The following is a 72,089-nucleotide window of genomic DNA, read 5'->3' on the forward strand; positions in this document are numbered from 1 at the left end:
AGAGAAGTGCAGCCATCTGGGCAAATGGTGTTAATTTTGTCTCTGTAGTGCCACCTTCTGACAGGCAAAACGAAGCCATGTCAGCACTCTGAACAGTGCTAGATCACAGGCAGCTCTAAGGGCAAAGTAGTTCTTCAAGGAAAAAGTAGTTTATGCAGTGGGACTGGTCCTGTAAGAACACATCTGTCTGCGATTGTAAAAAAGTGGGCACGAGGATCAAAAAGGGAAACTTCAGAAGGATGATCTGGCATTATGGCAGCTATTTTGTCTTGTTATTTTATATATTATATGCAGAATTATGTAGAGTTTCTCCTATAGAAGAGAACAGGAGAATGTAGGCCTGGGTTGAATATTACATGTTGACTCAAACCTTTCTTTCAGTAGTTGCGTCCTATGATGCCAAATACCACAAATGCCTACTGATGCACTGATTCCTGATATATTGAAGTGCTCCTATATGTACGTGATTAAAGAGAACGCAGAAATAGTTTCTTTCTGTCTGTTAATGAGCTATTTTATTGCTGGCTCATATCTTACACGCAATTTTGCTGAAGATGCATAAGAAAAATATAGTCCATCCCAGTCTATCCTGACCTGTAATCCTCCAAGTTCTGTTGATCTTATAGGAGTAAGAGGAGTTTAAACAGATATTTATGCAGAAAAAGCAACAGATATGTCTATAAGATGACATGGGGAAAAATCTGACAGAGAAATTACCTTTTTTAGAAACCGTTGCTTTTCACAATACTCTCTTAACTCTTCTGAAGTCATGTGATGCCCTCATGCAAAACTGAATGAACTCAAGAAAATTTCAGTCACTGTAAGTTTTGAAAGATGATTTTCTCATGTTTTTGCTGATGTGAGGGTTAGTTGCAAGTGGCTTACTATAAGAAGTTGACATCTGATACTCAAAATATGAACTATATTTCATTTAGTTCTGACATGTCAAATAATTGTATATTGTTGCCAATTCTATGGCCATAATGTTTACAAGGCAGAAAGCCTGAAGACACCAGGGAGACTTGGACCATATTTCCAAAAAAAGAGCACTGCAGGAGGAGTAGCCTAGCAGTAAGCAGACTTGGCAAATTCTGGAAAACATTCAAGACACTTTTGCCTTTTATTTGTTTGCTTAATTTTAAAATTTAAAAAAAAATTTAAAATTTTAAAACTCAGTGGAGTTATCTGGGACATTGCGTATTTACATTAAAATGAAGCAAAAGCTCTGTCATATTATTTAAAAAGAGTTGAATCTGATTGAATAGAAAAGATATTCCTTGGCACACGACTTCATCAAATATATTGCCTCTGTGTGGCTATAACTGTGCTCGTCTTCTCCTCTTTAGAGAATCTGTCTGTCCAAAGGGGCAGCTGCCATTTTGGGAATTTAGCAGCACAGTTTTACAGAGCATATAAACAGCATATTCTCTCTCATATGGAATTTGTTTTTGTCTTCTCTTGATAAGTTGCTTTCATTGCTCACTTGGTCACTGTTTGTGTATGGGGGAACATTACAGTGCAGGCCTATTTACACAAGGTTTCTTCACTGTTTTGCAAGCCAATCTGTGTTTGTAAAGAATGAGAAAATGGCTCATTATGAAGCTAGAGATGACTTTGCAGATCCCCAAAGTATACTCTTTTTGCCACTGCTCCCTTTTCTTTCTTAGTGTGAGAGCTAAGGTCTTTGACCAAAATACATTTATAGACTTCTCCATTTAAAAAACAAATAAAGAAACAACCCAGAAATATGGATGTATCTGTTGAGAAACTTGCTGAGTTTTCCAGGTCACAGAAGACCGTTTTCTGTCAGCACAAGAACAGAGTAAACCGCTGATTTGTTTATGGGTGAATGAAAATCCTGTGGCTTTAGAGTGCTTTGTGTGTGGGGAGGGGGGGAAAAGGGGAAGGCAAGTGGGTGTTGTTTTTTTTCTTTTCTTTGAAACAAAATCATGATGTTTATGTCCTTATTTCACCAGTAAGGTGACAAATGATTGATGCACTTGATACATCTTCAAGTTTTGGAATAAAATACCTTTAACAAGTAACAATGCCTGGATTGAATATAAATGGGGGTTAATTCCAGAAGTAAGCCTCTGTCTATTCAGTAACCAGGTCTACTCTTTACTTGCTGAAGCCTGAGCTGGCTCTCCTACTACCCTAAGTAGAGAAAAGATCAAACTTTTGGATTTCATTTTCCTCCCCATATAGATTAATGGCCTGTTGTCACCTTTTGGTTAAGTGGAGACCTGGAGGGAAAGGCATGGCTACAGGTCTGTCCTTCCCGGTTTTAGGAGCTTTCCATCTCCTGAAGGAAGAATATTGGGTCTACAGTTGGGAAGACCGAATGTATGGTGCAGCTGGAGCCATTCAGTTTCCCGTTATTTCATAGTGCAGCTTTGTCTGATTGTGCGTGAGCATGACAAATTGGAGGGGCTGAACCTGCTTAATAATGTCTTCCTACAAACACCCAAATGAAATAAATAGTGTCCTAAACAGGGCACAGGTATAGCAACTGTAGTCTGAAATAAGACATCAAGCTGAGTGAGGTGTTTGTGAGCGTTTAAAAGAAAGAAAACTGCTAGGATACAGAAATCATTAACGGAAGTTAATCCAGAAATGCCGCTATGCAGCACTCCAACTAAAAGCAAGGACTGATTCAGCACGCAGTTTGTATGCAAATTGATCTTCCACAGAGAGAGAGTTTGTTTTTGACAGCTTGACTCTAGAAATGTTGCAAGGCACCTAGAATGGCCCTACTTTCTATTTTCTCCAGTTCTTCATAATCCTTGAGGTGTTTATAATGAAACATTCCTGCCCCAAACTAAATGTAGCTCATGTTGACAGAGATAGCAACCACACATGGAGGCTTTCATATTTCTCTGGGAAATCCTTTGACTTTTTTCAATGGTGTGACACAACATTTACCTTCTGTCACCTGTGTTAAGGTTTCAGCAGCAGGATTAAAAAAGATGTACAGGTCACTTGAAGAACATTCAGAAAATGCTGCTCGAATGATCTTTGAACTCCCATTAAGCCTCGAAGGAACTGCATCACTTTCTCCTTAACTTCAATAATTGCTACTTTAAAAAACAAAAAACAACCCCCCCACCCCCCAGATTTTAAAAAGAAATCATGCAATCTAGAAACATACTTTCCATCTGTGTATTGAGGCTGAAATCCAAAATAGGCCAGCTGGTCATAGCACAGCTTACATATTCACAGTATCTATCCTCTGAATAAGTCATTTCACCATAAGTAATGGAAAGCAAAAAGCAGAGTCTTAGCTTCTCTGATTTTTTCCCTGTGTGTGACACTCAAAGGACAGGCAGGTAGTACCTCTCTGATGCCTCTCTTACTCATTCCTCTCTGATGTTAAATTTGATATTGTCATTGCATTTTATTTACTGCTCAAATACGTCTTTTAAAAACTGGATGATCAGGATGTGAAGTGGAATGTTTGTTATGGCAAATGCCTCTCTTCATTGGAGCAGTTTGGTCTGGCAGTGTTCCCAGTTTGCTGTAGATTTAGCAAGTAAGTCATGCACAATCCCTTGATTTTTGTTCCTGCTTTTTGTGGCACTCTTTCTATATCTTGAAAGTTCCTGGAGTTTTACAATTGTGTCTTTCAGGTCTACATTTTGTATCTGATCAAAAGGGATGGATCACAGCAGACTAGTTTCCCCCCCTCCATATTATCAGTTTTGCTTTGTGAAGAAGACACTATAAATAAAGATAGTAACCTTCTCCACTCCCTCCCTGGGTTGAATTGTTTTCAATTAGTGATTGTCACTCTGTAATTGAAATGCTGAATCCTCTTAAGTAAAAGATAGAGGTGATGTGTCAGGAGGAGAAGGGAGCGAAAGGTAAAACCATAGTAATATCACACAGAGCTCGTGACTGATAAGGGAAAAGTTAGTTTTTGCAGTCTTTGTGGAGTGATCTCGAGCAGTTTTGATCAGTTACTTGGATATGCAGGCAGTGACCAAGCTCCCTCTGAAACATAACCTGTGAAGGAAATGCAAACATGGCTGAGGAAACTCCTGTAGTTATGAATAATATCAGGCGATGACTAACTCCTTTAATGTGGGGGCACCACACTAATAAAACTGTAACAGGGTTCTGGTACTGACAGTGTACTGACCTCTCTGCTTGTGAAGTATATTTTATTTATGTCACAGCAGTACCATTAGAAACATCTGCATACAACCCAGAAAATTGTTTTCAGGATATATGATTTGCTGCACATGCAAGTGTTCAGTTTAAGGAGGGTGAAACTGCTCTGGGATTTAATACAGATTTCAATCAGCAGTAATAATATGCCAGCATTTTTTAGCTGAGAGAATTAGTTGAGAAGTGCATGGATCTACAAAATAATGCATTTGTTCAAATTATTGATGCTTCAGTTAAAAGTTGCAAAAGCTGGCAGAAAGGATCACACTTAACCTGTTGTCCAATGAGTGTAAGCATCTGGGTAAGCATCTGTGACAGAACTTGTAGATCTCTGATTATAATGTCACGTCTTCAACTGTGTTAGTAAAAACTGACTAGGAACAAAACACTGAACTGTTTCAAAGTTTCACACTTGATAATAATAACGTTTGACAGTCTCTTTTTACATCTCTAAGATGTAAAAAATGTTGTTGGCTCACAATCAATATGGAGAAGTCATCTAGTCCAACCTCTACCCTGCTTAAGCAGGGTCACCTTGAACAGGTTGCCCAGAACCCTGTCCAGATGGCTCTTGAATATCTCCAAGGAAGGAGACTCTACAACCTCTCCGGGCAACCTGCTCCAGGCCTCAGTCACCCTCACAGTAAAGCAGCTTTTCCTTATGTTCGGATGAAATTTCCTATGTTTCAGTTTGTGCCCGTTGCTTCTTGTCCTGTTGCTGGGCACCACTGAAAAGAGATTGGCCTCACTCTCTTTACATCCTCCCTTCAGATACTTGTACGCATTGATAAGATCCCCTCTCAGTCTTCTCTTCTCCAGGAAGAACAGTCCCAGCTCTTTCGGCCTTTCCTATATGAGAGATACTCCAGTCCCTTCATCATCTTTGTAGCACTCCGCTGGACTTGCTCCAGTAGCTCCACCTCTTTCTTGTACTAGGGAGCCCAGAATTGGACACAGCACTCCAGATGTGGCCTCCCCAGGACTGAGTAGAGGGGAAAGATCACCTCCCTTGACCTGCTGGCAACACTCTTCCTCATGCACCCCAGGATACCATTGGCCCTGGCCACAGGGGCTCATTTCTGGCTCCTGGTCAACCTGTTGTCCACCAGGACTGCCAGGTCCTTCTCTGTGGGCTTGCTTTCCAGCAGGTCAGCCCCCAGCCTCTATTGGCGCATGGGATTATTTCTCCCCAGGTGCAAGATTCTGCATTTGCCTTTGTTGAACTCCATGAGGTTCCTCTCTGCCCATCTCTCCAACCTGTCCAGGTCCCTCTGAATAGGACAGCCTTCTGGTGTGTCAGTGTCACAGGACTGCAAGCAAGAATGGGCCTTAGAGGGAGCACAGCCTTATTACAGCAGGATGCGCTGCTGCATGCTACCAAGTCGGCAATCACCTTGGGTGTCTATGGCCTGTGGCACCATGCTGCAGAACTATGTGAAAATATAGTGATAAAAAATGAGATGATACTGCAGAAATCCTCAGCTCTAGCAGTACTATGATAGAATATAGCGACAAGAAGTAAAATAAAAGAATCATAAGGGAACAACAGAACCTGGTTGAATAAAAAGACAATCTGGCTTGTGATTGGTTTAAAATGCTGCTTTTGGGAGGAACAAGAGGAGGGGACTATAAAAGATTAACACCACCCTACACAGTGTGGACTCTGCTCTGGGCAGCTGGACTGACTTCAGGACCTCCCACCCAGTGAGAAGGTGATGTTCGCACCATGATTCCTCCATGATTGACAGGGCATCAAGGGATCGGAATTTGTAAGACAGCAACTTAGTTGTGAACCTGAAGCATGTGTAAAATAATATTTAGTGCCTGGCTATAGTGAATTAGGCTGAAAGATTAATCTAAGAGTGAGTAATAAAAGCTTATTACTTGTGGCCATGCTACACCTGGAGTCCTTACTCTTTTTACAGTCTCCCTTAAGTCAGTGAATATTCAGAAGAATCCTTGGTGCAACGCCACCTTGGTGCAATGCCACAATCAGCCACTCCTCCCAGTTTTGTACCAGCTAGACTAGGTTATACCACTGGTCACAACACTCTGAGCTCGGCCATTCAGCCAGTCTTCAGTCCACCTCACTGTCCACTCATCCAGCCCACACTTCCTGAGCTTGCCTATACGGCTGTTATGGGAGACAATGTCAAAAGGCTTGCTGAAGTCAAGGTAGACAACAGCCACTGCTCTCCCCTCATCTACCCAGGCAGTCATTCCATCAGAGAAGGCTATCAGATTTCCCCTTGGTGAATCCATGCTGACTACTCCTGATCACCTTCTTGCCCTTCATATGCTTGGAAATGGTGTCCAGGGTTAGCTGCTCCATTGCCTTTCCAGGGACTGAGGCAAGGCTGACTGGCCTGTAGTTCTCTGGGTCCTCCTTCTTGCCAGCAGGGGCAAGACAGCAGGGGCATTTGCTTTCTTACGGTTCTCAGGCACCTCTCCTGATCTCCTTGATCCTTTAAAAATGATTGAGAATGGCCTTGCAATGACATCAGCAGCTCCTTCAGCACTCGTAGGTGTATCCCATCATGGCCTATGGACTAGTGTATGTCCAGTTTACTTAAGGGACCCCTAACCCAATCCTCCTCGACCAAGGGAAAGTCTTCCTTTCTCCAAACTTTCTCCCTGATCTCCAGGGCCTGGGATTCCTGAAGGCTGGTCTTATCAGTAAAGACTTAAGTGAAGAAGACATTGAGTATCTCTGCCTTTTCTGCATCCGTTGTCATCAGGCCTCCACTATCTGCATGCTTCCTTCTTATGTTTGAGTTTTGCCAGTAGTTCCTTGGCACGCAGGTGTCCTGCCACCTTTGCTTCACTTCTTGCTCATTGGGATGGACCATTCTTGAGCTTGGAGGAGGTGGTCCTTGAACATCAACCAGCTTTCTTGGACCTCTCTTCCTTCTCGGACCCTATCCCATGGGACTCTTCCAAGTAGGTCCCTGAAGAGGCCAAAGTCTGCTGTCCCAAAAACCAGAGTTGTGATCCTGCTCTTTGCTCTGCTCCCCCCTTGCAGGATCCTGAACTCTGCCATCTCATGTTTGCTGCAGCCAAGGTTGCCCTCAACCTTCACATCTCCAACCAGCCCTTCCTTGTTTATAAGTACAAGGTTGAGCAGAGCACCTCTCCTCCTTGGCTTCTCTATCACCTATATCAGAAAGTTGTCATCGGTGCTTTCTAGGAACCTCCTGCATTTCTTGTGCCTTGCTGTGTTGTCCCTTCAGCAGATATCAGAGTGGTTAAAGTCTGCCATGAGGACCAGGGCCTGCGAATGTGAGGCTACTTCCAGCTGTTTGTAGAAGGCCTCATCTACTCCTTCCTCCTAATCAGGTGCCCTGTTGCAAACACCCATAAAAGTGCCACCCATGTTAGTTTGCCCCTTAATCCTTATTTGTAAACTCTCAGCCAGCCCTAGGCAGAGCTCCATGCCTTTCTGGTGCTCTGTCACATAAAAAGCAACTCCCTTCCCTGCCCTCCTGGCCTGTCCTTCCTAAAGAGCCTGTATCCATCCCTGACAGCATTCCAGTCATTCGAGTTATCCCACCACATGTCCATAATTGCAATGATCCCTGACATGAGATTTGAAATTTCAATCCCTCTGAAATGCAGGTGGAACAGAGATCTCAGTGCCCTCTCCCAGCACTCCAGTCTCTTTGCATGGCCTGGCCCACTCTGTGTGTTCACTCCTCTGTTCTCTTCATGGTGAGGTATATGCTACATGCACTTACTAGGTCAGTATCAGGATAAACAGCTCTGTGCAAATGATTTTCACTTATTTCGAATTCCTGTTAAAACCAGGTGGACTATTCAAGGAAAGCTGACAGTCTTTTCGTATTTATTTGGATAGTGGTATATACAACAATTTCTGCTTCCTCTTCGAGAAGTTGTTTGTTCAGATTTGGTTATGTGTTAGTGACGCAGGCACAAACAATTGTTGCCATTCAAGCAGGATTAGGTGTAATTTATAACTTTCTAGATTTATTTATTTGTGGTGTGGTTACATTCTCAGACATGCTTGGAGTTCTGTGCTTAATTCTTCACTTACTCATATGCTTAGCTTTACTCAGTTAAGTAATATTGCTAAAGTTCAGTTGCTAAATTGAAGCCTGCCTCTGTGTTAACTTACCACAATAAAAATGTAAAATAACCAGAACAAACCCCTGTTCTAACTACATACACAATCAAATACGCCCTCAAATAATTGGATCTGTAGGACAGAAAGCATAGACTTGGAAGTAGTATTGGTTTGCAATAATTCATAATCCTTTAAGCATATAAATCCACCAGACAGCTTAGAAGTGCAATTTCTGCCACCAGCTGTGTTGCAAATGCACTTGCATACTTAGTACTAAACTATGGCATCAAGCAACAAGCTATGCTTTAGGGATAGTGTAGAGCCCCTATCACTCCTGTGCCAGTTCTGGGAGATGTCAAGTCTTAGGGAGACACAGTGCCTCCAGGGCTAGTCTTGCATCACTATTAATTAGAGTGTACTTTGCACTCCTTTCTACATCTTGTCAGCTTCACTGGCTGGTGTGCAGGGTGAGATAGTCTCATCCCCTTAGCGTATGCCATAGGAACTGCTATCATGGGTCAGACCAAAGGTCCAGTCAGCTCAACACACATTCTCTGACAGTGGCCTGCAGCAGATGTTTAGGAAAAGAGAAGTAGAACTAGGCAATTATAGAGAGAGACTTTTCAGTGGTTTGTCAGGGTAACGAGGAATGAGGAGGCTTCTTGAGCCAGATACCATCTTACACTTTAGCATATGATAGCTAGATAGGCTGCAAGTGAACTTGTTTTAATCCCTCTTTGAATTATTTTTACTCTTCCTGCCTCCCCAATATCCGATGGCAATGCATTCCATAACAATTCTGTGATGTGTGAAAAAGTGATTCCTTCTGGTAGCTTTAAAGCTGCTGCCTGATAGCTTCACTGGATCTTTTCCTCTCCAGTCACCCTCCCATTCTTGTACTGTGAGAAAAAATACTCTAGCCCAGTGGGTAATGACATCCTTAGTCACAAGCAGTCCCTTCCTGCCCATTGCTTGCACTCGGGGTACACAGCAGGAAAAGAGTATTTTGTGCCCAGGTTTTGCATGAACGCATGAAAAAGGATTGGTTACAATCTGGCTGCCACCCTCAAGAATTAGCTTGGATTTATGAGTGGAGAAGGCTCCACTGAATAGCTTCGTACCATGGATGACAGCAAGGATGAGGGGCAGAGTTCCCTCTTTGTACCTAGAACAGCAAATACCTTTTAGTGAAAGCACAGCATGCCTCTGACAGACCATTTTAAAATAAGGGGATTTTTCTCCTTTAAATAAATATCCATTCAAGTTAATTGAAACATCTGTGTATAATTCATTACATTGTTTTGGTTCAAAAAGAAAAGACAGTTCTATTTCAAAGCTTTTGAATTATTTCTACTTTTTTCTTTAGAGGAACATTTTGTTTCACTTCAAAATTAAGTTTACTGAAGCTTAATTTTAAAGGAAAAAAAAAGAAAATGAAGACAAATGCAGTGAAGGCAAGAAAGCTTCTTCCCTTCCATTGTGAGCTGTTCCTGATAAGAATTCTTCTGATCCCATTAAGAAGTCTCCTCCACCATCTCTAATATGAAAGATCAGCTCTATCAGAAAAGTGCTAGAGATTTCATCTCTAAAATGGAAAACCTTGGTCTTTGGCAATGCTTTGTGTGCAGCGATAAGCAGCCCAGACCTGGTGATAGATAACTATGGTCAAAGTTACATATTATTATATTTATATATTTTAAATTAGATTCTAAGAAGCTAACATGCAACAGAACCTGAAACCAGAGAAAAATCTTCACAAAACTACATTTTTGCTCCCTTTTATGTTTTATTTGGTTGGGATTTTCCACAAAAGAATCAGGATTTTTAAACTGATTCTAACTTTAGCTGTCATAAATTGAATGACAATTCAATTGAATGACAGAATTTATTAATTTTTGCACATATTTTAATATCTTATGTACAGAAATTCTCCCACTTGCCCCAGCTGATGCTGAGGTCAAAGTAATTATGTATATTATTTTTAGAGGAAGCCAGAACGTGAGCTGAAACTGAAAATGCACCTGGACAGCAATCCCTCTCTCTCCACAGCCATCACAGTAGGAAAAGAAAAGATATTATAAAAATTAGGATCTTTAAAGGCCTTCTGTGACATTTCTCCCCTTGCTTTATTTATTTGTTCCCCTTCAAATGCTGGAATGCCTCTTCTAACATTCTCACTGGAATTGCAATATCTAGCTCACAGTTATTTTACAGCAATTAGATTGACCCAGTTAGCCAAGGGAAAGGTTTACTTACACCATCTTCCAGAAGCTTTTGTTAGAATGTGTTTACATTCCTTTCCAAGGAGGTCACTCTAGGTACTCTCAAGTCCTGCTTGTTGCTCAGAATAAACAGTGATAGCTTGTTTTCCTCACAGGGAGAAAGATTTTACCTGTGTGATTGTGCCTGCTGGCTCAGTGCCCCAACATGTTCTTTTCTGGCCACTTTATCCGTAAGGCACCTCTGTGAATGAGAAACAGACAGATTAAGGCCTCTGCCTTCCTTGCAACCTCATCTAAAGTCACTTCATAAGAGCAGGGTAGACATAACCCATATCCCCTCCTTATTTAAGTGACTGACACTCAACTCATCAGGTAGGCACAGTGAAGTAAAATAGGTATTAATACTGCTTGCAGACTAAGGAAGACTTTGTTGGTGCAGGAAGTAGATTCTGGGAAGAAATGAGACTGAACTTTCCCAATAATAATCTCTCTAGTGATCGAACAATATTTATTTTAGGAAATGTCTAAAATATATGTAACATCAATAAACTGCAAGGAAGCGTTCCCATGAAAGTCAGCGTGATTGCCAAAAGACTAGTACTACGTACATGAAAATCTGCTAATTGTTTAGTGTTGCCAAATGTTTAACTGGCCTCTGAAATTTGGCAACGACAATGAAAATTAGTTACCAAATAGATAAAACAATAGAGACTATCCAGGAAACTTGGATCTTGTTCTCTTAAACTGTGTGCGGAGATGGAGTGTTACACCGTGCCTTTAACTCGTGCTTGATGAGTCTGGTGAATGGTGAGGTGCCCAATATACAAAGGTAGCTCTGTGAGTGCAGAGAGCTGTGACGAGGGGTAAGTTTATAGTGATATTTGAATCCATCATAACGTCTCGGTCTTTAAAGGTATTAGTCTTTGCCAGCAATTGAGGGATGGTAGATTCAGAGCTCGGGGGCTTTGGTTAATTGCCTGGAACTAGATAGGATATTCTGAGTCAAAGAGCTGAGGCTGGGTCTGCATGTTGGCTCTCTGACTAGAGCTAATCCCACCTGCCTTAGCTGACTACAGTGAGATTCACTTTGGGCTCTCCTAGCATTCTAGCTCATAATGTTTCACTCAAAAGAAATTGCATGCGAGCAATGACAGTTTCTTTCCATGGGCTATAAAGAGAACGTAAATGACTAGTTCAGATGCAGGTGTCTACTATGTAAAAATACCTACAAGGTAGGTGAGATTAGGCGCCCATTTACAATCTCTAAGATTCCTGACCGTTATGACCTTTCTTACACATACACACACCATTCTGATTGTGTGTCAAATATTTGGCACAACATTGCTCTAGGGGGAAAAGTATTCATACTTGCTTTCTTTGATCTGGCTGTGGAAGGCTCAACGCAGGAACTAAGCCTGGCAGCAGCAAAAAGGTTAGGCTTACAGCAATACTTGCACTTGGCTAGATATGACCTTCCAGGGGTCAGCCTTTCCCTATACTGCCTATACTACATTATTTACAAAATTATTACAACTCCAAGGTCCCTTCCATGGACATGGAATAGAAGCAGAGATGATGGTAAATAATGCTATTCTCTGTCACTTGCACACGTTTTATGCCCAAAGGCCAGAATAGAAAGATGAAGCTTGAGGGCCTTGCTAGAACTCACCCCCTACATCATCCACTGTTGTGATTCTATGCAATATCATCCTGTAATGTACTGAATAGCCGCACACAAACTGTAGTTCTCTGATAAGTGACCATTGGAATGACTACTGAATATGCAATTTTGAACTTATTACTCAAATGTGTAGTTAAAATCTATTTATAAAATCCCTGTACCACATACAAATGCATTCCAGTATGCCCAGACCACTAGCAAAATATTGATTTTGTGTCTATAAATGCTTTCTCAGGTGAGCTCCCTCCTTGACTTCAACCCAGCTTTTTTGTACAATTCTGTGCAGGGTGAAGTAATCTTCTCAAACTGTTGACATATTTTTAAGAAGAAAAATGTACTATTGCTTCCCATGACAAAAATGTACATTTTTGTACATTTTCTGAAGCATGAATGAAATCACCTCATCTTCCAATCATTTAGCTGCTCTCTACCTTTTCTAATCACTGATTTTAATGTAATTAAAAAGAGATGCCATGCATCTAATAACACGTTTGCGTGGAACACACAGCACTATGTTTCAATTGGACCTTACTGCTGATGGTACGAGCTGTTTGTTGACACTCCCTGTTCAGCAGGGAGACATTTCCTGCTGATCTCAAGCAGTGACTTCCTCAAGAACACTGGAATTCCAAGTGGATGATTTTAAATGCAATTTATCCGCTCACACTGTATGTACTAAACCACCCCCAACAACTTTCCAAATTGCCCTGTAGTTATGCCCCAAAGTATATGTCATGCACCATGTGTAATTCAAATATGTCCAGAAGGACTCGGAGACCAAGAATTGAGATCTGATTGAAAGAATTCCTCAGGGAATGTGTGTTGCTAAGAAGTAGCTGAATACCGTGGAGATTAATAATCCCACTACAAAATATTTTTCCATGCTCTTTAATTCCACTCATTTATTTAGAACATATGCCAAGAAGTATTAATGTTTAAAAAAGCCTCCACCCGCATCCATATACAATGTACTAATAAGAAGGACCCAAGGTTATAGAAAATGAAGCCTTCCTACTGTGCAGTTAGGTACATTTACATCACTGCCCTTCTTCTTCAATGTGCCCTCTCTATGAAGAGTGTGACTGCTTTCCCAAATGCCCTTAACAGAAGTAGGATCCACCTCACATAACTTAAGTTTTTTTTCACAGACTCCCTTTATAGTCTGGGAAGAGAGAGAATGGGGTTTCTGGGGTGTGATTTACCCTGGATTATTTTACACAGCTACATAAGGATGAGATGACATGCCCCTTTCTCATTACAGTTTAGATGATTAGAACATGTATAGATGTCTGAAGCTAGAAAGGGTGAATCCCAACATGGGATGGTTCATAATCACTTATTTTGGGGGGTGAGAGTGTCTGCATGTGTACTAAGTTACTGTATTGTTTCTGTACAAATGCAAGATGATGATACAGGACACTGGGACAGTATCCTGCATTCTGTGCGTCTTAGCTGACATCACTACCAAAAGGCACTGTATCTCAAGAACTGACCTGACGTAGAGACCAGAGCAGAAGTCAAGTTTTGCTGTTGGTGTCCCGCTCCCTCTTTGAGCACTACCATTTCTGCACAGCTTCCCCTACCCTCTCCTTGGCTTAGTGAAAGACAAAACAGGACTATAGTTCTGCTTCCACACTGAAAAAGAAAAACTGCATTGCAGGCTGTACCCATCCCATAATAAAATAAAGCAAGCATTTCTGGCACACTGCTACTTCTGTTGCTCCTCTGAGTTTAAATAACGACAGAGAGTAATTGTATAATTTGACCCTTTTTTAAATGAAATGAAGGAAAAAGGTAAAAACATGGGTTCACCAAACACGAGGATTCCAAATAAACCGAGACAGTTGGTACAAACGTGCAGAGAAAGCAGCTCTTAAAATGACAAATGACAATCCCTGAGTCAGATCCAGTACTTGGGTGATTGTTTTAATTAGGACTGACATATTTTTGTTTCTAGATGTTTCAGCAAGTGGGGAAGAAGGGAGATCTTGGCAGAAAGTGTATGTATCAGGAGGCACCTGATGCTATTGAGCCTGAAGCAAACCTCCCCCAAACTCTTCAGGATCTCATTGAAATACGCAGATGTAATTATTTGAAGTTCCTTAAGGAATTGATGTCGCAGTAATTAGACAACTCATTACATCAAGAAATAAGGAAATAAGACTGACAGAGATAAAAATGAACACACTGATAATTTAGCAATATGTGAACAAACAGGGTTATAAGAACTGATGTTCTGAGAGGAGAAACACCAAGGAGAGAATCAGCAGACACAGGCTCTATTTTGTCAGTCCGAGTCATAGATAGGATAACAAAAAAGAGGTCAAAATAACAAATACTGTCTCTGTCTAAACTATCCTTTGTTGCAGCAGCTTGCTCCCCAGTCCTCCATCCTCTCCAGCCTCTTGTCAAATCTTGTTCAGTGATACCTCACCCTAGAGGAAGGGTAACATGTGTGAGACTGATAGAACCAGATTTTGTCATGGCCTCCCAGGGAATTCAATAGCAGTATTTCCTATGACTTCACCTATCTTTGAACTAGGGCTTCAAAAATCACTTATATTGATACCCTACCCCAACTCTGCTGGTGGGTGGAACACCTTTTAGTGCACCATTCCAGATTTTCCCACCAAAAATTACTCTGGTTAATATTCTAATATTCATTCTAACCTCTGCTGTAAGTCAATTATTAAACAAATATTTTCCTCAGGGAAACTGCAGTAGTAATAATGTAAGAGGAAGGGAGGTATTGTTTACATATCAGTAAATACTTTTGAGAGTTATGATGAAGCTAACCTTTAAGACATGGTATTCTTATTTATAGCAGGAAACTTTAATCATGTACATAATGCATCCAGATAGGCCTTTTTCTAAGCTAGCTTTTTCTAGCCTAACTATTGTCTTTACAGACTATGTGGTGCTGAATGAATGTTTTGAATAATAAAAATAGATTACTGGCGTGTGCTACTTCTCTATGACTTCTTTGCTAATTAAGAGAAAAAAAATCTCAGTGAAATAATTTCAGTGTTCCTCTCATGACTACATCTTTGGCTACTTTCTCAAGCCTCCTACTAGCGGTGCAATTGATTTTCATTATCTTCAAATTCATTCTTACAGTCCAGTCCTCAGCTGCCCGTCTGAGTTTCCTGTTGCATGGCAATACTCTTTGTCTCCACCCTTTTTAATCACAGAGCTTCACTTTTTCTGTCCTTTGTCTGTGAAGAGGATTTTCATCAGTTTCGCAAGCAAAGTTACCTGTCAGCTATGCAGGGGGAAGGACTGCTAACTGGGCCTAGATAGCTCAGAGACTTATGGTATGGAGAGTTTTCACAAACTTGAAGCCAAACTTACTTGGTCAAAAGTGACCAGAAATAACTTCTGAAAGCTTCTTAGCAGCCAAACATGAATGGAAACTAAAGCGAGCAAAGGTTTTGTTTTTTAAAGAGCATCTCCTATGAAAGTCTCCTTGGAAGTTTTTCAATGAGCCACTCCTTGCCCCCAGAAGCCCCTTAACTGGAGAGAAGAGATGAGAATGTCATAGTAATTATCCTCCTTTTTCTGCCTTTTGCTTTTCTCCACATCAGTCAGATACTTTTTTGCAATTTCATTGCTGGAAACTGGAAAGTACAGAAATGGAAAACTATTTGGGAAGCAGAAAAGAGTAATTTCAAAGGAAAGTACTGACCAGCTGTCCTGAGGGAGAGCTGAAAAATGGGTTATCTGAACATGAAGAGAACCACATGGTAGCCCAGAGTGCAAGTCACTATAGTAAAGATAAGATCCACAGTCCAATCCTAGGCCTTGAGTGGGCTCAGGAACCCGTGTGGGCACAATGTTTTACTTCAGGGTGCCTCATATCCTCACCTGCAAAACAACAAAAAGACTTTTACAAAAGGATTTTGAGATTTACCAGAGAGAAGAACTAAAGGAGAGATTATTCCAAGTCATAAGACACACTATATTATTCACCTGCGAGAGTGAAAAGGGTAGCTGAGGTCTGAAAAAGGCCAATAACCCTAGCTCTGCCTGTCCTCTACCCCTGTCTTGCTAAGCTCCCCTAACACATAAACTTACACTCCCAGCCTGCCCAAACTCCAGCCAGTTCAAACGAAAGCATCAGGTCTCTGGGGTGGCTGGTCGCTCCTGCTGTCTGCATCTTCCATTCACCTTGCTGGCATTGCACTGTCTCTGATGTCCCTGAAACAGGGCAGCAGTGGGGAAGAGCCAGAAGAAGTATCGTAGGCAGGAGAAATTCCATCCTCCCCTCCTACCTCTTTAGAAAAAGAAAAGCTACTTATTAGTTAGTTATCCCATTATCACTCAGTAGCTGCAGTTTTTGAGTGGAATTTCAGGCTAAACTAGCCTCCAGTGTGTATACCTGAGCTCTCCCTCAGAGGTGTGCTGGTGAGAGAGTGGGAGCAAGTTTGCACAGCTGCTGCCTGTTCTGTGAAGGCCTGATCCAGGAGCCAGAAAATTGCTCAATTAGAGGCTTGTCGTTGACTCCAATGGGGTGCAAATGAGCTCCAGAGTGAATAAAGGGTTTCAGTTCCTCAAGTTGCTCATCTGGCACCTTTCACCAGAAACAGGCCAATTTTGCAGTTTTAAGTAAATAAAGCTTAAAGTAAACAAAGCTGTTTTTCACCAAAACTCTGGATTCCTTATATGTGGAGAGGTGGAAGCCACAATTGCCTCAGAGAAAACAGACAGCTAAAAGGAGCAAAAGAAGGGACCTGTGAATGAAAAAAGCTGTCCAATACATTGCAGTTCCCCTAAATCATCCATGGCAGCCTCCTGCAGCAATACCTGAGCAAACTCCAAATCTGAGAAGCAGTAGAGCCCTGTCAGCCTGGCACTCTGCCTGAACTACATAGCCCATACCTAATGTAGTTGTGCTGCTTCTAGGACACAAGCTAGTGTCTGTGCAGTACTGTACTGTGCTATCTTGACAAGCCAGGCCATTCCAGTATTGCTGCTTAATGTCCTACACGTACCTAACATCATGTCTTAGTGCATGCTAGCACACATGGCTGTTCCAATTTGATACCATACGTTAAACCTTAAATCTGTGCAAAACCTCTATACAGATACTAGATTGACGGAGAAATTGACAAGAACTGATGTTTGAGCAGCTAAATTATTTTTTTACTACTTTGTGCTGAAGTGAGATGGTGCACTAATTTCATTAAATCAGCCTAAATTCACCCTTTGGCTAAGATTCACACCGAATATACAACAGCCCAGTTTGTACTATTCAGAGCAGAAAGACTGGTGTATGAATTTCTTTATGACATTTCTTATGTTCCCTTTACTATTCCATTATAAGAAAGATGCAAAATGGAGCTATAACCATTTGGAAGTTTGTGATGTAACCACTTGGAAATCTGTGATGTTTTCACAAGGAGATAACAATTTCCCCTTGTTCCCATTATAGCATATTAAGTATCTAGTAAATAGTCTGGAAGGAAAATCTTTTGAACATAATCAGCATTACTTAACACCTACTGTTTTAAAAACTGTTCCTAAACTGTTGTAATAGCGCAAGCTAAAGGGATTTCAGATGTAGTGACTTTCTTTTTCTCTGTTCCTTTCCCCTCACCCCCTTCATTCTCTTTTTCTGGCCAGAAAAACCTAAACCTCAGAATTCCTCCAAAAACAGAACTCCAGTAATAATCAGAATGTAGAATTTCTGACAAATGCCATCTGCTGATTTCTTTTTTTCTCACCCAGAAGAGAAGATTTTGGATATGGCTAGTGAGTACTTTAGCTTCTTCTGCATTGTGATACCAAAATAATCACCATGGCAACGCTTTTAGGGCAGTTTTACAAACAGATTTATTGTGAATGCAAGAACTCAACAGCACTCTCTAGCAAAAAAACAAGACAGCATCTCTTGCAGGTTATTTGGTTACAGTGCATGAATGATGACTAATAGGCATAGGCAGGTCTGTTTGAACCTGTTCAGTTATCTCTCTATTCGTTTAACTTTTCACATTTACAGGTAGTTGGGATTGCAAAGGGGAAAAACAGCAGCAATCAGTACTAAGCTTACACACGTCGTAATTCCTTTCCAGAATACATTTTGTATCTTCCCCGATGGCTGTAAGATGGAATACTACGGAAACAGCACACATATTAGAACAATGATGCACTAGACTAGAAGAAGGTTGAATTTCTTTTGAGATAACTACTGAAGCTTTGGCGTATCAATTTTTTCTTTTCCTTCCCTTCTTATTCCTTCTTTCTCAGCAAAACAATGGAAGTAAAGCTTGCCAGAACTATTCTATGCCATACTGGAAATGGGGGAGGGGGGAAGGTCTCATTTGCACAGTTATGAGGAAGACAGACCATGACAAGTGATTAATTATTAATCCTAAACAGTCATGCTAGTATTTTCCAGGTAGCTCCTTTTTGGCTCACTTATTAGTTAGAATTAGCAGATATAATTTGTACATAAACCAGAATTTTGGAAACTAGCCAGCACTGCTGTGTTATGTAGTTGTGTAAGAGGTTATATATGGTTCTTGCTTTGCATTTGGCAAACTGTTCTCACTTAAACATTCATTTAGCATGATTACTTAAGTGAACCATATAAGGGTATTCCTTGGAGCAGTAAAATTAACTTGTTATAGGGATGTACTATGCCAAAAGCTAATTTAGGCTCTACTTGGGAATTTATAGCATTTGTTTACCATGCCACTTGAATAAGGCAACTTTGCTGACAACTCTTACCCGGCCACAACTTTTATATCACGCTGCATGTCATCTAACACTCTAAAACATTTATTTTTCTGTTATGCACTGTCACCCCATTGTTCTCAATCCAAAGTAAGAAGATAAGAAACCAGTACAGAAAAAGCACACTGAATCCCGTGAACAGTGCCCTTTATCTGTGTGAAGTGGGGGAGGACTTGCAGTTTTGGGGAGTTATTTCTTGACTTTAATTGAATTGCACATTGAAAGAAGAACGAACGAACTTTCCCACCCTCACACCTGACTTGAAAAGATCAGAAACTCAAAACAGCCAATGTTTCTTGCCTTTTTGTCAATCCAACTAACACAGAATGCAAAAACATTAAAGGATTCACTGAAGAGTCATGCTTGGAGATAGCGTCCTGAGGATGTTACTTAATGTATATCTGGGTTCCACAGCAGGTCTCTTCTTTGGGTATAAATTATCGCACGGATTTTGTTTGTGGACTTTCACAGTCAAAAATTGGTTATAAAGTGCAACATCAAGTAAAGCAGATACATTTTTATCAGTGAAGTCAGTTCTACAGTCACTAGAAACTTGTGAAATTTCCTTGAAAGTAAAGAATGAACAGTGCCAGGGGAAAGCATTGATGTCGCTTTCTTTTCAGTCAGCCCAGAAGCTGGCTCGCTGCGTTATATTCAGTCCAACAAGTGCATGCAAATCCAGGAGAGCTCCCTCCAGCCAGGTTACTGTACTCCTTGTTCTTCTCAGTGAGACTGAGATCAAAATCTGTCCCGTCGTCCGCTTTCACGTCTCATTTTCTGTGCAACCATTCTTTCTGCAGAAAGCTCTCTGTGGTGCTTTTTGGTGCTAGTTTCATCTTTCTCCTCAATTCCTCTTTTTCTCTTTAGCACTGTTATAACAGGAAGACATCTGCATTTCAAAAGTGCTCTTCTCTTGTCCGTTTTTTAAACAACAGGAAAAATAACAGAGGAAAAAATTAATTTATGTCTCGTTGCAGATACTAATTGCAGAGTGCGTCGTCTTTCTTTTCTCCCTTTTCTTCTCTTCTCTGACGCACATGCTCTATAATAAGCTCCGTTACTTGGAGCTTGTAAGCCTCTATAGTAAGCTGAAACTGCTACTATATTTACTCACTTTCCACATTTAGACAAAGGCTATTTTTAACTGGAGTTCTATTTGCGGGGGCTGCCAACGTCACTTAATGTTCACATGCATCTTGGGCATCATATGCTTGTTATTTTTATTTACTGTGCCTGTGCCAGGTCTGCTTTTTTATGGGAAGAAAGAATGAGAATGCTTCATCAGGCCAGTTCTTGAAAGCTCTTTTGTGTAATAGCAGATACACAGATTAGCAAAGAAAAAGCAACTCAGCAGTATGTTTGGCAAACCTGATTTTTAATGGCTGGCATCTCTTATCCTATGTGGTCTAGTCGCAAAGCTGTGCTCCTAGTCCCACCGCATTTGTTAAAGCTGAAGATGTTTTCAAGGTAGGTCTGTTATTCTGATGTCTCCTGTAAGAGCCATGAGTTCCTGCTGTGTGATGAGGGACACAGATCCAGAAATCATTATGATTCCAGCACTGCCTCCAGTTAGTTAAAATATATGATGTATAAATAACTAGCGTTTTTCTGATCCTTCTTGTTAGTAGGTGTGTGCTTTGGAGCTTGAATGTAACAGATGTTATTTTCAGATAATTAGCTTGGATTTTCAGTGTGAGAGTTCCTTCAAATGCTGGAAAAGAAAGTGTGGCATCCATAAATCAAGCCTGTAAGTCGGGGCCTCTATATGCTGTTCCCTGCGGGAGTTTTCCTGTGTTGCTCTAGTGGCCTCAGCTTGACCTAAAGGGACTGCCCTTTGCAAAGGTTAGAAATATTTCATTCAGCATGCTGACTCAGGACACCTGATTCTCTTGATATTGCCTCCATCATGTGCCCGGGAGTTTGAGACACTCATATGCTTTTGTAGGGAACGGGTTAGTCTCTACACACATGGTAACGCCTTTATTTGCACAAAAGAATGAATTCCTAGAAAGGAGTAAAGTTCATGAGCAATCATTTAATGCTTTGCTCTTAGCTTACTTAACTGGAAAGTATTAATGGGAAGGCAAGTTAGGAAAAAAGCTGAAATGGAACCTACTAGAAGAGGATTTTGTTTAAATTTGAAATGTTTTGGAACGCTTACAGGCTTTTTTATCTCTCTCTGTACTTCCCACTCTTAACACTAATTCCCTTTTCAGACTAATTTCAACATGAGAGAGACTGAATAAGCTTCACACAAGTCAAAATTCCTGTGTGCTTATCATAACAGAATCAAATCTTTTTCATTTTCCTGTTACTAATTTTTCCGCTGCTGTTTCTTTCCCCACTACAGTGAATGCCTTCATTTTCTTAACAAACTTCTGTTTGTCGGAAAAGTAAGTTTTGATATGAAAACCGCTGTTTTCACGTATATGCTTCCAAAGTTGGCCAGTTAAGTCTTCACTAAGTCACTGACGGGTGTTGGGCAGGTCGCTGAGAACTGCATATGCTTAGCTGCTCCACAGATTAATCCATTTAAGTGACTAAATATGAATGAATTTAGATACCCCATATTTCAAATGATGATACTACTTTTTATGTAATTCTTTCCATGTGAAACCATGTTTTTACCATTAACTGATGCACATTTTTGATGGTTCAGAAACTACAAAGTGAAACCAAAACCCGGTGAAAGGGAAGTGTGTCCCAAACATAACTGTGTATCTTTGCTCATATACTTCTTCTTATACTTTCTTTACTCTCTTCTTAAAAACTTAGCTTTCCCAGTCCCCCTCAGTTCCTACTGTTTTTAATAGGCCTTAGATTTACCATTAGAAAATAAAATGCACTCAAGCCTGATGGGTCATCCCAGGCCAGTGTAATGTTTAGTGTCTGTGTCAATCTGGGCATGATTCATGCTGGTGAGGTACAGTAGCAAGGCTAACTAGTGTTACTTATCTAGCTGAGGAATCACAATCTATTTTTTTTATAGCTTTTGGTCCTTTGGCAGTAGTGTAACCGCAAACACTATGTCCCATGTGAAATGGCCCTGGCATCCACTGCCATGTGATATCTAAAGTTGTACAAGAAAGAGCATACGGAAATGCCCGTTTGGAGGCAGAACCTGTCTTCCCTTTGTCATGCCACCAGCATGTGATATGCACACGGCTCACGAATGACACACAGCCAAGAGCTGTACATATCTGGCATGAAGGTGAGCTCATGTACATTTTCAAGGTATAGCAGTCAGTTACCTTAGTTTGATAAGAAACCAGTATACCAAAACCGTGGCTAATTAACAGCTCCTTTTTTTTGTTCACTGATACAAGTTACAAGCAACAATGACTGTGCTTCAGACAGCATGGGCATAATTTTCAGCCCTTTCAAATACAGCTTTTCTCTCCAACATTTTCACCACTGTGTCCAGGCATATTTCCCCAGCGTATACAGTTACACGGTATGTGTGTGCATGAGTGACTGCTTTTTTTTCCTGTCAGAGCTCCGCAAGGGAGATGGTGGGCACTGTGAAATCTGCAGGGTTTGGGAAGCTTTAGTAACATCCTTGCACTGTTCTGTCAGTGCTATCGGATATCATTTTCTAGCTCTTTCCACCAAAAGCAGCAAGCATTTGAAGCTATAGTAGTACTAGACTTATTTGGTGGTCACAGGCCAGTTATTAGAAGATAAAACTAACCAGTAGCAGAGTTTATGCAGCCTACTGCCAACCTATCTGGTTTTCTACTGTACCGAATACTTGCACTTAGATGCTGTGGCAGGAGGTGACTTATCAAAACAGAAGAGAGACTTCTTCATCTGAAGAGCTCTTGTGGAGGGGAGGGAAGGGGTTAAGTATTGCAAAAGTTCAAGCTGACAGCCAGCCCTTATGCTCTGATGTTCTGCGGAGGTTTCCCTTTGATGGAAAGTATTTCAGTGACACAAGACTCTAGCAGCTGAGGCAACACGCTTCTGCTGCACAAACCTTGTGCTTGCCAATGAGTCAATGAGTGAGGTAATTCTAAGAACAACAGTGGCCAGCTTCTGTCGTTCATCATGTGTGAGGCTGTGCTGTGATAAATGGTGGAGGGGATTTCGCTAGAAAATGCTCCAGATGAAGACAAATTGGAATTACTCACCTGTTGCTAAAATGTAAAAGCTGTCTGTGGTATGTAGAACAATCTCAGCCACTGTGTTATTCATGATGGAGAGCACCAGGACAATGCTTATGGACCACTGCAGTCAAACTTGAGCCTTCAGAGCTGACCTTGTGCTATCTCTCTCCTCTTCTTTTCTATTGATTCTTGAATGTACTAAATCTATATATGAGTGTATTGTGGGTTAAAGCATGAGCTATCAGGAGACAATACTCAAAAATCGTAGCACAGGTTCCATTTCATATGACCAGCCAAACTTGTCACATTGTCAGCAATGTCCTGTGTTGTAAAAAGAGCTTTTCACATTAACTATTGGTATGAAATTCTACAGTAGTTTTTACTATTCAAAATTTTCATAATGGCTGACCAGAGGACACCGAAGCCCAGAGCCTCAAAACTGAGTCCTAGATCTGAAAGCAGATAGACGTTAAGTACCTGCTGTAAGTTCTGAGACTGTGCTGTTTGAGCAAAGTAAGGAACATTGCTGGTACAGTACAGGAATGTACATATACACATTTTATCCTTCGTGCTCTGGTATGTCTAGACACAGAGTTTTGGGGTGGTGTGGGGCAGTAGTGACACTTTTTTTCCTCTCAATAATCACTTATCAATCAAAGAGAAAACAACAAAGGAACTTCTTTTGATTCAAAATGAGACAAAATTATTGGTAGATACATCAACTTACTTGGAATTATTGGTAGATGCACCAACAGATTCATGGAATTTTTGAAAGTGTTAAGCCTTTTTTTTCCCCCCCCTATTGAATTCCAGCCCTTGCTGGTTTTGAGGAAGATCTACAGTCAAAGCATATCAATTCCGAAGCCATTTTACTCAAAGAGAATAAGCAGTGTTTTTTCAGTTGTTGCTGCACCGTACTACTCGTAGCAGCACTTACAGCAGACTCAGCAGGGAAAAAATATTTTTTATCAGATATCCTTGGATTATTCTGTGTATTGCATTTCAGAGGTTGTAGAGAGAGTTTGAAGTAGAGATAGCCTTATTTAAAAGGGACCTAGATTTCATATATCACAGAAATCAAAGAGTTTGGGACTTGAGCTTAGCTTGTTCTAAAGAGAGAGACTATTTGTACTGTTTGGATTTGGACCTAGTTTGGAATATTCATGAATATTTGGATCTAGGCTTGCAGGCAGGGTAAGGCAGCATCAGCTGCCTGGAATGAAGCTGCGAATCAGGCCCTTAGTTTCCAGGCAATTCCGGGCATTGCTTTTTTTCAGAGAGAGAGAGAGAACGAGTTGGCACTCAGCCCTTAGTCTTCATTCAAACCAAATTCCTGTTGCAATATTGCCAACTCTAAGTGCTAAAAATCAGGAGATTAAAAAAAAATGTTGTGTATTTCTGTTTGCCGTCTGGTGTTTGAGACTTAATATGGGTTATGTTTTCAGGTTTTTCTTTGCAACCAGAAGAGATAGGAACTCAGGGGATAAGAGGTTAGGGGCAGAATGAGATTCTCACAAATTATTTAACTCCAAAAGTGAGACTTGAATTGAAATCACAAATGTTAGAAGAGTTACACTGTAAAATCCCATGAGGGATTACTATATAAGCTTGTGAGAATTTTGTTCAACTAGACTTGTGTAAGGACTCCAAGAATAAATTTATATTCCATGTTGCTGAACATGCTCTCAATAAGAGTTAAAAATTCATTTTCAAGAGCCACAGAGAGCTTTTATTCCCTGAACTGGTTTTATAGAGACTTGTCATCAGAAATACTAGATTTTCAGTGTCCTGGTAGATGGGATTCTCTCAATGCTATGCATCTGACCTCTGGAGTAGGCAATAGTATAGGAACAAGGAAGGGTAAAGGTATAAATTTTTTATAGCCAATGATTCCATCCAGCCAAAATCTCCCAAAGAATAAACAATAAACAGCAGCAAATTCAAACATCTTGTCACATCTGTTTCGTAAACCAAACAGCTGGGTGCACAGATGCTTTGGTCTACTAGAGCACTTTAGATTGATTTAATTCTTCTGTCTGCTTAGTTATTTTTTTAATTGGCTTTGATGATTTGACTTTCATTGCTTCTGATGTTGCTGAAATATAGGCACTTCTGTGGCTGATTATGACAGTTACTACAAGAGCATGAAAGGTGGCTTCAGTAACATAAAACCTTCGAGTGAGGGATCACCATCAGCATGTGATTAGCAGGCCTTGAACTTAAGGACATTGACTTTAGAAGCAGAAACTTTGCTCTCTGAGACAGTTCTTCGTCTATAATGTTGCCTTGTCACCAGAAAGTAGTAGAAAATCAGTTACAAAATCACACACAGCTTCTGGGAAAATAAGTGAAAACTAAAATGCTAAATAGCCACTCTCTCTGTATAAATTATGTATAGATCATGTGTGCATTTATTTATTTATTTTTAATTCATTCAGGGATGACAGGTCATCTTGTTCATGTTCTCCCTGCCCTTCCTCCCTAAAACCATTCTGTCAGTCTTGCTATACTCTCATCGTAACATGTCAAAAATTACTTTCAAGGCTCTTCAAAGGCAGCATCTGGTCTATCTCGTCCACACAGTTAAACAGCCCGCATACTTATGAAGACTTTAAATAATGGATAGCATTTTATCTGAAAGGAGATATGTCCAGCAGCTCTGTGATTCCCCAAGCTACTCAATCTTTTTGTGGCCCATTGTGGACTCAGAAGGAAGAGCCTTCTCAGAAACAGCAGCTCACTGAGCACTTGGCATATGTGTCAATGTCCACCAAGGAAGTATTGAACCAGCCCAATGTTCTGCAGCTAACAAAAGTGGAAGCAATCACAGGCCGAGATGGACTGGCTTCTGGCCAAACTTAATTAGTTAAATTCTTCTAAGCATCACCTAATAACCTCAAAAAAAAAAATCTGTTCATATTAAATCAAGATCTTCTGGCCTACCAAATCCAGGCCAGAAACCAATACCAGTTTCTCATACTGCAATACAACATCCTCTAACTGCCATTTCAACCTCAGGCTGCTTCCACACTCTGCTGAGCTGTGAAGCCTGCATGGTCTGCACTGATGTCACCTGTGCAGTGCTTCCCCATAGCCTTCCCTGTGGGCAGTCGGTATGAAGACTGCTCGTTGCACACAGCTCGAGAGTCCGGAGTCTCCTTTGCCCCTGGCCATTCCCTCAGTCCTATCTTTGCTCTCTCCATCCCTTTGTGAAGATTCATCCATGAGGAAATACCACACAAGCCCTCAGTGCCATGAGCGTATTGTACAGATATGACTCATCCTGTGTAGAGCCTTGTAAATTTTCTCGCAAGTCCCAGCAACACATAAACACTTCTTTGTTCATCTGACTTGTTTTTTCCTTTAAGTCTATAAAACAAAGAAGAAGGGAATAGTATCTGTAGGGAAGCATGAGAATTTTCTCTAACTGGGGGATCAGGGAAAGTGCTTTGTAGCTATTGTTAGTAAACAGGCAGGAGGGAATCCTGTCCTCCGTGTCACCACAAGGACATTGGCTCACCTTTAGTCATTCTATATGCACCATGACATTTGCTAAGTCAGACTTCGCTCTTATGTCTCTGAGTACATTCCAAGGGGTGCTAAATTACTCACTTCTCTCTCCTGGGAACACCTCTCTGTCACCCACCCCGGGGTGCAGTGAGGTACTGAGTCACGAGTCAGTTAAGATTAATTGCAATTGCTCCGCCTTCACTGAGCCTGAGAGGATCAGATATCACTCCCTCACCCCGTGCCTTTCTGTGATAGGGAATTTACACCTTCTGAGTCCAGCACAGCTATCCAATAATCTTTCACGTTACCTGCAGTTCTTTAAAAGCTTTTGGCACTTTGTAACACACAACTGAATTTTACTTTGAGAAATAATTTTATAAAACTCCTTTCCCTGGTCTAGGAGCCACAAATCTGTTTCATTCAATGTCAGAACTTGCACAACTAAAATGAGCATGATGTTGTCCCTTGATACCAACAGCTTAAAACTGCTCTTATAATTCACCCTAACGGTCAGCACTGTTTGTATAACCCTTTCTTAAACATGAAGCAGTGTAACGACTTAATTGTTGAGGCCCAGGTGTTATAGTCAAGAAGCTTGTACTCTGAATTAGAGAGGTTCTATACATTTTTGGCCCAGGTAAAAAATTTGCAACAGAAAATATATTGCATTAATTTTTTTTTTTTCTGTTCAAGGAATATCTCTGGGAATGTTGCTGTTTCCTGGGGATGCTTATGTGAAAATTTAAAATGAACAGCATAGGCATGATTCTAGGCATTGCCAATAATCTTCTTCCAGGAAATGAATTTTAAAAACTCAGTCAATGTGTTTTTGAGCCTGTAAGATCATAATTTGATTTCCTCCCATTGCTCAGGGTAGTTAACTTCGTTCACCTAAATAATCATACAAATTAAAAAAGAGTCTTGTAAGAAGACTGAAGACTATAAAGTGTCTTAAGTCTGTTCAGACAATTCCGGCTTTTCTTTTTCCTTAGAAAGGCTATATTTTGGGAGGCTTGGAATGTGTTAAATGGCACAATTTCTACTTCACCAAGGTTTGAGTGCCAAATAAAAGTAATGCACAAGTACGTATGTTTGCTATTTCTCTCTAGAAAGAAAATGACTACATTTGCAGTACTGGTGGTTCAGATGGGAATGGCAGAGAACGTATGGTTGATATTATATATTAGCGTTTTTGTGTCAAGGATTTGGAATACCATTTCATGGGTGATGGGGTGGGCAGGGGGCTGAAGATAGAGGAGTGTTAATAAACATCCTTACTGCTTCCTAGTACTCATAATTTGTTTGCCTTTTTACAGAAGAAATCCTCTTCGTACCTTATGTCAATCATAGCTGAGAATATGTACTCCTTTTCATGTGAATAAATGAATGTGAATATGTGTGAATAAAGTAACATGTCATTTCCTTTCTTGAAATTATGCATACAGTTCATATGGTGAGAAACCATTTTCTCCTTAAGCCCACACTGGTGTTTCAAATGCTGATGTTTTTGTAGAAATCGGGGAAAAAATTGCTAGTTGGATTTGGCTTCAAGAAAAACAGTCAAGATTTGCAAGACTCATTTGAACAGAGCAAAGTCCTTTTTCTTTTTTCCTCTTTAGTTATGTTTAAACAGGATGCCAGTTTTTAGCTTTCTTTCAGAAGTAACAATCAACAGTCAGAGCTCTCCCATGCCCAGAGACCAGTAGCTCTGTGCCGTCTGTTGGCCGGGATGGAAACAAACCTGGGGCTTGTATAAGTGTGAAAATTCTCAGTAGGGAAACAGCTGTGTTTTGATCCTCTGAGAGCATCTTGGAAAGTAGCGGGGGAATGATAATTATGAAGATGATTTTATAATCTCCACATTTAAATATATATATATTTCATAAATCTTCCCTTTTCAATATGCATTTGTCTAGGCACAAAAGGTCACATGTCTACTAGCTGCACATATGTTGCCCTGTGTCACAGCTTGTATGTAAATCCCATGGATTGTACATGAACATAGATGTGAAGAAATAAATGTCCGAAACTGGGTTTGAGGAAGAGTTTGTTTCCCCCTTCCGTTGTAAGAACGGCAGTCACATTAAAATTCAGTCAGTATCAGACTTTTCTGATGCTGGGTACTGGAGTGTCTTGGGGCCTACTACTACATGTAGGATTGTTCTGAGCATAACTGTAAAACCCAAGATGTTTGCAGATGGCAAAAAAACCGTCAGGTACCATGCAGACAAGGTTGCATTGGGATAATTGGGTTATAACAAGGAAGGAAGAGGGAAATTCCACCGATCCCCAGCAGGGGAGAGGGGACATTCTGGAACCACCGTAGACTACAGAGTCAGACTTCAGACATCAACTTTATTTTATAAGCTTTTAAGGCCCGATCCCACTTATTAAGAAAGACACTGAAATTGATAGTTACCTGTTGAAATATGTAAACTGCCCTTAGCAGACATGACTTTTTAGTGGAAATCTACATTCAGGAGTATGAAAGAGACAGGAATGTGCGCATATGAGTTGCAATTCATAAGCCTATGTTGTTCATAAGTCCGTATTGTTATACATGTCATGCAGACAGCATCTCTACAGGCCATAGGTGTGTTTGTTGTGGGATCTACCTTGGAGGGGATATGGGAGAAGGGTGAAAAAGGAGGGCCAAAGCGGTCAACAGCTGAAAGCTGAGAAATAGCTTCTAAATGAACATTTGATACCATTTCATTCGATGGTTCTATGGCTACTTATGTCTGTGGATCTGCCACAGTACTTCTCTCAAAGTGATTTTCTCTTTCTTTTTTTACTTTTCTTTTTTTTTTTTTGATTTTACAGTATGTTAGTTTTTGGTGCTTGAATTTTTGCACCTGTTGTTTGTACATAGAATATTAACACAGTACTCCTAGATTTGTCTGACTTTAAAAGTTTGTGTTGCCATTAAGCTATTTTCCTTTCTTTTTGTGAGAGACGGACAATTAAAAACATTCCCACTATTTGTAAATTCTCCTTGTGAGGAACACAGCAGATTGTCTGGATCTTCTGCTTGTTGTTCTGGCTTCAGTTTCAGAACTGAATGCACTCCTTCTGCTCCGTCTGTTTGAGTTTTGACAATGCAAAGGATAAAGCTGGAGGAAGTCCCATGTATAAGAGAGGTCTAAGCTTCTGCTTTATCTCATTTGTAATTGAATTTCAATTTCAAATTGGATTCTAGTTACTTTTATGTAATTCAGTGCAGGAGGGAGCAGAGTTTTTGCAGTACCCTTTCTCCAACTACTAGTTCTCTCTAATCACAAAATGATAACACATAATGGGCATTGTATTTAAGCGCAGCTGATGTTTTCAGCTAGTACCCTTTTCTTCCAAAATACGTTATTTTGCATACATTGAATTGCAAAAATATATATAGGAGTAACTAAAAACTTCACTGTTGAATGCCTTAACATTTTTCCTCTTAATTAACTGCGTGTTAATTATTCATCAAGTAGAAGACAAGCTAGTACATTTCCTTTAATTGATTGTGCAGTATGCTTTTGTAATATGCCTTCCTTTTATTGGACAAAGGGACAAATCTTCACTTGGAGGGATAGGTATAGGCGTTTGCCTTCACTGCAATGTCTGCAATGTCTTTACTGCAAGTTAATTTAATTTACTTTGCAAACTTCTCATTTGATAGTGTCTTCTCAGCCTGGTTTTGTCTTCTAGGATAAAAATCAGCATTTTCCAGGTCCGTTTTACTTTACAAGAGTACTACACTGATAAGGCCAGTGCTGCTGTGAGTTCTTTTATTGTCAAAAACAATTCCTGCAACCAAGCCTATCAATGTGCACTTGCTAATTTGTCCATGTGGTATCTTTGCAACACTTTATACAGATTAATTTACAAAACATGGGACTGTATAATGAGTCTCCTAGTTATTAATTAAATATTGATGGCATTCTTTTGTAGTTTCACATGTGTTAAGTATTTTTATAAGATATTCTGAAATGCATTACAGATGAAGCAAAGAACACTGATCTTCAAAAGCTATCAGTCTGAAGTATGAGTTTAAATTTGCTTGTAGAGCCGTTACACATTTCTGTTTGCATGATGAAACCAACAAACTTTTATTAGCAAACAACTTTAATTGCTAAGAGCTGGTTCAAAAAACATATGTCATTACACACCCTTTTTATAAACAAAACAAGCAAAGGTAGAAAACTTTATAAGCTCATCTTACAGCTTCTTGACTTTATAAATTAAAAGTTTGCAATTGAATATTATAAAATAAACTAAAAATTGTGTTAAAGGGTGGCTTTATGACAGCATTAGAAATGAAGCTTTGTTACTGCATTAGCAGAAAAATTCTACTACTCTGGTATGTTTTAATAGAGAGCATGTTAAGCTTGTTCTCTTCTCAGGGAATTTGGTTGGGCTGTATCCTGTGAGTTAGTGTTTGAGGATAGTTTTCTGTTTGGGAAATTCAGAATGTTTGCTGTGCTGGAAATGCATATGCCTAAAATTCATGACACGCACAGTGTAAATTCATACCATATAATTAATTCATATCATATATATGAACTACCAATTAAAAACCCTGCAAAAATTCTGCTACCAAGTCATGTCACCTTATCAAATTGAAACTAAAAATGCTGATCGGGTCAAAAACTACCAGCGAGAGAAATCTAAGTTCACTATTGAAGCTTGGCTTCAAGCTGAAGTAGAGGAAGGATCCATGTTCCCTAGTTTGATTCATGGAAAAGTCAGATCTGAACCGGAATAGAGTCAATAGGCAGAGAGAGGTATCTCTGGAAGGGTGACTTACCCAGCCCTTGAAGAAGTGGGTCACACAAGATAAGTCACCCCACAGTGTTACTGCGCTCTGTCCTCACGAGCTACAGCGGAGGCTTTGGTGAAATACCTAGCTTTTACATTCAGGGAGATGAAGCAATTCCTGGACCTGAAACTGCCATGCTGATTGCCTTTTGTGGAGTTACAGTAGTTTTATTAGACTGTAAATCTTTCATTTCAGGCTCTTGGAAAGCTTTAGGAATGATATAAGTTGTCATTAAGAGTTACGTTTGGGTATATAGGTTTGGCTACTGGTGTTTTAGCCTGGTATTTTTTTTGTTTCACGTATGATAGTTTGTGCACACGACATTTACTGTCTGAGACAGTCACAGTTCTGGCCAGTTTTCTACCTTCAGGCCCAGTTTGTGTCCCTGCACCAGCTTCTAAACAGTTGCATTATGCAACAAAAAGAGAGAGAGTGCCAAGCCCTTTGGCATAGTCTTGCAGACAAAACCCTTCTTTCTCAGCACCGAGAATGGCAGGGCTGGGCTACAATAGCCAATTCAGCTTCTGTGCCATACAAAGACACATAGTTTTACCTCCTGTAGAAGGAGGAATGGAGAGGACTGCTTATATGCCCCCAGATCTCAGCCTGCTGCATATTTTAGGGTGGACAGATGGAAGCCCCATTGGATCTAGCTGTGGAGGGAGTACAGATTAATTGCTAGCTGACTGTCACAGAACTGTACCAATTTCATTGGCCTGGGATGTGGTACACGTTCCAAGGCAAAGCAAGAATAACATTTGCCTGACGCTATTACTTTACTTGTTCTCCTGACTGCAAGAGGAAGAAAGAGACATAATACTGCATGGAACTCCATTTCCCTAGCGAGGAGAAATAAAAGTATTTTGTCCTGCAGGCACATAATTTTGTTAGTCTACTTTGCCAGTTACCCGGTTTTCGAAGCACTTTAAATTAGACTCAGCTGAATTCAGAAAGCAGCTCTTTCAGTTTCACCTTCAGATAGTAATATTGTTTAGAAACACTACGGAAACACAGACACAATAAAAGTTATCCACAGTAAAAAAGAGGGTTTTTCCATTTTTGCAACTCCTTGATAAAGAGAGCTAGGCCCCTGTGTTTTACTTCCAAGCGAACTCTCCAAGCCAGCTGGGAGCACCTCAGGGCACCTCTGCCCTCTCTCTCCTGTTCTACAACTCCACAGGGTGGATGTCAGCACATCACTACATCCACTTAGATGGTAGCAAAGGAATATCTCTGAGCCATAGCTTGTAACGGTGGTGAAACTTGAGTAAACATTAAGAGAAAGAATGGATGATGGGAGAAAAGGGATCTTGGACTGTCTCTGCCAAAATACTCACTGAGTGCTAATAACAACGGGCCTCAGCTGGACCATTCCAGGGGAAGTTACATTACCTTTCTCCCATCTCTAAGGGATAGTCACTGATATAGCAGTGACCAGCTCCATCTGGCACATGAGGTCCTGGAGGGAGAGAGAAGCAGATCTGCTGTGCAGAACAGCTATGAGGCAAAGTGCTAACTGCAGAGCAGGATGAGAAAGGCCCCAATTGTGTGAACTTCCTGGTCTGCGAGTCCTCTCAGGACAGTATCTAGTGCTGTATTACTTATTGTTGGTACCTAGGCTCCTTTGCTGGAGCCTATTTTGGACAGTTTTGTAAGAGGCAATGCTTTGCAATAGCCAAATAATATTTGCACAGTGCATGATAAAATTTGGTAACTCTAAATTCTTCAGAGAACCCCTTTTTCTATTTTTTTTCTGGGAGCTTAAACACAAGCTTGGGAGTATCTGTGTCTGTTTAAATTGATGGATGTGTGCAATTACCCCATTGGAACTTACACCAATATAAATAGAGTTACAACAACATAAAACTGATGGAAAACCGGAATCAGGTCCCAGATAATTGACTGACTCTTGAAACTGTTACACATAGGTATGGAAGCTGCACCGGTTTGTTTTTACTGTTATCTAACCCAGTAAAGTATTTCTTTGAATTTTTTTCCTTGTAGAGGCATGTAATGTGCTTCAGTGAAGTTAATCATGTGCAGCCTCAGGTGACTACTGCTTGTATTTCTAGGTTATTTTCTAGCCTTCTTTTCATTCTGCCTTATTAATAGATATGCTGAGGTTTCAGAGGAAGCTTAACTTTCTAGAAGCCATTTCTCTTCAACTGGCTGTGACATCCACCTGATGGATAGATGGTACTCACTTTCTCTGCAGAGGAGTATCTGATTTCATTGGGAGTCCTCTCAGACTCTAAGGTTGCTGAGACAGCTGCTCTTTTTTTTTTTTTCCTTCTTCAGCGAGGAAGCACCATGTACTCGCTCTAATTACAAATCCTGTGATCTGGCCATTCTTCAGCTTTTGCAGCCTGCTTGTAACTCTCTCTATTGATATTTTAAAGATGATCTGGACACAGACCACCTGATCCCCCCAAAATATTCCATTTAATTTATTGCTTAGTTTTGCACTGATCTCACTTTCGTGTGTTTACTGGGGACAGAGGAGTACAGAAAAAAAAAAAGGTTATTTGTTTATTTCTATTTTAATATTAGGGAAAAATGACCGGGAAAGCAAAATATAGCACATGCACTGGACTATATCTGCCTTTTCTGGTAAGTATGCAGTACTGGCTGTCTCACTATACAATATGCCATGTCCTATGTGGCTGATCCTAGCAGCTTTACAGAACCTCCTCATTGTTGATGGCCAGAGAAATTCAGTGTTTGTGATTTACAGAGTCTGAGTTCAATACCTGCTGGTGGCTGTGGTGCACAGTGACTGTTGTAGGTGGTGCCCATGGGTATCATATTACGGATAAACATACAGAAGTGATTAGTATCTCTTCTAGCTGAGCACTTATTGCTTGAGCAAGTAATTACTTTTGATGTCTGCCTAATGAAAATTCCTAATTTAAAAAAATCTGTGGCAGGTACCACTGGAAAGTCCATACCAGCTGGATTTAGGTTATTAAAGTAGTTGTAAAGGTTGGTCCAGGTCTGCAAAGAAACTCTTCTGAGCCAGGGAGCGGGTACAACCAGTGGTATCCCTTGCTGTTGGGTTGGGCATACTAACCTACACAACTACACAGGGCACCTGTCTCCTTATCTCAACCTATGTGTGACCCTGAACTGAGGTAATAAAATACTTGATTTCCCCAGTTTGAAGGGAAATTGAGAATGCCAAGGTATTTTATTTCTTGCATCGGGAAAGGCTGTCACAGTGCTATGCTTTGGCTGTAATCAGGGTCTCCTGGCCTTCTAAGCCCTGTGCAGATGACAGAGATGGAACATTCAGACATCTTCAGTGCAAGGAACCATTACAATTCCCTCATACTAGACCTTTTCTTTGAGATATGACATACTCCTTTTTTTTTTCCACTTTATTTCCCCTATATTCTTATATAGTATAGTTTTCTGTATTGCCTAATACAAGAGCACCAAGACAATTGTGAGACTAATTCTGTGCTGAGTGGATAGCAAGGCTTTTGATGGTTAGTGGCATCACCCACATTTTGTTCAGAGAATGCCTGTTAAATATCAGACTGGAGTGCACAGTGTAAAATGGTGAATGCAAAAACTGAGAGACATTGCATGGGCCTGTCTACAAACTTTGATTATACCATTTAGCATATAAGCACTAGGCTGTCAATGGCTGTTTAAGCAAAGAGTACAAGGAATGAATCTGAATTCTGGGACATTTTGAGCATTTATAAGTCACAGAAAAGGACTTCTTTCTACAGGAAAAGAGAAACCTAACTGTAAAGCAAGAAGAAAATGAGAGTCTTTAAATGAAACACTTCAGTATAGGCGATATTTATAAAAAATATTGTAATGACATGATACTTCAAATCCTGCTTTAACTGATACTCATACAGACTGAGTGGAGGATATGATTGACATTTACTGTTAACTTACATGGAAAATAACCAGTGGTATACATGTCGGTATTGTAAATATATGTGTTAATGGATCCTGTTGGCCACAGAATGCCCCAAAAGTTCTTAAGCTCTATGCTGTTTACTGTAACTGTAAAATGTTATTTTATTTTGCAGAATGAGATGATCATAAAGTCTGTGAGCTGAAAAGGAAGAGTCCTGGGTGGAGAAATGGAATGAGAGAATGAGTGCAAGAACAAATAGGGAAAGGGACAGAAGGAACTGAATTTCAAGAATGCATTTGTGAGTTATCATGTTCTAATTAACATGTTTCTCTGAATAATGCTCACAGAGTTTGTGCAAATTTCCCATTGATTCTGATTAGTGTACATAAAAATATGCACATGCATTTTCTTCAAATATAAATTCTGCCTTGTTGCATGGAAAGGTATATTTCTGTCTCTTTGCTTCCTGTCTCTGTCTCTCAGTGTAAGTAGGCCAGCCTGGAATGGCAGAGCATCACTCACTGGTGAAGGATGATCAAGGTGCTAGATTGGAAGCAGGTGGAAGACATCAGTGTGGAATGTAAGATATAAAATTATACCTTTAGTATATGAATCACTGTAACTCAGGGATTTCTCTCTAACTTGGGGAAGTCCTGTTAAGTGAGTCTATGGTAGCCAATATTCAGTGACACGGTTTTGTCTAATATGTTTTATTTTCACCTGACAAGATAATGGCATTTTTACAGTATCTTTCAGCCACATGGAAGCCTAAACCCTTGATAAACAAGATCCTGTTTAATGGTCTTACCATGTCTCCATCTCTCTGAAATTTCTTTGTTGAAACAAGTAGCTATTCATAGAGCACAGAGCATATTCTTTGCTTAGCCTTGTCCATAGTACTGTGTTTATTTACAGCCATAAACAGTGAGAACCTGGGGGGAATTTGTGCTGGACTGTCCTCTGAGTATTATTTCTGTAAGTGTATATTATCCATGAGGTAGCACTAACTGCCCCCCTGAAGATACACAGAAAAATGCAGTCCAAAGAAAAGATCAATTCCGTAAGCTTAGAACATCCATGTTTTTCTTTTTTAAATTGCACTGTTGCATTGTTTACTATAGAGCCTGTACTGATATATTTTTTTAAAACTCAGTCGTGTGGCTGAGCAGTTTGAAAAATGCATTAAAAAGCACAGGAAAAAGAAACTTCCTCCTTTTTTTATCACTTTTGGACTTCTTCCAGGCCCCTTAGATTGGATTCTGGCCTTGACCGCTGCCATTTTACACTTTGCCCCCTATCGCTGTTCAGTCTTGGCACAATCCTATTCCTATTTAACTGACACAAGTGTATAACATACACATTCTAATACATATATATCTGGGAAAGGTATTGTTTGATCCAGAAGTTTCAAAGATTGTGCTATTTATCTCAGATGTGAAAAGCAGTCTTATGCAGATTCTACATTGTTTGATCCCCATCTGCTAAGCAAGTATGATACCCAGAGACATACAATTATAGTTACTCCTGTAAACAGTTATTATTTAATAAGGTCATGTAATCAGTGAGCAAAAACTGGATGATTTTGAGTGAAATCCTGATCTCACTGAAATCTGTAGCAAAACTCCTTCTATAGCAAAATTTGCTTATTCACTATGCACCTGGGTTTGCCACTTTTGAGTTACAGAGAATTGAACATTGCTATATCAATATATGTGCTATATGTTGATGTGATGTGTGCATCACATCAACATATGTGATATGCACTATATTAACCAAAGTGATGTTTTTGAATGATGAGTGACATAAATACTATTTCTACCTCATTATGTGAAGTTATTTTGAATTTGCAAAGTGTCTGCAATCCTCAGTTAAATAACACTGCAAGGAAAATATCTATATACATATATTGAATGTACCTATCCCTCCACAGTGAGCATAATTCATCTGGAAAACCAGACAGAGATGTAGCATAGCACACGTATATATTCTCTAAGGCTAGAATAAATGAAGGATGTAATATTAATTTGTGCCATTATTAGTTTTACTGTCTTTGTACCTGGGCATAGAAGCACTATGAAAATCCACTTTGCTGCTCTCTGGAAGGATAAAAAGGAAAAAGAGGAATATCTGAAAATTCTCCCAGATGTTCTGCTTACTAAAGCACTGCACATGTGCTGGCTGTATTTGGTATTTTTAGATTTCTCTGAGATTCAAAACATTATCAAACCCCAGCAGCTTTTTCACTGAGTCTTCTCCATGCTGTGTGGCACTCACTCTTATTGTATGATGCCAAAGCAAGGGCTGAATAATCAGATACCTTGGCACTTTGATACATTTCTGAAACTACAGAAAAATGTGGGACTTAGGGAAGCATTCTTTAGCTTCTCTAGTAAAATTCTTATCTAGTAATACTCTCCCTAATCTGTTCTGAGGTTAAAAAGAAGAAAAAAAAAACCCTCTTATCCACAATATTCTTCCTTGTAAGCCACACAAAAATGTTTCTGTTCATCCTGCCCTGATTCCCCACACACTCGCATATGCACATCCCGTCTCATTTCACGTAAGATTTTTAAAAATTCCAGTGTTTCTCCTGGGGACCAGGAGGTTGAACTAGAAAGTCTGTCTACAGCATATTCAAAGCTGACACCTGTTTCCTATTTAGATTAGGATCTGAATTTCACCAGCCATTGCTACTATTCAAATCTGATTAATGCACTAATGTAAATCGTTCAAGACTGCATCTCCTTTCATATTAATCTTTCCTATATTCTGGTCCTGTTCCTTTCTCCTTCCAGGACTTCGCTATCTGGCTTTCTTTTCATCTGACTGTAACACAACACACAACCAATTCCTTCCACGTCCATTGTTTATCTCTAGTATTAAACAAATTACAATGCTTGTTTCCTACCCTGCTCACTGCGAGCGTTAAAAGGCTGATTTGATCACCTTGTTATGTTGCTAGCAAATATACAATGGCTCTGGGAAAACGGCTATAAGTTTAGGGAGCCTGGAATAGTCTAGTTGAAATGCAACCTGACAACCTAGAGCATTCACAAAAAGAAGTCCCTCCCTACAGTGTAGACCCCTTAGAACCAGTATGGGATGTATTTTCTCAGCGTTATTTTTACAAGAGTTTTTTTTTAACCTCTGTGTGTCCCTTCTGCACCCTCTGTGCTGGTTGTCCAAGAACTGCTAAGTGATTGACAGAAAGAGGTGATGTGAGCCAGCATGCCATGTGACCCACATGGAGCCGGTGTCACCAAGCAAAGCATGTCTTGGCAGGCCTGTCTGATCACTGAGCTGATATCGTTTCAAACCACTTCTTGGTAAAAGGTTCCTTTCTGGGAAAGATTTCTTAAGATTCAGACTACTGGGTGTTGTATTTTCATACCTTGTCAAGTTGCTGCTGTCAATACTGGAAGTGCTATTTGCAAGGCAGGTACTCATGTACTTTCCAATGTCTTAGATAATACAGATGTATGGATCTTCGATACATGCTCCAAGACTGGGACTGCTGTTCTGGGCAATGAAGTACATGTAGCATGTCTCATTACATCAGACTTTACAAGAGTTAAAATGGCTTTAATGGAAAATGTGTACTACCACCAGGAGCCTTACTCCCAGCAAGAGGAGAGCTACTAGTAACTGACACTTTTACTGGGTCATAAAATCATAGAAAATATTAGATTAGAAGGAACACTGGAGGTCTCTAGACCAATTCCCTGCTCTGAACAGGGCTAGCTTCAGAGCTAGCACAGGTTGCTCACAAGCTGAGTTCTGAAGACCTCCAAAGATGGAGATGCCATGGCCTCTCTGGACACATTTTACTCAAAATCAGAGTGCAAATTATTTAATATATCTCAGGTCTTCAAGGAAGAGTAAGACACACTTTGCTCCTCTGTTTGGAGAATCATTTGATGCCTTGGCTGCAAGTGTTTAGGCCAGCATTTACTCATGTAACTACAGCAAATGTATATGGCAAAATTCCAAAGGGTTTTCCTGGAGCTTGCACTACAAAGATGAGAGGATTATAAAACCACCAGTTATGAGTACAGTGTGAAAATATGTCCATGTGACAGGATCTGGCCAAGCTTCATCACTTGGATGCTTTCTTTCACTTGAATTTATATGGGGTCAGGACAGAGCCCAAGCAAGTGCCCCAGTTTGCTTCCTCTATCTACTTTCTAACAGCTGCTTCTGAGACCTTGTCGTCTGACTGCTTAGCCCAGGTTTCAGACTGTCCAGTCTTTTCTTGTATCAGTATTTCCACTGAAAAGATTAACATTCAATTTGCACCTAACTCTTCAAGATTTAGGCCATCGATACTGGAAAATACATATATGTGGGTACAAGCAGCCTTTGTGTAAAGTTTCTGAACATAACATAGCCATCTATTTAACAGAAAAATATAAAAGAACTTAGCAATTTTGGTTGACTTAAAAAACTCCAAAAACATTATAAGTGCTGACTCTCCTTGGGAACTGGGCATGGTGTCAAAGTATGAGAAAGACAGAACTTCCCACTGCCCCCATTAGGCTCCCACAAAGGTCTCCTGAGAATGAACTGATGAACTAAATATTGAACAGTGAACTCCTTTTCTCTTCACTCCCTTGGGTGGCCAAGGGACATAAGGGACTCCCTTGGGTGGCCAAGGTCTTTTAAGCCATCCAGCGAAGTTTGTGGCCTAGGTACTCTCTCTCCAGGAGTAATTCCTTCTTTATGGGATCCTGTTCATTGTTTAGGATGTTTGCATTTGGATAGAGGACATTCTGTTTTCAGCGCTCTGATCTTGATTTTGTGTGATGTGTCCCGGATTTTCAGCCCCACAGGGAGATAGCAAAGGGGAAAGGATTATACTCGGAATGAAGTTGGCAGCTTGGTGAATACACATACAGAGAATTTGTCAATCTGACATATAGTTCATAACGAACTTTCCATCTTGTCACAATTAAAGGTCTGACTTACAAAATTATCAGTTTCAAGTAATGGTGGGAAAGCATGACGAAATATTTTTAAGAAGAGACGATATTAATGTATCAAAGTAGCAAGTCTACAAAGCACTGGGAGTGCCACTTTAAAGATGCAAATAAATTTTCAACAGTGCTACAGTGGAAACGGTTTGCTCCTAGATTTAGAAGTGAGATGCCTGTGCATCTGCAGAATTATGAATGAACAAAAAAACAAATAGACATATCAACACCAGGGACAGCAGAGCAGTGCTGACCAACATCATGACCAGAACAGTTAAGGCAGAGCTCATTTCCAAGTGTATGTTGTTACTCTAGTAAAAAAAGGCCAGATGCACAGTGGCTAATGAATTTGCCAACTGTAGTGTGTGCTTAGTATCAGGAAGACTGGTGATGTTTCTTAGCCTGCAGACCATTTCCCCACAGCAAGAGATGCACCACGAGGTATGAAGCCCATCTCTTGGCTTTGCTTTCTTTAAACAGAAGGTAACATAAAGGGTCAATCTTTTATAGCCTGTGATCAGGATTAGTACGTGGAAGAAGCTCCTTGTTTCCAAAGGAAGTAGGACTAATAACCAGGTGGATCTATCTTTTGCAGTCTTTTTCTCTGCAGTTCATAAGACAAAATAACTAAGGATTATACTTGATGCAAAACTTTTTAACTGTTGTTAAGCTTAATTTTTTATCAGAAAGGCAGAGGATAAAGACCTTAACTCCTCACTACTCACCAAATTCATAAAACAATAGCAGCATGGAACGTGTAGTCTGATTTCACAAGTGACCTGTGATATGTGCAAACAAGAACAATCTGAGCCAGTCCTCAGACTCCCTTTGAACCCAACTGAGAACTAATCAAGAGAACCCATAGGCATGTTCTCTCTCATCCTAAGGTAAATATCTATGTTTGGCCAGATGAATCATGCTCTGAACTCCAGTTTCTGCATTGACTCTATCTCCACTGACGCTAAAGGAAGAACAGAGGAAGCCCACCTAGCTAGACACCTCCTTTGTAGACAAAGTTAGGTAACAGGACTCCCCCCTCTAGTTTCAGAATATAAAATCTCACCTTGTCCCTGTGAGACTCCTTTTTCGGGGTACCACATTGCTCTTTACTTCTTAATTCTTGTTTCTCCTACATGTGAATGGAAAAAAATTGGAATTTGGATGCTGCTTTGAATTCACTCCTAAGCGCCGTTATTTCTTCTTCATATATCTTAACTCTGTATCAGGTTGACTCTGAGGGTTTCTCTTTTCTATATTGTTTCTGACTTTAAAAGCCCTACTCTTCCATTTTTCATTTTCATTTCAAATGGAGGCTCTGCCTGCAAAGAGAAATCAGATGTTCCATGTGAGATTGTAGAGTTTTTAGATATATCTTCTAAAAGAGCTTCTCTCCCCTTCATATTTTTCGGTTTAGCAGCAACATACCTGACAGTTTCCTCTGTGATCCATGTATGATGCCTAAGCCAATACCTGGACACCCTGGCAAGTTCTACAGCAATCTAGATTTTTATAAGTTCAGTAAGTGTCATCTAATCATTGTCCTTCCAGCTTCCTGGCTTCCTGAACTTTAATCAACTGAGCAGTCTTTTTCTCACTGTAGTGAGTGGTTCACAAGCTGAGAGTGCTATGTTGTTTCTCCAGCTATTGCTAACACCACACAGATTAAATTGTGCCCGTTTTAAAAGAGCAATATTTTGCACTATACCATGCCTTACTCAAGAGTTCTGCGTGTTACAAGCAGATCCATCTTTCACATAGGAACAATGTACTACATTATCGCTAATGTCTTCTTGCTTGGCGGTTTTGGGAATATTTCACCTTCACAGTGGTTTGTAGGGAAAGAAGGCAACACAGAAAAGTCAGTCTGAATGCTTGCAGTGGAAGCCTAAAATTTCCTTTAAAAATCATCTCAGTCCTGAACTCCTTCTGAGCTAGATTTTCTTATCGTATTTGCAGCCAATAACTCCACGAGTTCTTCTTGTTACCACAGTTAAAATTTTTCAGCTAATAGGCAGAAATAGTCTTAACACTTTACACAAATATCAAGCTGCTGAAATAATTAGAAAGCCTTTGATCTTACACAGGGGCCAAACAAGACCTTTATTCAGCTGTTGTGTACCGAAGGGTTGAATTAACAAGACAGCATCAATGAGACCATCTAACCAAGTTATAGACCTACCTTTTTCCTTGGGAAACCTTTCCATTCCAGTTTTTGGTTATAGCTGATCACACAAAAAATGCATTTCTTTAGAATTTTTTTTTAACTTTTTAACGCTCTGTATCCTGTGGTAGATGTGGCCAATATCATATGCATTAGAGTGGGGTCCATGGTGGCAAATTGTTGAAGGGCGATCCATAAAGAGATCAGATGAGGAGTATTTCCCCAGTTATGTTCCAGGTAAGAGTAATCACTGGTGAGAGAGAACACTGAACTCCCCTGTGGGGCAGAGTTTTGGCCCTTTCAATGAAAAAATAACAATAAAATACAAAGAGTTAGAAACATAGAACTTGCAGCAATATACTTTACATGAGATTTATATATGCAGAGATGCTTTTCTGTATTTGTTAGAAAAGATAATAGAAGCAGCATCCTAGGAAGCGTTAAGAAAAACACAAACAACTCAGTGTTTTCTTTTTTCTTGGCAGGTGACCAATTTAAATGTCAAAAGAGACCAATTGGAAAATTCTTTAAAAGAAGTCAGACTGAACATATTCAAGAGGAACTTGCTTCCTCTATATATTCATGCGTTTTTACTCTGGAATAATTATTTTAAAACGCAGACTAAAATACAATGAGTTTGATTAAGATGGTTTTAATAAGGAGTACAGAAAATGTGCCTGTATATAATAACAACAACGAGCCTCATATTTTACAGTTTAATTTGCTGGGTCAACATTTAATGCTTTTCCCATTAGCACTGGTGTGATTTCATGTGGAAAATAATCCCATTTCCCAACAAACTTTAGGAGATAACAAATATTTAATGACACCCTACGTAGAAACAATAAATAAATTTGAGTCGCTCTTGGACTCCTGTGGAAAGAGGTTATGAAAATTTTATAAGTTGGGAATTAATAAATTATAACCTGGCTGTTAAAATGTGAATCACTAAAGACTCTTGACACCCTTTTCCTTTCTCTAATTAGAATTTAAAAATAAATAAATGAACAAATAAACTTGTCATGTTTAGAGACCAACTTCTTTCTCAACACAAGTAGTGAAAGTAAGAAAACTTGATCAAAAATAGTTTACATATCTGCACAGACAAATTAAAATTTTCGGAAGGACAGGACTGAGATAAGGTATCAGTGGGATAAAATATAGCTCATTTATAAAATCATGCTGTAACATACAGAGTAATCACCCACCCCACAAAAATTTCTGGAGCCTCCAGATTCTTCACAGTGCTCTATACATTAAACAGTCCTAAGAACTGCCACTGCAATTTTCAATTAGCAAAATAAAGTTAGCTCAAGACACTCCTGTATTTGCCTTTGTTTATGCACATTTTGCATTCACATTCAGAATGAGCAGAACTAAGCACCACAATGATGATACAGGGGCATTTGTCAAAACAGGGTATGTACTGTGGAACTCAGCTATTTGTTTGGTCAGCATGGGAATTTTTGTAAGTGTCTGTTCCTACACTGGCTCTGGCACTCCCACTAGGTTCTTCATGACCCATCTTTGTTGTTGAATTCTTCCTGTGTGTATGTGGAAAGGTGAACTGGTCCTTCCAGGGCCATGAGGATTCAGGGATGAACAAAGCAGAAAGGAGTGAAAGCAGCCTCTTTTTCCTCATAGCAGAATAGAAGTACACTTAAAATGTAATTCATTCTGAATCTGTATTCAAGTCTAGGCTCCTCTATGTATGTTGTGGACAACCTGGACTTCTCTTGTCCAGCTTGGAGAGGTTAAGGGCAATGGATAGCAGGCAGAACCAGAGTGTGGGGAGAGCACTGAATGGAGCAGAGAGGCTCACAGAAGTCTCAGTGCCCTCTACAGCTGTCTCCATCTGCTTATTTGCATCCCTGAGATATCCTGGTGTACAGAACTTAGCTCCCTCATCTTCTCCCTTCCCACAGTGTCTCAGCAAAAGGAGCTGAGAATTCCATGGAGGGCAGCTTACATGTCCCATCTCCTAATATGCATATTCATCTCAGGCATGGGGATCTTTTGCTCAGGATGGAGTATGCACACTTATCCACACGACAGTTCCCTAAAATGTCCCTGCTAAATGAAAGATGTTCTGTTTGCTTCCACTTTCTCATTGTTCACTATGTAAGACAACCCACAAAGAAACTCGCTAGTTGGTAATCCTAAAAGATGATCGGGCAGACGTTATATCTTTCATTAAAAATTATTATTTATTGCAATCTGGCTAAGCTGATTATTTACTGTGATCTGGCTAATACTCATGGCCATTTTATTACCTTTTGTTTCTCTTTTCCTCAGTATTCATGACTCATGATGTCGTGACATGTACAGTTGGTAAAGATTAGGTACACCTCTGCTGAGTTGCAATTAAGCTTGGTATTTTGCTGACCCTATGAGAGGGAGATACTGCATATTTGATTGGACTAATAACTTCTAGCATTGGCTCTTGCTGAAATATCTCTTTTATTCATCTCAGTAAGTACCTCCTTCTCCAGATTTTGACAATTCATAATATTTTAACTCCCATTTCAGATTTCTACATTTACAAACCAATGTTCTAGCCTGTTTGATGATATTCATTCTCTGGCACTGTTTGTTGGCAGATAGTACCAGACCAAGTCCGCTAAGATTAGCAATATCAAAATCAGACAGTGTCATTCTTTCACTTAAAGAATTATTTTGGATTTTGCAGACTCATTTTTCAAACAGGTCTGTTTGCAGTCTTAGAAGCCACCTGGAAACCAGGACTTTCCTGAAAAATAGGTGTTACTGCCTGCACTCTTTTTGATAGATTCCGTGCAGATATTACAACTAGAGTTTTACTGGTGCCTTCCGTAGCATTCACTGTCTTCTGCAATGATTCTCTGCTTGAAGAATGGCTAACTGCTTCACTTCATTGCCATGTCTTTTTCCTTCTCAATAACATAATACTAAGTATTTGTATGAGTGTATGTGCAGGAGAGATCCCCAGAAATACCCCTAGAATGTCTGACATTCCCAGACCCTCACCCTGCTTTGGAACAGCAGGATCCAGAGACAGGATTTCTCACTAGAATGTCTCATTTATGAGGCAAAGCCCACCCAGGAAGCCGAATGGCAGCTGTGGACCATCCAGGGGTTCCCTTCACTATCACGGTCTTCTGTGGTCAGCTGTGCATGGGCTCTGCTATGCTAAAGGAAACCTGCCTTATAGCCAAGAAGAATCAGGCCTTTTAATTGCACCATCCTGCGTTGCTTTCCCTGTATCTTACAGTCCTTGGAACAGTGGGTGCAGGACTTCTGGTACTGAGCTCCAGCCACTCTCCCCAAATGTGGTATTACGGGCTTAACCTAGGCTTTAGGAGTAGATCCTGTTCTGATCTTCCGTGGTCTGGCTCTCTGTGTGTCAGTCCTTATGTTAAGGCCATTCGGGGGACATGGCAGAAAAAGGCACAATGTACAGAATTTGGATGAGAATAAATATCCAAACTTCCCCAAAGCACAAGGTGTTTGGATCCAATGTTTGATTTGGGCCTATTCTTTCTGGAGACGTACAATCTCTTTTTAGATTTTTTTCGTGAATGAGAGTAAAAGAGGAGAAAATATTTTTTCCATGGATTTACTGGTTGCCTCTGATTTCAGTTATGAGTTGTATCTGATCATTGTTCAGGCTCGGACAAGAGAAGCACTCTGTCATATTTAACAGGAGCATGGAAGAAACTGGAGAACCTGTCATGCTGAACCAACTACCTCAATAGTGGCTGTTTCTTTCAGTCATATGTTTAGTATATTTTTGTAACATACTGGAGCATTTCCTGCTCTTGCTTGCATGAGTGCAAGCTTGGAGCAACACAGCTCAATTGACATTATTTTCTCTAGAAATCAGATTACAAACTACAAAGATTTCTTGGTGAAGGACTCAAAACATTTTCACAGGAGAAGGTAAATGAAATAGATTCTTGCTTATTCTGATCCGACTTTCAATAGATTAGGAACTTTGAATCCATATTTCACAGAATCACAGAATAGTCAAGGTTGGAAGGGACCTCCGGAGATCATCTAGTCCAATCACCCTAATCAAGCAACGTCAACTAGAGCATGCTGTACAGGACCCTATCCAAATAGCTTTTGAATATCTTAAAGGATGGAGACTCCAAAACCTCTCTGGGCAAACCTGCTTCAGGGCTCTGTTATGCTCCCCTCTCAGTAAAGAAGTTCTTCCTCATGTTCAGATGGAACTGCCTGTGTTTCAGTTCGTGCCTGTTGCCTCTTGTCCTGTCATTGGACACCACTGAGAAGAGTCTGGCCTCCTCTTTACACCCTCCCTTCAGATATTCATACACTTTGATTCCCCCTGAACCTTCTCTTCTCCAGGCTGAACGGTTCTAGCTCTCTCAGCCTTTCCTCAGACGAGACATGCTCCAATTCCTTTATCATCAGAGTAGCACTTCACTGGACCTGCTCATGTAGCTCCATGTCTGTCTTGCACTGGGGAGCCTAGAATTGGACACAGTCCCCAAGATGTGGCTTCACCAGTGCTGAGTAGAGGGAAAGGATCACAATATTTTCTTCCATTACTAAATTAGATCAGAAAATACAGAAATTCAAAAAAAGAAAATTAATTAAATTAAAACCATAAAAAATCCAATATGAACTAAGTTCACATTTTGGGCTAAAGCATTAGGCTCATTCTTGATTCAGCTGTATTGATTCACTTGCCCTCTTGTAAAAAATTAAAACATCATATTAACTTTTACACTTGACTATAAAAACTCTGTATTATTCTTCCTTAACAAGAGTCTGTCTCGCAGCTGGCCACCCATTTTTTAGAAAAGAACTGAGCCTACTTTCATTGCCCAGGACATGACTATTAGAAGGTCACTGGACAGCCATGTTCTGTGGCCTCAGTTCTTGCCATTTTATCTGGAAGGAAGAGCTTGCATAAAATAGCCTTTAAAATTCCAGCCACTTTGTTGGGGATGAGCACCATCAGTTTGAAAAGCCATATACACTGACAATTATTTTGACCCCACAGCATCTCACAGGGTAGGCATGAAACTGAGCGAAACAGTAGTCTCCAGCTCATAGCTCATACCCAGCTTAGCGCTCTTGGACCCCTTTACAGTGCTTGTGATTGTAGCATCAACTTTTACAGATATGTATCTCTCGAGATCTGCAGGAAGATTAAAACATACTACGAGTCATGGCAGCTTAATTGCTTAGTAACAGCCCAAGAGAAGGTGAGGATATAGGTCATGGAAGATAAGGTTCTCAGTGCTCAGATGCCCCCCGCCCCCCACTTCTTTTGTTACTGTATGCCTAGTCAGTGGGGTGAGGAACAGGGTTGATAGTGTGTAGAAACTTTCATTCCTGATGCCTATGTCATTCTTTCTAATGAGTAAGCAGATCTTCTCCTAGAGTGCAAGCAATTCTTTTCCCAAAACTCAATGATTAATAAAAATAAGAGAAAAAAACATTTCCAAGAAATGTTTCCAAGAAAAAAGCATTTCCAAGACTGATTCAGGAAATAACAGTGGTGTCCAGAAAATGATTTTTAAAATATGATTTAAGCCTTCCAGTGTATTTGAATTCAAAGATTAATTTTGTTACCAAACTAGAGTTTTGGTAACACCCCTTTTACAAAGTGTAATTAAAAAAATACATTACTGGGGATGGTAATCTCTTCTGCCATTTCAGTTAGTGTTCTAAGGCAATGTAGCCTGGAGCTTTCCACAGCTTGGCACTTGTTATAAAAGAGGTTATTTCTAATAAGATTTACATTTATTAAGACTCTACTGTAGCTGCCCTAATCTTGGTCCTCTCGAAGTTAAAGGGAGAATTCTCACTGACTTAACATAGGATCTGACCCAAACAACAGGACATCTTAACATAAAAACGAGCCCTGTAACATCCTTCACTTTACTGGACTGAGAAATAACTTCACGTTAGCCTTTCTCACCACATTTTGTTCTTATCTGGATATACAACACACAGTCTCACTCACTCACTCAAACACCTGATATGGATATTTTAAAATAAGTTACCTTCCTCCTTGTAAGACACATATCACAACATGACTTAGGGCAAGTATATTCCACTCATCAAAGTACTGTTTTCGTTTAGCAGCTGGGCTAGGCTCTGTAGGTTTGGATTTCTGATTAAAAAGCTTTTTCTATCAAGCATAACAGTATAGATAGGGCCAAAGTGAGTTACATTTATGCCTAAGTCATGATGTGCATTTGTTACATTCCTTTCCTGAATCAAATAAAATTATCCTGGAGAAGGATCTGGAAGATCATAAGAGGACTATGCCCTAAGCCTCTTACCTCAATATGGAGAATGATGTGCAGGGTTCCATGTCCTCTTCTCAGCTGAGTTGCTCTAAACTTACAGCCACCCAAGGTAAACGAGGATATTCCATCTAGTTAAAAATATATAGCTACTAGCAGACATTATGAAGAGTAACAACCACTAAAGTGTCCTCTGCCTCAACCTGGCCCTTGACGCAGTCCTCAGGTATTGCATTATCTTCATTGATGCCTATTTCTTTCATGGATCTTATGCTTTTCACGATACCAACTGACAACAAATTGAATGGTTTAATAGTGATTTGGGCTGAAAAGAATTTACTTTGAGATGCCCTTTTTAAAGAATTTGCTTTTTTTGGTCCAATAGTCTCTACACAAAGTTGCCCAGAATTCCTAAAACTAAACAAATTTGAATGGTGAATTTCCTTACCCATTTACATATTTAGAAAAAAGCAGTAAATAAAGACAACAATGGACATTTGGTTCCAACTCAGAATATTTCTCCTGATAATGTAAGTTGAGTACATCTGTGTGAAACGTCTCTTTCTTATGGTATTGTCTTCTGAGAAAAAGAAACATCTGGTGTGTCATTTTCACTTGCCTTTATCTCTTTGAGAAAAATGGTCAGGTGGTTTCAGGGGATTCCTATTGTTCTTACAAAGTGGAAGGTGACAAGTAAAATGACCCAGTTCATCTGTATCAATTATTATTTCTCGGGCTCCAGCATTTCCTTTCTTGTTCACTTTTCCTGAATAGTTCTAAACTTTTTCATTTCAGTTAATATGGGAACATTTCCATAATAATTTTGGTCATCTCCCTCTGGAGTGCTTTTTAGTTTTGTATCTTTTCTGAGTTGTTTGTGCCAGCAATGAATGCAATATCCAACATGAGAGCATGACATACAGCATATCACAATGGTTTCAACCTGCACTGAAGGAAAAAAGCAATCAATCAGTAGCTTCAGCACAGCTAAAACTCTGGTTTAAAAAACATATATGTATGTATAAGTATATATATATGTATATGTATATGTGTGCATGTGTGTATATATATATATAAAATAAAAATAATTGTTTTAAGTATCATAAGTCATTTCTGTATGAAAGCTTATTTTTTCACTCAGTAAAAGAGCCAGACTGGTATCTGCTCATGAGGCAAGTCACACACTTTTTCTATTGTGAACAAGAACGAGCTTACAAACAAAGATTTAATTCTTTAGCTGAGTAAATAGTTTCTTGGCAGCACTTACAAGGGGTGCAAAATGCCTTTTATCCGTTGATTATAATTATAATTCTCACAGAATCATAAACTCCTATAGCAAAGATGGGTATTTTGTAATATTAAAAAATTGAATTTTTAGCCTTGTATAGTCTGCCCTGGAGTGCAGAATTATATCAAGGACACAGCTAATGTAAATGAGGATTCCTCTGCATTGCCACTATTATTGCATAGTGTGGGGAAAGGAAATATGTCAATAAATGAGAAAGCTGTTTATAGCAAATACATAATTCAATACATGTCAGCGTTAACTCTGCTTCCAAGTTACTTAGAAACCACTTGCAGGTTTTGGGGAGCTTTTTGAAAACTTACCCATTCTGTGAAATCTGCTTCATCATACCCTGGATAACCTTGGTTAGGAAAGCAGCTCACTGAGATCCAATTTATTAGACTTATAAATCACACATTATTCATTCTCTTTTCTGACTGGATGCAAATATGTCTGGAATTCAGGGCTCTCTCAGTTAGAAACTCACTTTTCATGTTGTTTCAAGCACACTGTTCTCAATAACTGCCACCAATGACTGTCTTGAAAGAACATTTAAGGAAAATAACCATGAAAAAAGCAACTAGCCAGCAAACCATTCTGACCAAATATGTGGAAACAATATTTCAAGGGGTTCCCTCAGCTCTGTGTTGACCATCCTGTCACCTACTGCACTCTTTGGGACCCAGTCACTGTTGTTCATCTGGGTGACCCAGTCACCTAATCACCTAACTAAATACAAATGAGACATATCTGGCAGGTCTGGTCCATTCCTGTGTACGCGGCAGCTTTCAATGACCCGAACAGTTAGGCAACCTCGTGGGGAAATAGTCAAGATTGTAAGATTCCTGGCTATCATTTGGCAAATATTAATGGAAAACAACGTCCTTTGAAGGCAACGCTTCAAGCTCAGCAAGCTGGCATTTTTCAGCACAGTTCTGTCAATTTACCTGATAACTGTTGCATACAAGATACAGCAGGGTTGTCACACACTTACTGCTTGACTTTTAGCAAATGCTGACTTCTGAACCAGTGTGAGAAATATCCAGGAGAGCTAGAGACACCAGGAAATGTATTAATTCTTCCTCTGTTTTTTAAAGAACACTGAATTAAGATTAAATAAAACACTCTTCTTGGAGACACAGTGCTAGACGGTGGCCTCAAGCCATGCCCATCATTGGCTATAGAGCAGAGAAGGAGCAGCATGTGTAGACCTGGAAGCTCTGTTATTAAAGGAATCTGATCAGCTGAGCCAACATGTCTCCTGGAGATTCAGAGCAGAACATACAAGAATGCTCTGTTCCAAATCGCTCATTACCTCACACCTATCCCATCTCGCCAGACCTCTTTTAGGAAATAACAGCAATAGCAGTGCTAATACCCCAGCATGTTTATACTTGGACATTGCGCAAAGGCATGAAAGTCCCTCTCCCAAAGCCTGTTGGAGCTAATATGGGTTTTGCAACAAGTCCCAAGGGATGGAAGGGCTCCTCGCATCTCATCTCCATCCCTTCCCCCGCCCCCCCCAAGCACGCATGCTTATGTAGGCACAGTGAGGCCTTTACTTAATGAAACTTGTATTTACAGCACATTACAAAAATGTGTTGTTTGTGTAGAAAGTGATAATATGGATTTAATTAGTTTGATCTTGCTTTCTGTGGTAAGACTGAGTATCCTTAAATGATTGTTGTGGCATTTCTTCTCTGTTTTCCTTGTATGCATCATAAATAATAATGCAATAAGTTTTCAAATTACTTTTCTGGTGGCTATTATGTTATGAAGCAAAATGGGAGTGCTCATGGGAAGATTAACAATAACTTTATTGTTATAGTACATTTAATTCCAAACAAATCGGAAATCTAGATGACTTCACAAATCTTGATCCTTTCACTTGTCATGGAAATGCCATAATTTCTGGTATATGGCTGATCTTTAACAGTTCAGAAAAGCACAAGACTACTGATTAGGACAGAAATCCATTTTACCTAATCTAGTCAGCTAAAGGTCAGGTGTATAGCCTAGTCTGCTTGTCCACTAAGCTCCTCTTAGTGAAAAGGGAATTCAACTCACCAGGCACCTCTGTTATTACCTGGGCTAACCCAAAGGAACACATAGGATCAGAGGAATGTGGCATGGCTCCTTTTCATGATAATACGGCTTTTGAGCCAACTCAAAAAATCTCAGAATCTCAGCTGGTTGATATAGTTAGCGATGCCCCTTGATTTTGCCATTGTTTCATTCCCAGCTGTGTTTTTTATTTCCCCCCTTACAAATTCCTTACATTAACTCTGCAAATTAAGGCAAGAAAATATCAGGGAGGTCACCTGAGCAGCATATAATATTTATAAAAATAATATTTAATTTCCTACTTCTCAGCAGATATAAAGAAACAAAGATATACTACTAGTGTTATATTGCTCAACATAACAGAGAGGATGTGGGCCAGCTGAGAAGATTTCAATATGCCCAATAGAATCAAACAAAAGAAGGAAAACTGAGAAAAAATAAAATAAAAGATAAGATATTCTGAAAAGCTAGAGTATGACTTAAAAGTAGCAGAGCTGAAATTGAATTTGTCCCTCCAAACCCAAGTCCTTTCTTCCCTCAAAATTTGCTCCAAAACATCGCTGGTACAGTGTGACAATGAGGGAACTCAGTGACCTGTGTTACATCTAAAAGATAAAAACTCATGTGGATTTGTTACAAGAAGACTCAGCAGCCTGATCTCTTTGCCTGGATAAAGCCAGTCCAGGTCAACTGGAGTGTTGCAGGGAAGGAAGAAAGGGTTCTTGGTACAGATCCCACTCACATTTAATTTGTCATCCTCACAGAAGAGGTTGCACTGCGAAACGAGGCTGATAATCACAACCCACATGGAAATATATTTATTCTCACACTAAAAAATTCCATTATTGGCTCAAAATCAGCACTTAAAGAGTCTGAAAGCTCAGTTTGTTTGCCTAGGCACCAAATTCAGATGTCATTGATGAAGCTTTTTTTAACTTGCCTCTAATACTGTTGTTTAGGTCTCCTTTTATCTCTGTTCCTTTCCACTTTCCTGCTTGAGTGTCTATTTCTCCTTTGCTTCATTGAGTCTCTCTTCTTCCTTTTTTCCTACTACTTAGCTTTGAAGCTTCTTCACTGAGGACATATATCAGATGTCCTTAACAAATCAACTCTAGCACTATGTGAAACTCGCATGTCTTTGGGTTTCACCATTCAGCTCATGACCAAAGATTTTCTCAGTCATTAAATTTTTACAGAAGCTTGGTCCACTTTCATAATAACCCAAACTACTGTTTATTTTCATTATCAAGGAACGATGAATCCAGTGGCTTCATGACATTTTTGTAGAAAACAATTTGTACCGATAGCTTCTAAATTTAAATAATCTATTAGCCTTGTAGGAAATTCTGGGGGGATGTGTACATGCAAATCATATACAGAAAAATTTTCTGGCTGCATATAATATTCTTATATTTGTCTTGTTTTAGCCTTAGGTTTTGTATTGTCTACAGTACTGCACAGTTTTTGACTTACCTTTAATAATTTTGCTTAGAAGTTCTCTCTCTTACAGTATAAAGTATGTTGTCACATGGTTTCATTTTATCTCCTGTGTGCATACATTTTGCCATTTTTGGTGCATCTTTCACAATCAGCTCTTTCAATAAGTACAGTATCATTTATGTCTGACTCATTAACCATGCAGTCATTTCTATTTCACTTGGTTTTGCTCTTAGTAAAAAACTGTTTTACCAAAATGGTAAAGCTGAGCAAATAATATACATCAAACACTTTATCTTCCTTCTCCTCATGGGAAATCTTTGACCAGATTGCGCTTATTTCTTTATTATTAATCATTTAGACTTATTCAACATTGACTAATTCATTTCTTACTATATGGATTAATTACAGATATCCTATACTGAAATTAATTTCCTTTACTCTATAATTAGTTGGCTAGGTCAGGTTGCTTTGTTTCAGATCCCTAGTCTGTGCCATACACAAACATTCTTTGCTTAGAAATTCATTTCCTGAAAATATTAGTGCCAATAAAGTGGACAGCTCTTGAATGTTCACCAAAAACCAAATCTTTGTCTTTCCAGGCAAATGGCTTGTGTTTTAGTTAACATTTTCATTTACATTTATTTTGTTGGGTTGTGAGAATGCTAGCAGTGCAGCAGGCTGTGGAAGTGAGGCCCAGCTCTGCTTGTGTATGCACTAAGTTATGTTCAGGATCTGCAAGGAGTCAGAGTGGCACAAACTCAAGACCCCAAACTCTGCATCTCTGGAACCTTATTCTCAGATGTCCACCCTGCCTCAAAGAAGTGCAATGACATCAAGGTAGAGCTATGGCTGTTTGTTCAGGAAACACCAGACTCAGACCAGGGCATATCCGCCTGTCTCTGCTGTCCTTGAAGAAGATCACCAGTGGCATGAATTCACCTCGCCCTCCTCTACTGACCTGCTGTGAGAACAGACAATTGAAATGCCTGTTCAGTGGTTCCTCTGAAGGCAGCATACCAGGGTCTGGAAAACTGCTCGGGTCTACTTGCAAATGACTCCAAAATGAGCTTGGAAGTTTGTAAACGCTGTCAGATTTCCCTTCTGCCAACTGTACGGGAGGTATTTGGGAGGTATTTCTCTGAATGCACTATTCGGATATTCCTGTGACTGGGGATAATCTGCCAGTCCTAGATTAACTGCTACACTTCTGTCCAGTTCCTGTTTTCAGAAAGACCAAGTGAGCAGTCTCTTCTGAGGAGGAAAGGTTTCTGTGCATGTACTGAGCAAGGGAGGGGCAGGTTAGTCTTAAGATAATTGTTTAAGGGAAAAAAATATCTGGCCATAGCAAATACACCCACAAGGTGCTGAAGCTTGTCCTGTAAGTTGCTGAATCTCTTAAACTCCTGAAATCTGCAGGCAAAACAGTGATTTTAAAAGTGTTTAACACCTGAGCTTCTCAGAACTGCACTTCTCTACCCACCCTCTGGGCCTGCTCTTGACTGACTTTTCAGGCAGCAGTCCCCTCTCTTAGTTAGGCTGATATTAGAGCTGTAGTTGGCATACAAACAACCTGAAAACTCCTAACAGGACACTGTCGTGCATCTCAGAGTGGCTTTGCACTGCTTAGTTAATGAGCTAGTAGCATTTCGAAGCCTAAGGGAAAATGAGAGTGGAGATAGAGCTAAAGCCCTTGCCAACCGCAAATACACGGACCAACATCAGTTCCTTATTTAAGAATGGAATTTCTTTTACTACTTAGGATTAACCTTAAAAAATCATGTCTCGTCAACACTCACCCACAGTCTCCACGGCTTTAAGGTCTGGGGGTGGCCAGGCAGTGAGCAGGTTCATGCTGGAATGGATCTTCACCGGCAAAGGTCCTGTAAAACTTCATCCTTAATTTAAAGCTGCCTTCTCTTAGAAGAGTAGTGCATGATCCTGCCACCAACCTCTAAGTGGGGAATCACAGTCATCATAACGTAAAAATGATGTATATGAGCTGTGCTTTCTATTAGACCCCTTGTTATCTGTGGTGAATCTGAACTAGGATTTCTGTTGAGCTGCTGCATGGGCTTGGCCCATTCAAGTCAGCAAAACTGTGAGAGAAATTAGCGCATCTGTGATCTGCATCTAGAAATGGTTTCTCCTTCAGGTACCGTCCTAGCATACAGCAGGCCAGAGAAGATGATATTAACTATTTGACAATTTATTCTGGGATAATGTTTTGAGTGGAAACAACCAGCGGGAGATTTGTCTTCCTTATTCAGCAGTTACATATTCTCTCTTCTCTGCAGAACATGGTAATACCGTGGGGTGATTTCCTCACTGTCAGCTCATAAAAATACCACGTTATTTTGTTGTAGTTGGAGTGACTCTGCTGGGAACCCATCCAAAGCAGTCAAATACCTACATGGACTGACTTGGCTGCCTGGCCTACTACATGCACTCTAAATATGGCAGGGCTAGACGTATTAGAACATACCAACCTAGTCACCACCACCTCCCTGCTCTTGTACTCTCCATAGTAAAATCAATGCACATTGTGCTCTCAGGCTGGGGCTATTTTTAGGTGTTATTTTTCCACTCGGTCTGCAGCTGTTTTCAGTCACAAGCTTCTTTAACTAAAACAAATACACAGTCCTTGGCAAAGAAGAGGATGTAAAGAGGACAGAAGCGTGCACATGAATCTTAGGCCGGCCTCACTCGGTTTTACATGGTAAGGGGTCAGAGGGGAGCAAAATGTACCATAATCTTTTAGGAAGCCAGGGACTAGCACTCTCCATTGTGTTTAGCCTTACCTTCAGGCCTGTTCCAGAAAGATCCACGAAGGGCAAGCTTCTTAGGGTAGAAGAATGTGGGAAGAGGAGGGCTGGAAGGCTACCAGACTCAGCATTATCTGCAACACCTCTCTGAGACACGCACACAGTCACAGTCATTGCAGAGCCTTTTGCCTTTAGTATATACCAGTTCCTTCTACAGGATATGTAGTCCCTTTGGCCCTATTGGGTTGTTGTCATTTCCTCTTTCTCCCTCCATCCTGGGGAATAAGGAGAATGGAAAGAATGGGAAAAGTTATCACATGGGATGCCTCAGAAACGGTGAGTCTACGTGCAGGAGCTCCAACTTCTGTGGCATTTCATAAGATCTGCAGCGTTGAGGGTTGAGCTTCCCTTCATTTGTAGAAAGGGAACTCTGCTTCATTCTCTCTTCCTCCACTCCTCCCACCAGATTGCAAAGCAGAAATGGAAGTTCCTAAGGGCAGAGCTGCAGTTGTTTCTCTTCCATGTGGGAATGGCTTGCTTTACTGTCCTGGTAATTAACAGTGAGAGAGAGAACAACTGAATCCAACTATGATGGTCTTGTTTGGCATGCTGAGAAGAATGTCATACTAGGATACTTTTGAAGTCAAGAAGAGTTGACAAGAAGAGTTGTAAAACCCACCATCCCTGGGGTGACTCAAAGCACCTTCAGCCTTGCTGGATTCATAAAGCTGATCAGTACTAGCTATAGCTGCCTCACCCTAGTAGAGTCATCCCCATATTGGCTTGAACCCAGTGGGTCTGGACACATGGTTGCTCTGAGGGCAGTCTGCAACCAAACTGTTGCATTACACCTGACCCAGTACCTTCAGTCCCCACTATGTGCACTTAGCACATGTCCTGTACAGTCTGGGGAACCCATTCTGCCTATGCCTAAGATTTCAAGTCCTCTGTCTGCATGAATGCTCAACCTCAAGCTTTCTCACAAAGACCTCATGGGCCTAGCTCCAAAAGATGAGCTTTGGAGCTAGTTCTCACTGTTCCCAGACAATCCTCACGTTTGTGTGTCTGGAAAAGGTATGTTTGTTGTCATTAGATCACTGCAGTTCTCAAGAAGTTACCTAAATGCTGTCTGAAAACCCTGACCCAGGGCCTGAAACCTCAGTACCTGACGTTCAACTTCCACTGCCTTGCCCAGATGAGCTGCACTTGTTTCAAGAGTCTCAGCTCACTACACGTGCAATGCAGAGACTAGTCTCATGATTCAGGCAATGCAGAGTCCTCTTTGTCTTGTGTTAACTTGAAAATTGAAAACAGCTCCTTGTTCATCAGTCCATAACCACTTCCACTCCCACGACCGGGATCACAAAAAAGAAAATTAAGAAAAATCCTCCACCTTTGCAGCTGAAGCCTTCTGCACACCAAACAGATGTTGAGCCTGGCAGAGCTGCCTTTTCTAGAAACTTTGGGACAGAGAGGGGTTTAAGCTTTCTCTGTTTTTTGGCATCTTGTGATCTCTTGGGTGTGATGTTAAGTCTATCTTGATATGTTAACTCATGGGCCAATATCCCTTGAGCCCCAGTTCCCCATACTGCCTATCTTGTATCTCTCGCCTGGGTGGACACTGTGGGGCTTGGGAACATCCCGCTGCTTCATGTTGTCATTAGATCTGCTGTCATTCCATCTGCTGCTGGGAAGAAATGCAGTAGCACAGGCATGAAGGGAACTGTGGTATTCTCCTGCAGGCCTCTGAAGGTCTGGTCTGAAGGATTTGGAGACCAGGCCTGCAGGGCAAACCCCAGAACAACTTTCAAGCTCCAGTGTGGAAAAAGCTACTGAGTCCCCAGGCAAGGACACTGAAGGATGACTCTCCCTCCAGGGGGACCATTAAAGGCAGTGCAGACACAGCAGGAGGGAGCCACTTCAATCCAGGAACCCTAAATACCAAGGCTTCTGTGGATGTAGCCCTGTAACCTAGCCTGTGAATGGGGGGGATGTAAGGGAACTCAAAAGTACCTTTTTTATAGTCATAATTCCTGGCACTTTCCAAAGTAGCAGTTGAGGGGATGCTTTGCCCTTTTTTCATAGTGTATGCCTTCAGCTTCAGAAAAGCTTTCCTTGATGATCTCTTTGCTGTGGCTCAGCTAAGCTGCAACTTAACCCATTGCTGTTTCCATATTAAGATTTTCTCATCACCCTTTAGGGACTTGTTTTCTGTTTCCCTTGCTCATCCTGAGCATACGTTGCTCAGGCTTTGCCAGACTGCTGTTATGACAGAACATCCAGCAAAGGGCAACAGGGTCAGATAGGAATCTTCCTGTCTCCACCATGCCACTCTACTCATCTGAGGAACCTCACTGAAATAATGGGAATACTCCTGATGGATATTATGTGCTATGCTTGATAGCAAATATTAGAGGGATTGGGAGCTCAGATAGTAAAATCTCAGTGGGCCCCCTTAATCAATCCAGCACCAGACACAGTTCTGACGTGCAATAAGAACCAGAATGTCTTCCAGATATCACTCTATTTAAAGAGCTTTATTCTGTGATACAGGCCCTTTGCTGTGAGGCTGATACAACCAAGACAAGTGTAATTTTAGCTTTCCCTGTTTTCTCTGAGCAGTGTACTTACTAGTGCCACTACATAAAAGGCAAACCAGCCGTGGTGGTAATTAAAAAATGCTGCACAATGAGAGTCCTTTGTGCTGTTCTTCTGCCTTGCATTGCTGAAAAAATCAGCTTTGGGTACTGTTTGCTGTTTTGTTGTTCAATATGGAAACTTTCTCATACTATTTTCACATTGACCATTACAAGAAGCACTGCCATCCTCTGTACAGACTGTCTAAATTACATTGTCTAAATCAGATATGAAGTGTCTTATTGTGCTATACTATCAAGTTCCTCACTACCTTTTGCATGAAAAGCAAACAAAGGCACTGTTTCATGAAATCGGAAGTGCGCAAATTATATTTCACATGTGTGAGTTTCCTTGTTTTTATTAAAATTAAGTTTGCTCATTTGCCATATTCAAGCTAGTTTGAAATGAGGATCACCTTGTATCCTAGGAAACACAGTGAGAATTTTATATGTGATCACATTTTTATCCATGTTATGAAAAAAGCAGCTGGTAATTAGGTGCATTATTCATAGGAAAGCTTGTTGAGTGCAGTGTCTGTGCAGTTCCAGCTTCGATTAGAACTTGTTTGGAAGAACTACTTCATACCTTTCAATTGCCCCTCATTAAGTGCAATCATTACTCTTCTGTGGCCCCAGCTTGCTTTAATTTGTGCAAAACATCACAGACAATGTTATTAAAAAAAAAAAAAAGATTTCTGGGATCCCTTTCATTTTGCTTGACATAAGTTTGCCCTTTCTGTCCATCAGCATTCATTATTATTCATTGAAGGCAAGAGTTTGCCTCGTAGGAACTTGCCAGCAGTGGGAGAGGTGCAGAGCTGTCCTGGTTCAGGGAGAGCACCTGAGCTGTGGAACAGACCACTACCATAGGTAGTGCAATGGGATGGTGCTGAAGTCTCACTTGGAGGCTGGGCCAGTTTGCACAGGAGGGACAGGTATCACGACTCCTATAGTTTCAACTCTCCCACCAATGGCTGAGTGACAGAGCAGAAAAGACACAGCTATGCTACCAAAAAAAAAAGTGACTGCACCCAGAATTATATTAGCTCAGTGATGCCTACATATCTGCCTATTAAGACAAGTCCTAAATCATGCCCAGCAGAGTGACTGGAGGTTGTCAGATAGCTAGCTGGCTAGCCAGGAATTTCCTGCCTCACTGTTATCTCCTGCTGTGGGTATGAGAGTCAGGACAGCTTCTTGGGACCCAGAGAATGCAGGGCAATAAAATCCTTTTGCAGAGGAGGATAATAGTGACACCCTCCACTGCTGAATCTGGCTTTCTCACAGAGTCCATTAGTACTCAGAAAAAAGTATTTTCTCTAAAACTAGTGAAAAGGCAGGCACCAACGCCTGTGCCTGTTGCTAAGACAAAGTGTTAGGGACTCTTTCAACAAAGTATTTGCTGTACACCTTATGGCAGGTTGCATTCTAGCCCACAGACAAGCAGCATATTGCTCAGTGAACAAAACTTGCTGTTTGCCTTATAGTATGCAATCTGCCACTCCCAAGAAACATAGTCGGAAAGCTAAGAATGGCTGCTTCTCCTTTGACCTTTGACATTTTTTTGATTTCTTCACAATCAGGCTTTCCACTTGGATAGGATACGTAGCCAGGTGGTGGTGGCTTCTCTTAAGCTCTGTGGAAGGACAGTGGCCATGACTGAACTGCCAGATCTCTACGGCATTCAGCACAGTTGAGGTACTGCTGTTTCAGAAAGCCGATAGGCCTTTGAGGTGAATGAGATTCTTCTTGACATAATCTCAGAAGATCATGCTAAGGCGTAGCCAGATCTCTGTTGGGAGTTCTACTAAAATCTCACTGTACTCCTCTCCTTCTCTTGATTTTGGCTTATTGCAGTATACAAAATGTATCATGTTCTTCTTGTCTCAGCATCAAGAGTTCCCTGCATCCTGATGATAATAATGATCCCACATCAATGAGCTGATGCACCATCAGCTAATACAACACACTGCCTCACATTTCTTTGATGAAGCAGACACTGCCCTGTCTCTTTTCAAAATTCAGTTTTTGTTTTTTCAAGTCTTCAGTAGGCTATCCCCCTCAAATAAATATCAGATGTTTCCACCTGTGTAGCTTTGCCACTCAGAACACAGAAATGTATAAAAAAATACAATGGAAATAGCAATACAACTGAGATATACTGTGGTGACTGGATGGGACAGTCACTTTGCAGCCTCATTGCCATTTTAAAACATCCATCCTAAAGACCCCAGAGCATCTGCATAGCTACACATATTCAGATTGAAGTTCAATGTCTGCATCTCCAGCACAGAATTTCTGATGAGCCATATAGTCCTGACTAAGAAATTATCGAAACTTGCATGACTGGGAAGTAGGACCCCCCCACACACAAGTGTCCTTGTTTCTCACTGAAAAAATCTTGTCATCATAGCCCAGTCGTGCACTTGGGCTTCCTCCAGAGACTTCTCTGTAAAAGAAACCCAAGAAGTCCTCACAGACGGCACTCAGACTTGGAGATCTCCATATGGAAAATATTTTTGGAAAGACAAATAACTGTAACTGGGTCAGACAAGGAGATTTTTTTTGCCATACTGCCCCTGAATATAAAGATGGGTAAGGCTATTGTTTCTCTGCTTATGCTGCGCAGACTTCTGTACCCTTCCACAGCATGCTAAAATGGGCAAATACGGATATCCTAATGCATATTAATATTTATATCATGTAAGAAAGTTCATTTGAGAGAGAGAGAGAGAGAGAGAGGATATTTAATTCAATCACAACTGCAAATGACCATTCTATTTATCTTTTGATTAGGATATTAGCAATTTCTACTACGTCATCTGTATTTGCTCCTGAAGAAATTGATTTCAGTATTTTCCTTAAGATGGTGACAAAGTAATGTTCTTCATCTCTTTTCTCTTCTTAGCAGCAGACAATACGCTTACACACAGTTCCAGTTTCATCCTGCAGAAATAGATTGCTTTGAAGTAGCCATCCAAAAAACAGACACTAGGGTCCAAATAAACCCCAATAAAATATACAATTGACTAAACACTGCGACAGCACATTTGAGACTTTTTTTGTTTGAAAAAACACCTGAAATGTTTGCAAAGTCCCCGACCAATATAGTAGATTAGATGATACTTAATGATTCAACATAATCATCTTCAACACTGATCTCTCAGAAGCAAGGAGATATAAACCTACCATAAAATCAGTAAAAATATACCTTCTAAATTCTGTGCTTTGCTAACCATAAAATCCAAGAAAAAATTGCTTTCTCTGTTTTTCACTTAGAATTCTATGTGCCTGGATCAGGCCACCATTTAAAGACTCACCATAATTTCCAGGGTAGGTCTTTAACATTCATTTTCAGGCTTCTGCCCTCAGAAAAGTTACTCTTTACTCTTAAAACTGGAATGAGCTGATGGCTTGGGATCAGATTTTTTTGGCCCGCCTTCTTAATGAGATATCTGTACTGCACCTACCTAGCAGGCAGCTAAAAGCAGACATCTCTAAGCAAAATATATCTGTCAGTGTTATCAATCCCATTTCACACGTAAGACCCCAAATGAATCACGAAAGGGCTGAGTTCACTGCATTCTCTCTCCTGTGGATTCCACCCACACATCGGCTCTGGGCTCAGCAAAAGCATGAGGGAAAAAATAGGTTACCTTCTTCTCCCTAAAGCCACTTTTCCTGACTCTCTTCAACCTCTTTGGGCAGTGGTTCTAACCAGTGCCACAAACTACCCCTTCACACAAAAGCAAAACACTGCCCCAGACTAGCCTGCGTGACAGAGGGCACTGATGACCAAGTGCACTTTTGGTGAATGTAAAATATTACATTCACCTTAATCAGGCATTACAGCCTGGTTTAGGTATGTGTTTTCTCAAGCATCTGTTGAAGTTAAGTCCACCTCTCCCCCAATTACAAAAAAACAGAGAGCAGACAAGGCCCTTATCTGCGAATGTATCTATCCTGTTTTACTGGCAGTTCCTCACTGTCTCTGTTGTCATTATGGTGAGCCTTCATAAGAGAAGGTCTGCATGGAGGAAGGACCTTGGCAGAGGAGAGAAAAGTATGATGTGATCAGGTCTCCTGTAACACCCAAGGGTGCAGCCTGGTGTTGCGAACTGTCAGAGGCCATGGGACCTGCTGCAGAAGCCCATGGCACAAAAGCATCATGGCACGATTCTGTTTCTGAATCACATGTTCTTATTTAGAAAAATTTAGTTTCTGAGCCCTTCTGGCTGTGAAGAAAAAAAAAAAGTAACAAACTACCACTCATTTTAGTCACAGTGATGCTGCCTAAATTAGAGAGGGGCCTGAAACAATCAGTCTATCATCTGGTGAGTGCATAGGCCATCATTCATTTATCCTCACTGAAGTCTAACCCCCTAACTTCAGGCCATTACTGGCCCTTTTAGCATACTGTTAATGGTCTTTTTCTATGAACTAAACTGCTCCTCCTCACAATCACCCAATGCTTCACCTGCCCAGCTACCAAACCCTCTAGATCTCCTGGATTGCTTTCTCAGAACAGGCCTGTACCTCTGATATAAACTTCACCAGCTGAGTTAAAAATATAGTAAATACAATAAATTATTATTAGATTATTTATAATAAAGTAAAAGAAATGGAATTCCAAAGCCAATTACATGCTAGAGGTGGTACCACAATGCACAGGCTACTCATTCTCAAACTGCCAGTCATTTTGTTAGATGTACTTGAAGCTCTGCCAGAATCTCCTATGTTCTCTTCTGAAGCCCCGAAGTATGAGGGGACCCTGCATGTTGGGAAGGTTGTTGGGCTCCTGCTGCAGAACTGAGTCAAGCCTTGCTCCAAAGAGCTCGAACCACTGGCTGCACCGTCCCTTGATCTAAATGTCTGGCCTGCTTTGCTATATGTGCCTGGTAACGCTCTTTCGCTTCACAGCTCACTGAAATAAAGAGAGTAATTATTAGAGAAGACTCTCTAAACAGCTAGAAGATGTTGGGTTCACAGCAAATAAGCAGAATAGGCTTGTAAAAAATAAGTCCATACCAAATGCTGGTGAGCAAGTTCTATGAGAGAAAGGCATAATTAAAGGCAGAGGGACTCCCCTGACCCAGGTTTTGACTCCTTCTGCAGGTGAACTTGTGGAAATCAATAGTTCATAGCAGTCTTAAGTGAGAGCAGGACCTGACCTAAGTGAATTACAAGAGTAAGATCTGCACATGTGAAGTGAGAATTAGGCTCAAATTATCAAGGGCCTGTTTTTTTCCTTATGAAGAATCTGACACCTGGGTCTTACAAAATCTTACTTGCTAAATTAATTCAAATAGGCTATGTAGATTTGTCACATAGAGAAAAATGCCATGAAGATGCAGGGAATCACCCAGTAAAAAGCTATAGGGACCATCACTTCTGACATCATTGTCAGTGAATTGGAGGAAGGTCAAAGAGACAGCTTGATCCTGCAGAGTGAACTCACAGTGAGTAGCACATTGCTCGAGAACACCCACTGGTACCACCAGCATGGGCTGCGCAAACGAGAGCATGAGCTCTCCAACATCAGTTTCTATCTCACCCATATTGAATGGTGTGAGAAACTAAACCTATTATCCTACCACAGGAATGAAATTGGTAGATGTCTCACTGAGAGATATATAAAGTAACTAGTAGTACTGCAGAAGTGTGGAAAACTTGAAAAATGTCCCAGCAGAGTCTTTAGAGAACGATACGTTTCCTGCTGAGGAACTGTTCTTTGGTCTGTGTCTGAAGCAAGTGTGTGGGACAGGGGAGGGAAAAAGAGGAGGCACTGAAAGACAGTTAGATTATGGAGGGATGTATTAACATCAGTCCTTTCTGAGCTGCACAAGCCTCCTGTGAGGTGTGTGTGTGTATATGTATGTATATGTAAAAGAGAGGGAGAGAGGAAAAAAAGCACACTGCTTGTTGTAGAGGATTACAGAAGTGAAAAGAGACGCAGAGGTAATGTGAGAAAGATGCTTCCAGTTAATACCGGTAAAGTAGTCCACTGAACATGTGTCAATTCCCTTCCTTCCCCTCTTTGCTCAAGATATGTATTTAGATGTGAGCGGAGACATTGTTAAACTCAGATCCCAAATGCCACTTCGATAGCTGCCAAGATTGGGGGGGTGGGAGGGGGTGCTCTGTAGCGGCAGTAATACAACGTTACGTTTTCTGTCTTCTAGACAATTGCATGAGAAGTGCTCCTGTCTCCAGCATGTACAATATTTCAAACCTTCCTGCCAAAAGTAAAAACGGGAAAAAATTGAGAAAGCCTTGGGGCAACAATAACTTATTTGACATCAAGTTACATGGGTTTTACATGTTTATTTCCTCAAATACTCAATTAAAAGCTTGCTTACTGTGGCAGATGCCATATCACATGGTGCATATGCTCCCTCTCCAATACAGAGCAGCTTTGCACAAATGACTGCCAAAATGTTTTAAGAACTTTTATAATGTTTTCAGGACAAATCATAAAATGTAATAAGTCACATCTTTCTGTGTGTATCTTACTGATCATTTGGTACTAGCTTTTTGTTTGTTTGTTTTTCTTGTTTGTTTGGGGAAGGAGGAATTGTTTCCATGCAAAAAGGGAGACTGTTGGTTTATTGGAAACTGGACATGTAAGATTTCTGGTGAAAGGATGGCTCCAGTGAAATGAGTGAGACAGGCTTTTTGTTTAGACTTCTCTTTGTTCCTGCATGTGAAATGTAGAAAGATAAAGTGTAAATACCACTGGATAGAAACCTCAGTAAGTTCAGTTCCACTGAAAGCATATTACTTCTCTGAAAATGATCTCTGCAAATGCTACTCTTGGTCATTTGGTTAGCTATAACGTAGGTAAAAACAGCCTGTTTCCCAAAATCCATGTTTGATCTCCATTCATAAATTAATGCATGTGTTAAATGAATTTAGATAGATTAAATGCTAAATAAATGCAATGCATCTTAATCAGTTCAAACTTGGTATAGCCACCCGTAATGCCTCACAGTGATTAGAGGCTTTTAAGAAAAATAATGTTTTCTGGTTGACATAGCTCTCCATACAGGAGATACTGCATGTTTCTCTATAGCACTTAAAATAAGGTGCTGGCTCAAGATCCTAGACTATCTACCAAAGGATCTAATCAGTTATGATGATTTCCATGTCTTTCTTTTCACTATTACTAATAAACCATCTCTGAGATAACTCCAAAGCATCAGAAGAGAAGTGAGAAAGAAGACTAAAGTAAAAACACTCATATTTGTCTGCGCCCACTGAAGCCTTGGGTAATCCTGAGAAAGAAGGTTCCTGGGAAGATAGTACTGTCTTGTTCAGCAAAGGAGTATTAGCCCTAGGAAACAAGGTGGGTTTTTACATGACCATAACGCATGCCAGCTGACAGGTCACAAACAGGTCACGAATCAGAGAGTAACATGGATCTGTTTTAGCTATTGTCAGTGCCTGTTCCAGTCTCTGTAAACAAAAGCACTGGATCAATATACTTAAAATGGCAGAGCCTTATGGATTTTGAGGGGCTTTTAAGACAAAAAAAATTTCAAAGTGCTTCCACTGCAGAGTAAATCCTGACTGTCACCTGAACATGGCACTTAGCTCTGTGCTGTCCACAGAGAGGCTTTAACCTTAGCTACATGGTGCTTTCAATGCAGAACAGGTTGTGTTTCGATTTAAGGTTTTTTTTTCACTTCGGCATGAGCTTATGAACTACTTCTCTTGCTATAAGAAGATAAGCTAATCAAAGCCCGTGGCTGTGAGGTCTCCAAAATATTCCTCTCTTTTCTTCTGGGAATGATTCAGAACTGGAACTCCATACTTGACTCCTTTCTACTAAACTTCTACAGTATTCCAGCAGAGATGCTATACAAGAAAGAGAAGACAGTGCAAATTCACTTGTTTGAGATGAAGAGGATAAACTCTGTGTTAGGAGTTGCCCAACCCAGCAACCCGATAGAAGGGAGATCCATGCAGATCCATGTTCCCAGGTCCAGCCAGTAGCAAGTCTGAGCATGTATTCCCTGCAGGCACACATGCTTACACACAATATACATATATACATACGGCTGGCCACAAGGATCAACACAGACAGAAAACACTCACGCAAATACAAACACCATGAGCAGCCTGATCCTGTTCTCTGGTGATCAAGATGAAAGTCCATTAGTGGAAAATATACACATATGCACATACGTATACACATGCAATATGGATCCCTCCTTAGATACTCAGTTTATTCAGTAGCTGGCCCCTAGATCTTCAGGTCTCCCAAGTTGCTGGCACCTGGACATATAAGCCCATAAGGTCTGCAGCCCCACTCCTGCTACTGGTATTCAGACTTCCTCATTCACAAATACACACACATATAGGTGTACATGCACGATGGATACCCCAGTAACTGGCCTTAGACACTCAGTCCATCCAATAGCTGGTGCTGGATCCCCTTATCTCCCAGATATCTCACACACAGAGACACAAACACAAGCAAACGGGTTTCTGCAGTAGCTGATCCTCAGAATTCCGGGTCTCTCCGGTAGCTGCCTGGTCCCTCCAGCTGCCAGCTCTCAGACTCTTGTCTCTCCAGGATTCAGCGCAGGCTTATGGCAGCTCTGATACCTGACTCCTAAACGTCTTACACTATTCAGCAGCTAGTCTGGTTTGATGTTTACTAGTAATTATATATGCAATCACACACAATATTGATGCACTCCAGTCTCTCCAGTTGCTGGCTCTTAGACTTTCATACACTCACATGCACATGGAATAGAAAGTCTCCTCACCCAGGAAAATAGAAACAGAGTTAAATAAGAAAACTGGCCAGACTATAGTCATCAGGCACTGGGCACGACCAGAGAATTGTACTGACTGGCAACCTCTTTACACATGACCAACTTCTTTTATCCCCTGTCCTCTCTATTTTCCCATGCTTATTCCTCCCTACTTGGTCTTGATCCTTTCCTTTCCTCACCTCTGGTTCTTTCCTTAAATGTCCCATAGTAAGTCTTGCACAATCTCAAAATACTATTCCTGTCATCCTGCAATGAGTCCCTTACCCCTGTATGCAGTAACCCCCTCTTAGTCTGTAAAGTAATCTGGAGAGCCTCTCCCATTAACTCATCTGGTGGGTCTCACACCTGGACAGTGGGCTGATTGCCCTCCTGTGACTGCCTTACAAGTAGCCAAATCTGGGCACCCCTTTTGATCAGATTAGGTTATAGGGAGTTCCTCGGCCTGTCACTGTTCCTCTGCTCCTCCATGTTTATGGAGATTGGCTTTTAATCACATAACCTAACACTTCAGATTGCCTGTACTAGAATTGAGTAAACTCCATGTACCTTCAATTCTACATACCTACATCTCCATCTACCCTCAGCCACATCACTGGGAAAAAAACCCTCGCTCCCACACTGCTAGTTATCTAGCCATTGATACCAGCTTTCTGGGGAAGCTGCAGTATAGTATCAGTTAGACTCTGAATGTGGAGAAAAGTATCTAAAATTAATGTATTACTAAGAATCTGAGATCTCCTACAGAGAATTCGTCCTAGCACACAAGGCACCTCTACCTCTGAGGACTCCTCACATTACTTAATAACTAGTTTAAGATTAACTTCATAGTATCAGTGTTTTCACTGACTATTCTTTAGGGAGGACATTCCATGACTTGATATATATTTGTCATACATGGCACTGTGTGCCATAGGCCAGTGTTGCAATGAAAATTACCCTTTAAATGAAGGAAATGCTTTGTAAAACCCCCAGGGTAGATTTGTGTACCTCTTAGAGGAAGTGGCTACATGAGGTTATGAGAACGGTGCAAAATGGCATGCTGTCATGGAACTTCAAACAGTGATGCAAATTGTAGAACTGAACAGAAATCTGCATCTTCTTAGATACTGTAGTTTACAATTTGATTCATTCAGATAAGCTGGTAAAATTCCATTAGGGACTAGAATTAGATGAATAAGGACCCTTATAGGCACAGGGGTGATGTTCCCTTTGTAGAACTTGACCTATTTAACAACACATTATTTATTTCATGTCTGATACAGCAGTGAAACAAATCAGGTGAAATATTTGAAGTTGAGTGCTGCTTTGAGTACAAGGAAACAGATCTGAATTAAAGCACAAATACGAAATTCCACACCTATACCAATCCCAGTATTACTGATCTTTTTTTGATGCATTCCAAGCTTGCAACTACTATTCCTTGGAGATAACTGGTCCTTTTGATAGAGAAACATGCCAAAGGGACATGGGACGTCTTTTCCATCCATCCACTTTTCCTCATTATTTTTGAACTGCTCCCTTGTAAGTTTCAAAATACTTTATCTGGGTCAGTTTTACATTAATACACCATTTCTAGTTCCATTATTGATTCTAACAAGGCCAACTAACATACCTCAGAGTTAGGAATTTCTTCCATGATACTGTGCTTTTTTTTTTTTTTAGTTTTCTTAGCACTCTTCTACCACTACTGTAGCCATACTGGGGCTATTGCTCTAACTCACTGATATCGTCCATCAGTGGCGCCATAGTCCAGGAGACTGGCTGATGATCAAAAGTTGTTCCATACTGACCAGTGCCTTTTAACTAAAAAGCTGGTGAGATCAATGCCAGCAATCCCACAGGAAACACTGGATACTGACAGCAGACACATTAGCACAGTAACTTTTGGAACTGCTGTTCTGAACTACCCATGTCCCTGGAACACTGGGCTTGACTTCAAGACTTGCATTTCTGCCAGACTTTGTGAGGGGTAAGGAGGCTACACAGAATATGACCAAGAAAACTAATACTTTTGAAGGATGCTGCTCCACAGATGCAGTAAAAATCAAATGTGGTAGCCATCAGTGTGGCAGTAAGGTACAAAGAAACTCCTGGGATTTGAGTAATTCAAGTATTGTGCAATGAGATGACTGATCTTAAGTGTATGATGCTTACTTTAATTTCTTTAGCCAGTGCATTCTCATAAGCTAATCTTATTTTCTATTTCAATATGTAGATACATAAGTACAGATGTACACACACACACACACACACACACACACACACACACACACATATCAGTGATCTGTGTCATATATTGACAGTGAGTGAATAACTGATAATTCATCTGATAAAGCTAAGTACCTTAAACATACGTACAGTCACAAAGAAATTATTTGGCCCACTCAGGTCCACTCAGTCATATATTCACTTGGATAGAGAGAATCCTCTGACTTAATTGTCACCATCCAGAATTTTTCCTAAATTAGTTAAACAGATTCTTCTGGGGTCCATGGTGAAAGATGGATACTTCCAGGGATTGATTCTTTTCAGCTATGTTAGACAGTTATCTGCAGATGGGACGAACTGTCCTCAATTTCTCTGTGTGAATTAAACAGGAAGCTGAGATTACTAGTATAGGCTAAATTCCAAATTCAGATGGTCACAGTTGGTTGAATTCTTCCCTTACCCCTTTTCTGATCTGGAAATCAAATATTCACTTTAGCTGCAAACTCTTCCAGGTATACGCTGGAATTGTGATTTCTTTAATCACACTAGCATATGAAACTGCACTGACCTATTTCACTGATGCGGAGTTAGAGTAACTTTGTCACAAGGTAGGTAATAAATCCTGCTTCCCCTTGCTGTCTGTGACACAGACCTTTGCATACAGCATTCAGTTGTCACTTATGTGAGTTCCCGCTATGCAGTGCAGGTCTCTGTAGATTGTGAACTTGTTCAAAATAGAATCAGGCGTGGGCCCTACTGATGAGACAGCAATGTGTCACAAAGCTCCATTCTTTTTTCTGACTTTTGGACCACATGGGTCACTTTGGAAAAATAAGTACTGGTTTTCATGCCAAATAATACCAACATTTATATTTGTAAGAATATGTTCAGAATTAGTATTGTTTTGAGTCAAAGACAGTCTCCTTTTGGAAATATTTTTATTGTCTAAAAATTACAGCTGACATTATTACTCTGCTTTCAGTATAAAATGTTTTTTCGGAAATGTAAAGCCTAGACACTTACATCAAAAAGAAAGAAAAGCCCTTGGAAACATGGCATGAGGTCCTGGCTCCATCAAAATCAATGGCAAAACTTCCCCTGACTTTAGCAGGGCCAGGATTTCATTGCACTGCGGATGAATTCATGCATGCAGCTGATAATGCAACCATGAGCATCTCCAGTGTGGTTTCTGAATGTGAGGGACAGACATCTATAGGCTACTGGGTGCATATTTTCACTAAAACTAGTACCTTCCCTTTTGTTTTCCTTTAAAATATTTCCCTCTTGGAGGAACCTGCCACAAACGAATATTGTTCTGCTGCTGTTTTTTGTAACAGTGTATGTGAATTACAGGTGTTCAGTGGATGATCCACTCTATAGGAAGTACAAGACAACAGGGAATATTTATTTGTCATTTTAGATTAACAAAGTTAAGAACTAAAGAAAAAGTTGTCAGAACAGGGAACTATGCACATTGGCTGAATAAATAATCTGAGTATCATGGTTTTCAGCTCTATCTGTTCTATAATTGTGATTAAAGCTACCTTTAATTCATCTTGGGTCTACACTTATCTTACTTGGCTTCTGCCCAGAAATAATGTATTTTGGAAAGTTTTAAAACTGCCTTTTTCAGATTCAGTAAAATGTGCAAAAAAAGGCCAGTTAAAAAAACAAATATGCATGACGACGGACCATGACAATACATTGGGAAAACATGAGGTGAATAGCATATGGCACAGATTAGAAGATTAAATTAACAAACAGTTAATTTACACATAGTTATTTTGAGAAAATAAAAAGTGACCAGGAGATTCACTCAAACTGATAAGAAAAAATTACTCTGATTCAGTGCGCCTCTAAGAAAAACTGCCAAAAGCCCATCCGTCTTTCATAGAAGCAAGATGCTCTAGATTTCCTACAGACAGACACTCTAGAAGTGATTAACAATACCGTCAAATGCTCTTTGCACAGTGTTTTAGAGACCACAGTCTCCTCACGAAAGAGTGAAGTTAATAGATGCATTCGGATTACCCATTTTCAGCTATTTCTTGTTCAATCAACACGTAAAACATAATGCACAACAGCCATGGTTTGGCGGCATTGTTTCTATGTTCCTTTTTAAATTTTAGTAGCTATATTTTTTTGTCTTAATCCCTATAATAATCCTGTTTTGAAGCATGCTTAATTATTGAACTTTGCCACTCTTTCAGTGAAATTGTGGACCACATTGCATGCGTACTACTAATTATTTTGTTAGCTAATTTTGTTATCATTTTTGTCACCATTTTCTATCATTTTTTGTTACCATTTTGTTACCATTTGTGCCACCAA

The 72,089-nt window shown here is 40.3% G+C and overlaps 1 long non-coding RNA gene across 4 annotated transcripts; it reads right to left on the reverse strand.

Annotated features, from left to right (window-relative positions):
* Positions 1 to 17,973: 17,973 nt before the first annotated feature.
* Positions 17,974 to 56,669, reverse strand: LOC104145109 (uncharacterized). 4 transcript variants are annotated; one of them, XR_694250.2, is made up of 5 exons: positions 56,168 to 56,669; positions 55,166 to 55,320; positions 42,333 to 42,611; positions 41,217 to 41,472; positions 17,974 to 20,600 (listed from the first exon to the last, which is right to left on the reverse strand). It is a non-coding gene; the product is annotated as an uncharacterized lncRNA (long non-coding RNA). The 4 variants fall into 4 exon arrangements; XR_694252.2 differs by having other exon boundaries at positions 55,166 to 55,249; positions 56,168 to 56,666; XR_011138942.1 differs by lacking the exons at positions 55,166 to 55,320; positions 56,168 to 56,669 and adding an exon at positions 48,617 to 49,583 and having other exon boundaries at positions 42,333 to 46,867.
* Between the last annotated feature and the right edge of the window lie 15,420 nt (positions 56,670 to 72,089).

This window comes from Struthio camelus, chromosome 2, assembly GCF_040807025.1.
Source record: "Struthio camelus isolate bStrCam1 chromosome 2, bStrCam1.hap1, whole genome shotgun sequence".
Taxonomy (NCBI): Eukaryota; Metazoa; Chordata; class Aves; order Struthioniformes; family Struthionidae; genus Struthio; species Struthio camelus.